Consider the following 72,089-nt stretch of genomic DNA (forward strand, 5'->3'; position numbering starts at 1 on the left):
ACTTTCTTGTAAATACAGGCTTCTCCAAAAGTCTGTATAAAACCAAATGCTTTGATCACACTATCAAAGTGTTTATTCCAACTCCGAGAGGCTTGCACTAGTCCATAAATGGATCGTTGGAGCTTGCACACTTTGTTAGCTCCCTTTGGATCGACAAAACCTTCCGGTTGCATCATATACAACTCTTCTTCCAGAAATCCATTCAGGAATGCAGTTTTGACATCCATCTGCCAAATTTCATAATCATAAAATGCGGCAACTGCTAACATGATTCGGACAGACTTAAGCATCGCTACGGGTGAGAAGGTCTCATCGTAGTCAACCCCTTGAACTTGCCAAAACCCTTTTGCGACAAGTCGAGCTTTGTAGACAGTAATATTACCGTTGGCGTCAGTCTTTTTCTTGAAGATCCATTTATTCTCAATTGCTTGCCGATCATTGGGCAAGTCAACCAAAGTCCATACTTTGTTCTCATACATGGATCCCATCTCAGATTTCATGGCTTCAAGCCATTTTGCGGAATCTGGGCTCACCATCGCTTCTTCATAGTTCGTAGGTTCATCATGATCTAGTAGCATGACTTCCAGAACAGGATTACCGTACCACTCTGGTGCGGATCTCACTCTGGTTGATCTACGAGGTTCAGTAGTATCTTGTTCTGAAGTTTCATGATCATTATCATTAGCTTCCTCACTAATTGATGTAGGTGTCACAGAAACAGTTTTCTGTGATGCACTACTTTCCAATAAGGGAGCAGGTACAGTTACCTCGTCAAGTTCTACTTTCCTCCCACTCACTTCTTTCGAGAGAAACTCCTTCTCTAGAAAGTTTTCGAACTTAGCAACAAAAGTCTTGCCTTCAGATCTGTGATAGAAGGTGTATCCAATAGTCTCCTTTGGATATCCTATGAAGACACATTTCTCCGATTTGGGTTTGAGCTTATCAGGTTGAAGCTTTTTCACATAAGCATCGCAGCCCCAAACTTTCAGAAACGACAACTTTGGTTTCTTGCCAAACCATAGTTCATAAGGCGTCGTCTCAATGGATTTTGATGGTGCCCTATTTAACGTGAATGCGGCCGTCTCCAAAGCATAACCCCAAAACGATAGCGGTAAATCAGTAAGAGACATCATAGATCGCACCATATCTAGTAAAGTACGATTACGACGTTCGGACACACCATTACGCTGTGGTGTTCCGGGTGGCGTGAGTTGCGAAACTATTCCGCATTGTTTCAAATGTACACCAAACTCGTAACTCAAATATTCTCCTCCACGATCAGATTGTAGAAACTTTATTTTCTTGTTATGATGATTTTCAACTTCACTCTGAAATTCTTTGAACTTTTCAAATGTCTCAGACTTATGTTTCATTAAGTAGATATACCCATATCTGCTTAAGTCATCTGTGAAGGTGAGAAAATAACGATATCCGCCACGAGCCTCAATATTCATCGGACCACATACATCTGTATGTATGATTTCCAACAAATCTGTTGCTCTCTCCATAGTACCGGAGAACGGCATTTTAGTCATTTTGCCCATGAGGCACGGTTCGCAAGTACCAAGTGATTCATAATCAAGTGGTTCCAAAAGTCCATCAGTATGGAGTTTCTTCATGCGCTTTACACTGATATGACCTAAACGGCAGTGCCACAAATAAGTTGCACTATCATTATCAACTCTGCATCTTTTGGCTTCAACATTATGAATATGTGTGTTACTACTACCGAGATTCAATAAGAATAGACCACTCTTCAAGGGTGCATGACCATAAAAGATATTACTCATATAAATAGAACAACCATTATTCTCTGATTTAAATGAATAACCGTCTCGCATCAAACAAGATCCAGATATAATGTTCATGCTTAACGCTGGCACCAAATAACAATTATTTAGGTCTAATATTAATCCCGAAGGTAGATGTAGAGGTAGCGTGCCGACTGCGATCACATCGACTTTGGAACCGTTTCCCACGCGCATCGTCACCTCATCCTTAGCCAATCTTCGCTTAATCCGTAGTCCCTGTTTCGAGTTGCAAATATTAGCAACAGAACCAGTATCAAATACCCAGGTGCTACTGCGAGCATTAGTAAGGTACACATCAATAACATGTATATCACATATACCTTTGTTCACCTTGCCATCCTTCTTATCCGCCAAATACTTGGGGCAGTTCCGCTTCCAGTGACCAGTCTGCTTGCAGTAGAAGCACTCAGTTTCAGGCTTAGGTCCAGACTTGGGTTTCTTCTCTTGAGCAGCAACTTGCTTTCTGTTCTTCTTGAAGTTCCCCTTCTTCTTCCCATTGCCCTTTTTCTTGAAACTAGTGGTCTTGTTGACCATCAACACTTGATGCTCCTTTTTGATTTCTACCTCCGCAGCTTTCAGCATTGCGAAGAGCTCGGGAATAGTATTATTCATCCCTTGCACATTATAGTTCATCACGAAGCTCTTGTAGCTTGGTGGCAGTGATTGGAGAATTCTGTCGATGACGCAATCATCTGGAAGATTAACTCCCATTTGAATCAAGTGATTATTATACCCAGACATTTTGAGTATATGCTCACTGACAGAACTGTTCTCCTCCATCTTGCAGCTATAGAACTTATTGGAGACTTCATATCTCTCAATCCGGGCATTTGCTTGAAATATTAACTTCAACTCCTGGAACATCTCATATGCTCCATGACGTTCAAAACGTCGTTGAAGTCCCGATTCTAAGCCGTAAAGCATGGCACACTGAACTATCGAGTAGTCATCAGCTTTGCTCTGCCAGACGTTCATAACATCTGGTGTTGCTCCAGCAGCAGGCCTGGCACCCAGCGGTGCTTCCAGGACGTAATTCTTCTGTGCAGCAATGAGGATAATCCTCAAGTTACGGACCCAGTCCGTGTAATTGCTACCATCATCTTTCAACTTTGCTTTCTCAAGGAACGCATTAAAATTCAACGGAACAACAGCACGAGCCATCTATCTACAATCAAGCATAAACAAGCAAGATACTATCAAGTACTAAGTTTCATGATAAATTTAGGTTCAATTAATCATATTACTTAAAGAACTCCCACTTAGACAGACATCCCTCTAATCCTCTAAGTGATTACGTGATCCAAATCAACTAAACCATGTCCGATCATCACGTGAGATGGAGTAGTTTCATTGGTGAACATCACTATGTTGATCATATCTACTATATGATTCACGCTCGACCTTTCGGTCTCCGTGTTCCGAGGCCATATCTGTATATGCTTGGCACGTCAAGTATAACCTGAGCATTCCGCGTGTGCAACTGTTTTGCACCCGTTGTATTTGAACGTAGAGCCTATCACACCCGATCATCACGTGGTGTCTCAGCACGAAGAACTTTCGCAACGGTGCATACTTAGGGAGAACACTTCTTGATAATTTAGGGAGAACACATTGCGAAAGTTCTTCGTGCTGAGACACCACGTGATGATCGGGTGTGATAGGCTCTACGTTCAAATACAACGGGTGCAAAATAGTTGCACACGCGGAATGCTCAGGTTATACTTGACGAGCCAAGCATATACAGATATGGCCTCAGAACACGGAGACCGAAAGGTCGAGCATGAATCATATAGTAGATATGATCAACATAGTGATGTTCACCAATGAAACTACTCCATCTCACGTGATGATCGGACATGGTTTAGTTGATTTGGATCACGTAATCACTTAAAGGATTAGAGGGATGTCTGTCTAAGTGGGAGTTCTTTAAGTAATATGATTAATTGAACATAAATTTATCATGAACTTAGTACCTGATAGTATCTTGCTTGTTTATGTATGATTGTAGATAAATGGCCCGTGCTGTTGTTCCGTTGAATTTTAATGCGTTCCTTGAGAAAGCAAAGTTGAAATATGATGGTAGCAATTACACGGACTGGGTCCGTAACTTGAGGATTATCCTCATTGCTGCACAGAAGAATTACGTCCTGGAAGCACCACTGGGTGCCAGGCCTGCTGCTGGAGCAACACCAGATGTTGTGAACATCTGGCAGAGCAAAGCTGATGACTACTCGATAGTTCAGTGTGCCATGCTTTACGGCTTAGAATCGGGACATCAACGACGTTTTGAACGTCATGGAGCATATGAGATGTTCCAGGAGTTGAAGTTAATATTTCAAGCAAATGCCCGGATTGAGAGATATGAAGTCTCCAATAAGTTCTATAGCTGCAAGATGGAAGAGAACAGTTTTGTCAGTGAGCATATACTCAAAATGTCTGGGTATAATAATCAGTTGATTCAATTGGGAGTTAATCTTCCAGATGATTGCGTCATTGACAGAATTCTCCAATCACTACCACCAAGCTACAAGAGCTTCGTGATGAAATATAATATGCAAGGGGTGAATAAGACTATTCCCAAGCTCTTCGCAATGCTGAAAGCTGCGGAGGTAGAAATCAAGATGGAGCATCAAGTGTTGATGGTCAACAAGACCACTAGTTTCAAGAAAAAGGGCAAAGGGAAGAAGAAGGGGAACTTCAAAAAGAATAGCAAGCAAGTTGCTACTCAAGAGAAGAAACCCAAACCTGGACCTAAGCCTGAAACTGAGTGCTTCTACTGCAAGCAGACTGGTCACTGGAAGCGGAACTGCCCCAAGTATTTGGCGGATAAGAAGGATGGCAAGGTGAACAAAGGTATATATGATATACATGTTATTGATGTGTACCTTACTAATGCTCGCAGTAGCACCTGGGTATTTGATACTGGTTCTGTTGCTAATATTTGCAACTCGAAACAGGGACTACGGATTAAGCGAAGATTGGCTAAGGACGAGGTGACGATGCGCGTGGGAAATGGTTCCAAAGTCGATGTGATCGCAGTCGGCATGCTACCTCTACGTCTACCTTCGGGATTAATATTAGACCTAAATAATTGTTATTTGGTGCCAGCGTTAAGCATGAACATTATATCTGGATCTTGTTTGATGCGAGACGGTTATTCATTTAAATCTGAGAATAATGGTTGTTCTATTTATATGAGTAATATCTTTTATGGTCATGAACCCTTAAAGAATGGTCTATTTTTTATTGAATCTCGATAGTAGTGACACACATATTCATAGTGTTGAAGCCAAAAGATGCAGAGTTGATAATGATAGTGCAACTTATTTGTGGCACTGCCGTTTAGGTCATATCGGTGTAAAGCGCATGAAGAAACTCCATACCGATGGACTTTTGGAACCACTTGATTATGAATCACTTGGTACTTGCGAACCGTGCCTCATAGGCAAGATGACTAAAACACCATTCTCCGGTACTATGGAGAGAGCAACAGATTTGTTGGAAATCATACATACAGATGTATGTGGTCCGATGAATATTGAGGCTCGTGGCGGATATCATTATTTTCTAACCTTCACAGATGACTTAAGCAGATATGGGTATATCTACTTAATGAAACACAAGTCTGAAACATTTGAAAAGTTCAAAGAATTTCAGAGTGAAGTAGAAAATTATCATAACAAGAAAATAAAATTCCTACGATCTGATCATGGAGGAGAATATTTGAGTTACGAGTTTGGTGTACATTTGAAAAATTGTGGAATAGTTTCGCAACTCACGCCACCCGGAACACCACAGCGTAATGGTGGTCCGAACTGTTGGGGAACGTAGTAATTTCAAAAAATTTCCTACGCACACGTAAGATCAAGGTGATGCATAGCAATGAGAGGGGAGAGTACGATCTACGTACCCTTGTAGATCGACAACGGAAGCGTTTGGTTGATGTAGTCATACGTCTCCACGGCTCGACCGATCAAGCACCGAAACTACGGCACCTCCGAGTTCTAGCACACGTTCAGCTCGATGACGATCCACGGACTCCGATCCAGCAAAGTGTCAGGGAAGAGTTCCGTCAGCACGACGGCGTGGTGACGATCTTGATGTACTACCGTCGCAGGGCTTCGCCCAAGCACCGCTACAATATTATCGAGGACTATGGTGGAAGGGGGCACCGCACACGGCTAAGAATATGATCACATGGATCAACTTGTGTCTCTAGGGGTGCCCCTTGCCTCCGTATATAAAGGATCCAAGGGGGGGGGGGTGCGGCCGGCCCTAGTAGGAGGCGCGCAGGAGGAGTCCTACTCCTACCGGGAGTAGGACTCCCCTCCCTTTCCTTGTCCAAGTAGGAGAGGGGGAAGGTGAGAAGGAAAAGGGGGGCGGCGCCCCTCCCTCCTTGTGCAATTCGGACTAGGGGGAGAGGGTGCGCGTGGCCTGCCCTGGCAGCCCCTTCCTCTTCTCCACTTTAGGCCCATGAGGCCCATTAACCCCCCGGGGGGTTCCGGTAACCCCCGGTGCTCCGGTTTTATCCGAAACTTCCCCGGAACACTTCCGGTGTCGAATATAGCCATCCAATATATCAATCTTTATGTCTCGACCATTTCGAGACTCCTTGTCATGTCCGTGATCACATCCGGGACTCCGAACTAACTTCGGTACATCAAAACTCATAAACTCATAATATAACTGTCATCGAAACCTTAAGCGTGCGGACCCTACGGGTTCGAGAACAATGTAGACATGACCGAGACACGTCTCCGGGCAATAACCAATAGCGGAACCTGGATGCTCATATTGGCTCCTACATATTCTACGAAGATCTTTATCGGTCAGACCGCATAACAACATACGTCATTCCCTTTGTCATCGGTATGTTACTTGCCCGAGATTCGATCGTCGGTATCTCAATACCTAGTTCAATCTCGTTACCGGCAAGTCTCTTTACTTGTTCTGTAATACATCATCCCGCAACTAACTCATTAGTTGCAATGCTTGCAAGGCTTATGTGATGTGCATTACCGAGAGGGCCCAGAGATACCTCTCCGACAATCGGAGTGACAAATCCTAATCTCGAAATACACCAACCCAACATGTACCTTTGGAGACACCTGTATAGCTCCTTTATAATCACCCAGTTACGTTGTGACGTTTGGTAGCACACAAAGTGTTCCTCCGGCAAACGGGAGTTGCATAATCTCATAGTCATAGGAACATGTATAAGTCATGAAGAAAGCAAGAGCAACATACTAAATGATCGGGTGCTAAGCTAATGGAATGGGTCATGTCAATCACATCATTCTCCTAATGATGTGATCCCGTTAATCAAATAACAACTCTTTTGTTTATGGTTAGGAAACATAACCATCTTCGATTAACGAGCTAGTCAAGTAGAGGCATACTAGTGACACTCTATTTGTCTATGTATTCACACATGTATTATGTTTCCGGTTAATACAATTCTAGCATGAATAATAAACATTTATCATGATATAAGGAAATAAATAATAACTTTATTATTGCCTCTAGGGCATATTTCCTTCAGTCTCCCACTTGCACTAGAGTCAATAATCTAGATCACATCGCCATGTGATTTAACATCAATAGTTCACATCTTTATGTGATTGGTTCACATCTCCATGTGACTAACACCCAAAGGGTTTACTAGATTCAATAATCTAGTTCACATCGCTATGTGATTAAGACCCAAAAAGTGATCATGTTTTGCTTGTGAGAGAAGTTTAGTCAACGGGTCTGCCACATTCAGATCCGTATGTATTTTGCAAATTTCTATGTCAACAATGCTCTGCACAGAGCTACTCTAGCTAATTGCTCCCACTTTCAATATGTATCCAGATTGAGACTTAGAGTCATCTGGATTAGTGTCAAAACTTGCATCGACGTAACCCTTTATGACGAACCTTTTTGTCACCTCCATAATCGAGAAACATATCCTTAGTCCACTAGGGATAATTTTGACCACTGTCCAGTGATCTACTCCTAGCTCACTATTGTACTACCTTGCCAAAATCAGTGTAGGGTATACAATAGATCTGGTACATAGCATGGCATACTTTATAGAACCTATGGCTGAGGCATAGGGAATGACTTTCATTCTCTTTCTATCTTCTGTCGTGGTCGGGTTTTGAGTCTTACTCAATTTCACACCTTGTAACACAGACAAGAACTCTTTCTTTGACTGTTCTATTTTGAACTACTTCAAAATCTTGTTAAGGTATGTACTCATTGAAAAAAAACTTATCAAGCGTCTTGATCTATCTCTATAGATCTTGATGCTCAATATGTAAGCAGCTTCACCGAGGTCTTTCTTTGAAAAACTCCTTTCAAACACTCCTTTATGCTTTGCAGAATAATTCTACATTATCTCTGATCAACAATATGTCATTCACATATACTTATCAGAAATGCTGTAGTGCTCCCACTCACATTCTAGTAAATACATGCTTCACCGCAAGTCTGTATAAAACTATATGCTTTGATCAACTTATCAAAGCGTATATTCCAACTCCGAGATGCTCGCACCAGTCCATAAATGGATCGCTGGAGCTTGCATATTTTGTTAGCACCTTTAGGATTGACAAAACCTTCTTGTTGCATCACATACAACTCTTCTTTAATAAATCTATTATGGAATGCAGTTTTGTTTATCCATTTGCCAGATTTCATAAAATGCGGCAATTGCTAACATGATTCAGACAGACTTAAGCATAGATACGAGTGAGAAACTCTCATCGTAGTCAACACCTTGAACTTGTTGAAAACTTTTGCGACAATTCTAGCTTTGTAGATAGTAACACTACTATCAGTGTCCGTCTTCCTCTTGAAGATCCATTTATTACCAATGGCTTGCCGATCATCGGACAAGTCAACCAAAGTCCATACTTTGTTCTCATACATGAATCCCATCTCAGATTTCATGGCCTCAAGCCATTTTGCGGAATCTGGGCTCACCATCGCTTCTTCATAGTTCGTAGGTTCATCATGGTCAAGTAGCATGACCTCCAGAACAGGATTACCGTACCACTCTGGTGCGGATCTCACTTTGGTTTACCTACGAGATTCGGTAGTAACTTGATCTGAAGTTACATGATCATCATCATTAGCTTCCTCACTAATTGGTGTAGTAGTCATAGGAACAGATTTCTATGATAAACTACTTTCCAATAAGGGAGAAGGTACAATTACCTTATCAAGTTCTACTTTCCTCCCACTCACTTCTTTCGAGAGAACCCCCTTCTCTAGAAATGATCCATTCTTAGCAACGAATGTTTTGCCTTTGGATCTGTGATAGAAGGTGTACCCAACAGTAACTTTTTGGGTATCCTATGAAGACACACTTTTCCGATTTGGTTTTGAGCTTATTAGGATGAAACTTTTTCACATAAGCATTGCAACCCCAAACTTTAAGAAACGACAATTTTGGTTTCTTGCCAAACCACAGTTCATACGGTGTCGTCTCAATAGATTTAGATGGTGCCCTTTTAACGTGAATGCAGCTGTCTCTAATGCATAACCCCAAAACGATAGTGGTAGATCGGTAAGAGACATCATAGATTGCACTATATCCAATAAAGTACGGTTATGACGTTCGGACACACCATTATGCTGTGGTGTTCCATGTGGCATGAGTTTGTGAAACTATTCCACATTGTTTTAATTGAAGACCAAACTCGTAACTCAAATATTTGTCTCCGCGATCAGATCGTAGAAACTTTATTTTCTTGTCACGATGTTTTTCCACTTCACTCTGAAATTCTTTGAACTTTTCAAATGTTTCAGACTTATGTTTCATCAAGTAGATATACCCATATCTGCTCAAATCATCTGTGAAGTTCAGAAAATAACGATACTTGTCGTGAGCCTTAACACTCATCGGACCGCATATATCAGTATGTATTATTTCCAATAAGTCAGTTGCTCGCTCCGGAGAACGGAGTCTTAGTCATCTTGCCCATGAGGCATGGTTCGCAAGCATCAAGTGATTCATAATCAAGTGATTCCAAAATCCCATCAGCATGGAGTTTCTTCATGCGCTTTACACCAATATGACCTAAACGGCAGTGCTACAAATAAGTTGCACTATCATTATTAACTTTGCATCTTTTGGTTTCAAATTTATGATTATGTGTATCACTACGATTGAGATCCAACGAACTATTTTCATTGGGTGTGTAACCATATAAGGTTTTATTCATGTAAACAGAACAACAATTTATTCTCTTACTTAAATGAATAACCGTATTACAATAAACATGATCAAATCATATTCATGCTCAACGCAAACACCAAATAACACTTATTCAGGTTCAACACTAATCCCGAAAGTATAGGGAGTGTGCGATGATGATCATATCAATCTTGGAACCACTTCCAACACACATCGTCACTTCACCCTTAACTAGTCTCTGTTTATTCTGCAACTCCCGTTTCGAGTTACTAATCTTAGCAACTAAACTAGTATCAAATACTGAGGGGTTGCTATAAACACTAGTAAAGTACACATCAATAACATGTATATCAAATATACTTATGTTCACTTTGCCATCCTTCTTATCTGCCAATCACTTGGGGTAGTTCCGCTTCCAGTGACCAGTCCCTTTGCAGTAGAAGCACTTAGTCTCAAGCTTAGGACCAGACTTGGGCTTCTTCACTTGAGCAGCAACTTGCTTGCTGTTCTTCTTGAAGTTCCCCTTCTTCCCTCTGCCCTTTTCTTGAAACTAGTGGTCTTGTCTACCATCAACACTTGATGTTTTTCTCGATTTCTACCTTCGTCAATTTCCGCATTACGAAGAGCTTAGGAATCGTTTTCGTTATCCCTTGCATATGATAGTTCATCACGAAGTTCTACTAACTTGGTGATGGTGACTAGAGAATTCTGTCAATCACTATCTTATCTGGAAGATTAACTCCCACTTGATTCAAGCGATTGTAGTACTCAGAAAATCTGGGCACATTCTCACTAGTTGAGCGATTCTCCTCCATCTTTTAGCTATAGAACTTGTTGGAGACTTCATATCTCTCAACTCGGGTATTTGCTTGAAATATTAACTTCAACTCCTGGAACATCTCATATGCTCCATGACGTTCAAAACATTTTTGAAGTCCCGATTCTAAGCCATTAAGCATGGTGCACTAAACTATCAAGTAGTCATCATATTGAGCTAGCCAAACGTTCATAATGTTTGCATCTGCTCCTGCAATAGGTCCGTCACCTAGCGGTGCATCAAGGACATAATTCTTCTGTGCAGCAATGAGGATAAACCTCAGATCACGAATCTAATCCTCATCATTGCTACTAACATCTTTCAACACAATTTTCACTAGGAACATATCAAAATAAACACAGGGAAGCAACAACGCGAGCTATTGATCTACAACATAATTTGCAAAATACTACTAGGACTAAGTTCATGATAAATTTAAGTTCAATTAATCATATTACTTAAGAACTCCCACTTAGATAGACATCCCTCTAATCCTCTAAGTGATCACGTGATCCAAATCAACTAAACCATGTCCGATCATCACGTGAGATGGAGTAGTTTCAATGGTGAACATCACTATGTTGATCATATCTACTATATGATTCACGCTCGACCTTTCGGTCTCCGTGTTCCGAGGCCATATCTGTATATGCTTGGCTCGTCAAGTATAACCTGAGTATTCCGCATGTGCAACTGTTTTGCACCCGTTGTATTTGAACGTAGAGCCTATCACACCCGATCATCACGTGGTGTCTCAGCACGAAGAACTTTCGCAACGGTGCATACTCAGGGAGAACACTTCTTGATAATTAGTGAGAGATCATCTTAAAATGCTACCATCAATCAAAGAAAGATAAGATGCATAAAAGATAAACATCACATGCAATCAATATAAGTGATATGATATGGCCATCATCATCTTGTGCTTGTGATCTCCATCTTCGAAGCACCGTCATGATCACCATCGTCACCGGCGTGACACCTTCATCTCCATCTTAGCATCGTTGTCGTCTCGCCAATCTTATGCTTCCACGACTATCGCTACCGCTTAGTGATAAAGTAAAGCATTACAGCGCGATTGCATTGCATACAATAAAGCGACAACCATATGGCTCCTGCGAGTTGCCGATAACTCGGTTACAAAACATGATCATCTCATACAATAAAATTTAGTATCATGTTTTGACCATATCACATCACAACATGCCCTGCAAAAACAAGTTAGACGTCCTCTACTTTGTTGTTGGAAGTTTTACGTGGCTGCTACGGGCTTAAGCAAGAACCAATCTTACCTACGCATCAAAACCACAATGATAGTTTGTCAAGTTGGTGCTGTTTTAACCTTCGCAAGGACCGGGCGTAGCCACACTCGGTTCAACTAAAGTTGGAGAAACTGTCACCCGCAAGCCACCTATGTGCAAAGCACGTTGGGAGAACCGGTCTCGCGTAAGCGTACGCGTAATGTCGGTCCGGGCCGCTTCGTCCAACAATACCGCCGAACCAAAGTATGACATGCTGGTAAGCAGTATGACTTATATCGCCCACAACTCACTTGTGTTCTACTCGTGCATATAACATCAACATATATAACTTAGGCTCTGAGACCACTGTTGGGGAACGTAGTAATTTCAAAAAAAAATCCTACGCACACGTAAGATCAAGGTGATGCATAGCAACGAGAGGGGAGAGTATGATCTACGTACCCTTGTAGATCGACAACAGAAGCGTTTGGTTGATGTAGTCGTACGTCTCCATGGCCCGGCCGATCAAGCACCGAAACTACGACACCTCCGAGTTCTAGCACACGTTCAGCTCGATGACGATCCCTGGACTCCGATCCAGCAAAGTGTCGGGGAAGAGTTCCGTCAGCACGACGGCGTGGTGACGATCTTGATGAACTACCGTCGCAGGGCTTCGCCCAAGCACCGCTACAATATTATCGAGGACTATGGTGGAAGGGGGCACCGCACACGGCTAAGAATATGATCACGTGGATCAACTTGTGTCTCTAGGGGTGCCCCTTGCCTCCGTATATAAAGGATCCAAGGGGGGGGGGGTGCGGCCGGCCCTAGTAGGAGGCGCACAGGAGGAGTCCTACTCCTACCGGGAGTAGGACTCCCCTCCCTTTCCTTGTCCAAGTAGGAGAGGGGGATGGAGAGAAGGAAAAGGGGGGGCGCCGCCCCTCCCTCCTTGTCCAATTCGTACTAGGGGGAGAGGGGGCGCGCGGCCTGCCCTGGCAGCCCCTTCCTCTTCTCCACTTTAGGCCCATGAGGCCCATTAACCCCCCGGGGGGTTCCGGTAACCCCCGGTGCTTCGGTTTTATCCGAAACTTCCCCGGAACACTTCTGGTGTCAAATATAGCCGTCCAATATATCAATCTTTATGTCTCGACCATTTCAAGACTCCTCGTCATGTCCGTGATCACATCCGGGACTCCGAACTAACTTCGGTACATCAAAACTCATAAACTCATAATATAACTGTCATCGAAACCTTAAGCGTGCGGACCCTACGGGTTCGAGAACAATGTAGACATGACCGGGACACGTCTCCGGTCAATAACCAATAGCGGAACCTGGATGCTCATATTGGCTCCTACATATTCTACGAAGATCTTTATCGGTCAGACCGCATAACAAGATACGTCGTTCCCTTTGTCATCGGTATGTTACTTGCCCGAGATTCGATCGTCGGTATCTCAATACCTAGTTCAATCTCGTTACCGGCAAGTCTCTTTACTCGTTTTGTAATACATCATCCCGCAACTAACTCATTAGTTGCAATGCTTGCAAGGCTTATGTGATGTGCATTACCGAGAGGGCCCAGAGATACCTCTCCGACAATCGGAGTGACAAATCCTAATCTCGAAATATGCCAACCCAACATGTACCTTTGGAGACACCTGTAGAGCTCCTTTATAATCACCCAGTTACGTTGTGACGTTTGGTAGCACACAAAGTGTTCCTCCAACAAACGGGAGTTGCATAATCTCATAGTCATAGGAACATGTATAAGTCATGAAGAAAGCAATAGCAACATACTAAACGATCGGTTGCTAAGCCAATGGAATGGGTCATGTCAATCACATCATTCTACTAATGATGTGATGCCGTTAATCAAATAACAACTCTTTTGTTTATGGTTAGGAAACATAACCATCTTCCATTAACGAGCTAGTCAAGTAGAGGCATACTAGTGACACTCTGTTTGTCTATGTATTCACACATGTATTATGTTTCCGGTTAATACAATTCTAGCATGAATAATAAACATTTATCATGATATAAGGAAATAAATAATAACTTTATTATTGCCTCTAGGGCATATTTCCTTCACGAACGTCGTAATAGTACTTTACTAGATATGGTGCGATCTATGATGTCTCTTACTGATTTACCGCTATCGTTTTGGGGATACGCTCTAGAGACGGCCGCATTCACGTTAAATAGGGCACCATCAAAATCCGTTGAGACGACGCCTTATGAACTGTGGTTTGGCAAGAAACCAAAGTTGTCATTTCTGAAAGTTTGGGGCTGCGATGCTTATGTGAAAAAGCTTCAACCTGATAAGCTCGAACCCAAATTGGAGAAATGTGTCTTCATAGGATATCCAAAGGAGACTATTGGATACACCTTCTATCACAGATCCTAAGGCAAGACTTTTGTTGCTAAGTTCGGAAACTTTCTAGAGAAGGAGTTTCTCTCGAAAGAAGTGAGTGTGAGGAAAGTAGAACTTGACGAGGTAACTGTACCTGCTCCCTTATTGGAAAGTAGTGCATCACAGAAAAATGTTTCTGTGACACCTACACCAGTTAGTGAGGAAGCTAATGATGATGATCATGAAACTTCAGAATAAGATACTACTGAACCTCGTAGATCAACCAGAGTGAGATCCACGCCAGAGTGGTACGGTAATCCTGTTCTAGAAGTCATGATAGTAGGTCATGATGAACCTACGAACTATGAAGAAGCGATGGTGAGCCCAGATTTCGCAAAATGGCTTGAAGCCATGAAATCTGAGATGGGATCCATGTATGAGAACAAAGTATGGACTTTGGTTGACTTACCCGATGATCGGCAAGCAATTGAGAATAAATGGATCTTCAAGAAGAAGACTGACGCTGACGGTAATATTACTGTCTACAAAGCTCGACTTGTTGCAAAAGGGTTTCGGCAAGTTCAAGGGGTTGACTACGATGAGACCTTCTCACCCGTAGCGATGCTTAAGTCTGTCCGAATCATGTTAGCAATTGCCGCATTTTATGATTATGAAATTTGGCAGATGGATGTAAAAACTGCATTCCTAAATGGATTTCTGGAAGAAGAGCTGTATATGATGCAACCAGAAGGTTTTGTCGATCCAAAGGGAGCTAACAAAGTGTGCAAGCTCCAGCGATCCATTTATGGACTGGTGCAAGCCTCTCGGAGTTGGAATAAACGCTTTGATAGTGTGATCAAAGCATTTGGTTTTATACAGACTTTTGGAGAAGCCCGTATTTACAAGAAAGTGAGTGGGAGCTCTGTAGCGTTTCTGATATTATATGTGGATGACATATTACTAATTGGAAATGATATAGAATTTCTAGATAGCATAAAGGGATACTTGAATAAGAGTTTTTCAATGAAAGACCTCGGTGAAGCTGCTTACATATTAGGCATTAAGATCTATAGAGATAGATCAAGACGCTTAATTGGACTTTCACAAACCACATACCTTGACAAAGTTTTGAAGAAGTTCAAAATGGATCAAGCAAAGAAAGGGTTCTTGCCTGTGTTACAAGGTGTGAAGTTGAGTAAGACTCAATGCCCGACCACTGCAGAAGATAGAGAGAAAGTGAAAGATGTTCCCTATGCTTCAGCCATAGGCTCTATCATGTATGCAATGATGTGTACCAGACCTGATGTGTGCCTTGCTATAAGTCTAGCAGGGAGGTACCAAAGTAATCCAGGAATGGATCACTAGACAGCGGTCAAGAACATCCTGAAATACCTGAAAAGGACTAAGGATATGTTTCTCATATATGGAGGTGACAAAGAGCTCATCGTAAAAGGTTACGGTGATGCAAGATTTGACACTGATCCGGACGATTCTAAATCGCAAACCGGATACGTGTTTACATTAAATGGTGGAGCTGTCAGTTGGTGCAGTTCTAAACAAAGCGTTGTAGCGGGATCTACATGTGAAGCGGAGTACATAGCTGCTTCGGAAGCAGCAAATGAAGGAGTCTGGATGAAGGAGTTCATATCCGATCTAGGTGTCATACCTAGTGCATCGGGTCCAATGAAAATCTTTTGTGACAATACTGGTGCAATTGCCTTGGCAAAGGTATCCAGATTTCACAAGAGAACCAAGCACATCAAGAGACGCTTCAATTCCATCCGGGATCTAGTCCAGGTGGGAGATATAGAGATTTGCAAGATACATACGGATCTGAATGTTGCAGACCCGTTGACTAAGCCTCTTCCACGAGTAAAACATGATCAACACCAAGGCTCCATGGGTGTTAGAATCATTACTGTGTAATCTAGATTATTGACTCTAGTGCAAGTGGGAGACTGAAGGAAATATGCCCTAGAGGCAATAATAAAGTTATTATTTATTTCCTTATATCATGATAAATGTTTATTATTCATGCTAGAATTGTATTAACCGGAAACATAATACATGTGTGAATACATAGACAAACAAAGTGTCACTAGTATGCCTCTACTTGACTAGCTCATTAATCAAAGATGGTTATGTTTCCTAACCATGAACAAGGAGTTGTTATTTGATTAACGGGATCACATCATTAGGTGAATGATCTGATTGACATGACCCATTCCATTAGCTTAGCACCCGATCGTTTAGTATGTTGCTATTGCTTTCTTCATGACTTATACATGTTCCTATGACTATGAGATTATGCAACTCCCGTTTTCCGGAGGAACACTTTGTGTGCTACCAAACTCACAACGTAAATGGGTGATTATAAAGGTGCTCTACAGGTGTCTCCAAAGGTACATGTTGGGTTGGCGTATTTCGAGATTAGGATTTGTCACTCCGATTGTCGGAGAGGTATCTCTGGGCCCTCTCGGTAATGCACATCACATAAGCCTTGCAAGCATTGCAACTAATGAGTTAGTTGCGAGATGATGTATTACGAAACAAGTAAAGAGACTTGCCGGTAACGAGATTGAACTAGGTATTCAGATACCGACGATCGAATCTCGGGCAAGTAATTAAACATAGCGATGACAAAGGGAACAACGTATGTTGTTATGCGGTCTGACCGATAAAGATCTTCGTAGAATATGTAGGAGCCAATATGAGCATCCAGGTTCCGCTATTGGTTATTGACCGGAGACGTGTCTCGGTCATGTCTACATTGTTCTGGAACCCGTAGGGTCCGCATGCTTAAGGTTTCGATGACAGTTATATTACGAGTTTATGAGTTTTGATGTACCGAAGATAGTTTGGAGTCCCGGATGTGATCACGGACATGACGAGGAGTCTCGAAATGGTCGAGAGATAAAGATTGATATATTGGACGACTATATTCGGACACCGGAAGTGTTCCGGGTGATTTCGGAGAAAACCGGAGAGCCGGAGGGTTACCGGAACCCCCCCGGTAGAAGTAATGGGGCATATGGGCCTTAGTGGAGAGAGGGAGGGGCAGCCATAGGTGGGCCATGCGCCACCTCCCCCCCTGGTCCGAATTGGACTAGTGGAGGGGGGGCGGCGCCCCCCTTTCCCTCTCCCTCCCCACTTCCTTCGCCCTCCTAGTAGGAGTCCTACTCCTACTAGGAGGAGGACTCCTCCTTGGCGCGCCTATAGGGCCGGCCGGCCTCCTCCCCTTGCTCCTTTATATATGGGGGCAGGGGGCACCCCTAGACACACAAGTTGATCCACGTGATCATATTCTTAGCCGTGTGCGGTGCCCCCTTCCACCATAGTCCTCAATAATATTGTAGCGGTGCTTAGGCGAAGCCCTGCGACGGTAGTACATCAAGATCGTCACCACGCTGTCGTGCTGAAGGAACTCTTCCCCAACACTTTGCTGGATCGGAGTCCGGGGATCATCATCGAGATGAACGTGTGCTAGAACTCGGAGGTGCCGTAGTTTCGGTGCTTGATCGGTCGGGCCGTGGAGACGTACGACTACATCAACCAAACGCTTCCGTTGTCGATCTACAAGGGTATGTAGATCACACTCTCCCCTCTCGTTGCTATGCATCACCATGATCTTGCGTGTGCGTAGGAATTTTTTTGAAATTACTATGTTCCCCAACAAGAACAATCCCCCAAAGCAGTTTTGCGAGAGGTGCTTTGAGCAAGGAGATCGAGAATGGCAGCAAACTGATAATTCGAAGAGACTTGCAAAGATAAACCAATCATACATAAAAGAATTCAGAGAAGATTCAAATATTGTTCATAGATAAACTTGATCATAAACCCACAATTCATCGGATCTCAACAAACACACCGCAAAAAGAAGAGTTACATGAAATATATCTCCAAGAGAATCGAGGAGAAATTTGTATTGAGATCCAAAGAGAGAGAAGAAGCCATCTAGCTACTAGCTATGGACCCGAAGGTCGGAGGTAAACTACTCACACATCATCGGAGGGGCCATGGATTTGATGTAGAGGCCCTCCGTGATCAATGCCCCCTCCGGCGGAGTTCCAGAAAAGGCCCCAAGATGGGATCTCTTGGGTACAGAAGGTTGCGGCGGTGGAAATAGGGTTTTGTGGTGCTCCTGGATGTTTGCGGGGTATATGAATATATATAGGAGGAAGAAGTAGGTCGGTGGAGCAACGAGGGGCCCACGAGGGTGGAGGGCGCGCCCAGGGGGGTAGGCGCCCCCTGCCTTGTGGCCTCCTCGTTGATTGCTTGACGTCCACTCCAAGTCCTCTGGATCATGTTTGTTCCAAAAATCAAGCTCCCGAAGGTTTCATTCCGTTTGGACTCCATTTGATATTCCTTTTCTGCGAAACACTGAAATAGGCAAAAAACAGCAATTTGGGCTGGGCCTCCGGTTAATACGTTAGTTCCAAAAATAATATAAAAGTGTAAAAATAAGCCCATTAACATCCAAAATAGATAATATAATAGCATGGAGCAATCAAAAATTATAGATACGTTGGAGACGTATCATCCTTTTCTTCGGAGCACCTCGGCCTGGCACATGCATGGGATCCAGAATCTTTTTGAAACCTTCACCATCAAGGTTAGCTGATTGTGGCATTAGCGGGCCAAACCTAATGCTGTTACCCTGAGCATTAGTTGATCCCTTGCTATCAGCTTGTTTACTTGTTGATCCCTTGAAAACATCTTGTCCTTACAAAACCCTTTTTAGATGCTGAAACGTCTCACCAGAGTGGCATGCCTTGAAACATGTTGTGTGACTAAAATTCCTTAGCCCATAGTACCTTTGTAGGGCTGCAGAGTATGCAAGCTCCCGAAGGTTTCATTCCGTTTGGACTCCATTTGATATTCCTTTTCTGCGAAACACTAAAATAGGCAAAAAACAGCAATTTGGGCTGGGCCTCCGGTTAATACGTTAGTTCCAAAAATAATATAAAAGTGTAAAAATAAGCCCATTAACATCCAAAATAGATAATATAATAGCATGGAGCAATCAAAAATTATAGATACGTTGGAGACGTATCATCCTTTTCTTCGGAGCACCTCGGCCTGGCACATGCACGGGATCCAGAATCTTTTCGAAACCTTCACCATCAAGGTTAGCTGATTGTGGCATCAGCGGGCCAAACCTAATGCTGTTACCCTGAGCATTAGTTGATCCCTTGCTATCAGCTTGTTTACTTGTTGATCCCTTGAAAAAATCTTGTCCTTACAAAACCCTTTTTAGATGCTGAAACGTCTCACCAGAGTGGCATGCCTTGAAACATGTTGTGTGACTAAAATTCCTTAGCCCACAGTACCTTTGTAGGGCTGCAGAGTATGCAAGCTCCCGAAGGTTTCATTCCATTTGGACTCCATTTGATATTCCTTTTCCGCGAAACACTGAAATAGGCAAAAAACAGCAATTTGGGCTGGGCCTCCGGTTAATACGTTAGTTCCAAAAATAATATAAAAGTGTAAAAATAAGCCCATTAACATCCAAAATAGATAATATACTAGCATGGAGCAATCAAAAATTATAGATACGTTGGAGACGTATCATCCTTTTCTTCGGAGCACCTCGGCCTGGCACATGCACGGGATCCAGAATCTTTTCGAAACCTTCACCATCAAGGTTAGCTGATTGTGGCATCAGCGGGCCAAACCTAATGCCCTGAGCATTAGTTGATCCCTTGCTATTAGCTTGTTTACTTGTTGATCCCTTGAAAACATCTTGTCCTTACAAAACCCTTTTTAGATGCTGAAACGTCTCACCAGAGTGGCATGCCTTGAAACATGTTGTGTGACTAAAATTCCTTAGCCCACAGTACCTTTGTAGGGCTGCAGAGTATGCATACATCTCGCTCTTTCTGGTCGGTGCGAATGCACATTTTGCACCCATTGTCCACCTAGTGGGAACACAACACCTGGGCAGTGTTTCTTCTTGTAAAATTCCCAATATGTAAAATATGTGGGAACATGGTGTGCCTGCGCATTCCAATTTGCGGCAAGAACAGCTGATACTGCGAAGCAGACCTTCCTTCGACTCCGTGCGCACTTTGATCTTTTTATCCATTCTTTCCTTCTTAGATACAACGTATGTGGTAACCTCTGCTGCATCAAGTACCTCTCTGATCTCACATTTTTTGACATCATCTATGCTCCATAAGACCAACTTAAACACAGCAGGAGTGAAAACTTTCGCGGCGTGTTTCGCAAGAACTGAACCATTTTCCTCTGTGAATGGAACGGACTACAAGGCCTCGACATCTTGGAGAGCCTCGTTCAAGCGTCGCGACGCAAGGCAACGCTCATAGTGCTCTAGCATTTGAAACAACATCATCTTAGCCTCAAGATGCGTATGTAGCACCGAGTTTAAACTCTCACTCCGCTGATTGCTGCTCAATCCTAGGAAACAACGACCCTCAAGATATGGAGCACACCACAGTTTTCTCATCTTATACATCTGATGGAGCCAGGAGTCCTCACTTGTTACTTTATTCCATTGTAAGAAGTGTAACCATTTTCTCTCATGCTCTTCAATGGAAGATGTATCATATATGAAATATCTGAATTCCTCCTTTACCGCATCATCATGCAGATGGCGTACAATGTTCTGCTGAATGTGCCATATACAGAGCCTATGGTTTGAGTCAGGCCACACCACCCTGATTGCTCTCTGCATTGCAAGGTCCCCATCCTTGATCACAGATATAGGATGCTTCTGTCCCATAGCATCAGAAAAGGTCCGTAACATCCACTCGTATGCCTGGCTTGTTTCATGTGAAATGATACCACATGCAAAAATAACAGTGTTGCGGTGGTGATTCAACCCGACAAACGGCACAAATGGCAGATTCTACTTATTGGTTCTGTATGTGCTATCATAAACAATAACGTCTCCGAAAGCCTCGTAGTCAAGTCGGGATTGACTATCACACCAGAACAGTCCCTTCAGATGGCCAGGTTCATCAACCAAGTACCTGAAGAAAAAAATCTGAATCTTGCTCTTGCCTCGCCACCATGTGATTGATCATCGTTTGAGCATCCCCGGAAGAAATTGTTTCCTGCTTGTTAGCATGGCAGAAATTGTAAATGTCCCTCATAATGCATCCAACCTCATCATATCCACCGTATTGCATGCACATAATATCCATAATATGGTGTTTTTTGATCCCAGATTTTTCCATGTCTGCAATGTCCGCTTTCTGCTCATAGCTAATTCTTCTGTGTGAACGCAAAAGACACGACATATCCCGTGGGGCTAGAGGATGGTTGTGTTCATTGATGAAATCCTTGACAAACCACTGACCTGTTTCCTCCTGTCTTGCAATCACCAATTTAGCTTTACACCCTACACGAGTTATACTCCGTGGCCTCCTCTTTCTATATTCCATCTTCCTCTTCATGTGCTTCTCTTCACGAACCCCTTCACGACTACACACAAATTTCCTTAAAATTATATGGCAGTTGGATTCATCCCACTCGACATAACTTCTCCGGACACTAAAACCTTTCTCAAGACCATATTTGTTATAGAATCTATAACCTTCATCCTCACTATTAAACATCTTGTTGGCAATATGATAGTACTCCATCATTGACTCATGACTTACATCCGCCATGTCTTCCTGCATCACAATTCAGACGAATAAAAATCTGAAAGGACAAACATAAATGCATGCAAAACCCAGTACGAAATCTTGCTTGGAATTTTAAACTTTGCTCCCTGTACATGTTATGGCAAGCGATCATAAACGCCCATAAACTGGGTCCCCCATAAACTAGTGAAGTGACCATGGATGATGGAAAATTCTAAATTGAATTGCATGCACTAGGGAAACCTAAATCGACGATGACTAAACTAATCTAAGTAGGAAGTGCAGGCTACGAAACAAAGTAAGTTTATGGCGATATCTTCCATAGGCATTGATATCTCCTGCTGCATCAAGAAAAACAAGCCTACTTTCAGAACAAGCATTGATATCTCCCGGCGGCCTAACCGTAGGGCCAACCGCAGAGTATAGATCCATCTACGAGGAAGTTGGAGTTCCTGCCAAGAGTCACTTCCAACGGGGAGGAGTTGAGATTCGGGCGATTCATACCTTAGTATGCAAGCCCGGAAGCGATGTGATCGGCGAGGGCAAGTTCCTATAGTGTCGCCACTGTCGCCGCCGACACTGCCGCCGCAGATGTCACTCCTTAATCTTCTTCCTGCCGCCGGACACGTCGTTTATAGTGAAGGGGACGAGGACGACGCCGACGACGTTGTTGGTACCTCTCGCCGGGCTCGTCGGACAGACGGAAGAGGACGAGAACGAGGACTTGACGAGAACGAGGACTTGACGAGAACGAGGACAGGATCTAGACGTCGTGGACGTGATCGGTTGAAAACAGAATACTTTACCCTGGACCATTATGCCCTTCTCTGATTAAAATAATTAGGTTAATTCATTTTTAATCCCCCACCGGCTAATAAAATTCGAAGGGGTAAGTACTCGAAAGTACTCCCAGTACTGCCCCAATCACCGTAAAGGAGCTCAAGGTACAATCGTCAAAACCACCAGGAGTACATAGCTATGCATATACTTGCTTCATTATAAATTAATTGAAGTTTTAACTGCATCTTCAGTCAAACTTGTGATAGTTTGACCATGTTTACCAAAAGAAAAATCAACACCTACAACACCGAATTTGCTTCATTAGACTCGTTGTTACAACAGAAAACACATTTTTTGTCCACTGAAGAAAACATATGTTATTTTTGGCCTCATGACATGCCAAACTCAGCTTGAACAAGATCCATCCAACATGCCGCGGTTGCGCTCACCATGAACCTTCAGTTTTGTGAATCTATTCGACGTCGATTTGTAGTCACTGAAGATAGCAAACCAGATGCGCCGGGCCAGGACCGTCCTTTGATCCCCGCCGAGAACGAGATGACAACGTCCCCAAAAGCAAAGCTAGCTCCAGAAGGTATCTTCCTAGGATATCCATGGTTGGATCCATGGCCCTCTGCGGCTCTCCGCCTCTCCTCCATCGCTAAAGCAAAGCCAATGATAGGATAATCTTTCCATCAGTTTGTTCTTGCCTTTTGGTTCAAACCGGATCTGTTGACCAGGGTATCTGATCTCTCTCCCCTCTCTTTTCCTTTCTACATACAGCAGCTGGTGTATCATGAGGGCGTTCTGGTGTCTATGTTCTTTTTTTTTTGCGGGGGCTGGTGTCTATGTTCTTGATGCTCCAAGAAAGATGAGTACATCTTGTCGCCTCTGTAGTAATAAGCACTGGTGAAGAAGGCAAGTCGCCATCAAGAATCGAATGCCATGGGTTTTGCAGGCAGATAAATAGCCGTCCGTCCGTGTGCACAGATTCTTACGATCCACCAACCAATCTCAACCTCTGTTTGCTGCATCCTGCACTGCTTATTTGCTTAGGAAAGGTGACTGAGTGATCATGGCTAGCTCTTCAGATGCCCACAGGTGCACTCACTGGCCACCTGCTCCGTTTCATTTGTCTTCTCATTACACATTTTGCATGCAGTTGAATAACTCTACTGTATAGGCTGCAGTAGGTTCGAAAGTTTTGTGACATCATGCCACCAAATTTTAGTTTTTGCACATTTTGTTTTTGCTCTATGTTTTACTAGTAGTGACGATGGATGATTCAGTTCGTTGGGTGCATGCAGCCGGAAGAAGTGCGCGGCGTGCTACCGCCAGTTCAACAGGATGGAGCACCTGGTGGAGCACATGCGCGCGTCGCACCACTCGCCGCACGAGCCGCGCTGCGGCGTCTGCGGGAAGCACTGCCGCTCGCTCGACGCCCTCCGCGACCACCTCGGCTTCGGCGCCTCCCTGCCCCCGAAGCCCGCCTGCGCCACGGCCTTCGCTGCCAAGGGCTGCTCGCTCTGCCTCGCCGTCTTCCCTAGCTCCGGCTCCCTCCGCGCCCACAGCCCAACCTGTCACCACTCCCGCGCCCCGGTTCCCTCGAGGTCCATGCCAAGAGTGCCCGTCGGTGGTGTGGTGGCGCTGGGCTGCAAGATGGTGGGCGGCGGCAGCGACGGGACGCTGGACGTTTGCGGGCGCGTCTGCGTCATCGACGAGAATGAGGCCATCGTCTTCGAGAACTTTGTGAGGCCGCTCCTCCCGGTGACGCACTACCGGTACGAGACCACGGGGATCCGCCCTGAGTACCTGCGGGACGCGCCGACGGTGAAGATGATGCAGCGGCAGGTGGAAGCCATCCTCCTCAACGGCGAGCAGCCGTGGAAGGTCAGGTCCTCCCGCGGCGCGGCCAGGCTCCTCGTCGGCCACGGCCTGGAGCACGATCTCGACGCGCTGGGCATGGACTACCCGGCGTACCTGAAGCGGGACACGGCGGAATATCCGCCGCTGATGAAGACGAGCGGCAGGCTGATGAGCAACTCGCTCCGGTTCCTCACACAGAGCTGCCTCGGCTACGACATCCAGACGGGCCACCAGCACCCCTACGAGGACTGCGTGGCGGCCATGCGGCTGTACAAGAGAATGAGCTCGATGAGGCACGGCCCGCCGAAGAACGGGGGCGAAGACGATGCGTGCGCGGCGGTGGCATTCCCGGCGCGGAGGCAGCGGGAGCTGGAGCGCATGTCGCCGGAGGAGCTCCTCAGCATGTCCAAGCCGGACTATCACTGCTGGTGCCTCGACGACTAGCCTCGACGACTGCACTTGCATCTGCATGTCCAAGCATGAGCCACGGCCACTGCGAGGCTGCCCTGCCGAATTCGATTCTTCGGGCTTTACTTACTGATCAAAGGGGAATTCCAATAATAGATTTCACTCATTTAAAAAATTGATTCACTAATTTTAAAAATTGATTTCACTCGTTTCAGTAACATATTTCACTCGTTCCAATAACAGATTTCACTAATTAAAAAATTCAAAATAGTTGAAATATATCCAATATTTAGTCTTGTTCTAAAGGTCTTTGCGCCATGATTATATATATATATATATATATATATATGTGGAATCAAAATATTCGTTTAAATGATATAAATGATTTAAATTAGAAAAAGTTGAATAAAAGGGATGGAGTTTTTTTGAAAGAAAGTTCGAGCTTTATTCATTAGAAACAATCATTACATCGTTTATGAGGATTGGTACAATTGCATTATGTGGTTCCTTAAACCAATCAGAAATGAATAAAAATCTAGCCAACTTGGCAAGTTCATAAACAACTTTATTTGCCTCTCTATTACAATGCTTGAATCTAGAAATAGAAAAATCACAAGCTAAGCGAAAACAGTCATAAAAAAATTGCAGCTGCTGCCCCCGACGATCGTCCTCCTTCGTTCATGGTCTCGATCACCTCCATATTATCCGAGTTAATAATTATGCGATTACAAGCCGTCCTTTGTGCAAGTGATAGGCCAAATTTTAACGCCAAAGCTTCAGCTATCAACACATCTGCACACCAGTCAATCTTACCATTTCCCCCACCGATGAACCTACCTTTGTCATCTCTTAAGATAGCCCCGATCGTACCCCTGAGAAGGTCTAGGTCAAAAGAAGCATCAACGTTAAGTTTAACAAATCCCGTCGGGGGGTTAGACCATCCTCCTCTTTTCATGGAAGCCTTCGGCGAGGAGGCATTAACAAAATTGGCAGCGAGAGCGCGTATCCCCATGGATATCTGTTGTGCATTCTGAGTAGTCTCATTGTGTATCAATTTGCGCCTTTCCCACCACAAGTACCAGGCTGATATGGCAATCATGTCACGCACATTACGAGTGCCCATAATACATAGTTCCTGATCTGGTAATGAAAGTAAATATTCCAAGATTGCCTCACCCGCAAAGTCTATTTTACAAACTCTGTCGATAATATCGTCCATCCCTAGTCTTCTCCAGACTTCTTCTCCAGACTTCTTTTGCTCTGTCACATAGAAACAACAAATGTTTTGTGACTTAGGCGAGACTTTCACATGTCTATTAGCTAAGTTAACACGACACGGAATATTGCCGTGAAGTGTACTCCATAAAAGGGATGGAGTTATTTGGGAGAGAGAAGAGAGAAGAGAGAGAGAGAGTAGACATGCTGAATTTTTTTTGAGAGTACGCCTAGGCGTACCATATTTTTATAGAAGGCAGAAATCAAGTATAAGAAACTACATCTTGCTGCGAACAACAAGTGTAGCACAACTCCACACCGAAGCTAATCAACAGATTAGCCACCACGACAATTACAAACACAAGCAAAAGGGCCTGCCCTAAACCAATCATCTAGCCGCGTCACCACAAACACCGGTCACCTCGAAGAACAACAACTCCAACCGGATTTTCCTTGCCAACGCACTACCATCATTGAGTGCCTAAGAGGAGACGACGGGTGGATAGCAAGACTCAGTCGGTCTCGAGAAAGCCATCATCTTAAATTCACCGGCAGCTGCGTACATAGCGCCCACGAAGAACAAATCGAACCAGCGGCAAGCACCGGAGAACCACCAGACAGAATCAGCTAGCCAAGTCTCCTCCTACGATGCTCTCAACAGAGTAACGACGTCACACCGTCGCCATCGCCATTCCTACAATGGACCAAGGCTTTCGCCCGGAGACCACACCCCGATCAAGAAGGGGAGATGCCGACACACCTCAGCGACGTCTCCAAGGAGGGAAACGACACCCACAGGCGCCGTCGCCGCCAGCTCCGGCCAAAGATGCGAGCAAGATTTTCATCCAACAGTCGCACACCTCCCACCCCTATCCAAGGATTGGGATAATCTGTCAGGGTTACACCACCGTTGCAGCAGCGCCTTGCCATCATGGCCAAAGCCGTCGCGGAACACCGACCCATCACACAGCCGAAAGCACACCGGCCAACCTCCAGCTCCTGCACGGTCGAAAGACAAACGTCACCAGCTCCAAGCCACCCTCCCTGGCGCTGCCAAGACCCGCCGGCACCACAGGCGTGGGTTGGCCAAACCACTCCGGCAGCCAGCCAAGCCGCTGCGACCAGGGGCACGCACGGGAGGAGCCAGCGCGCTGCGCCTCCAGCGAACGCACGCACCCACCAAGGCGCTCCCTTTGCGATTTCCTGAGCTGAGCTCCGGCCAGATCCTGACCGCGCCACCACCAGCAATCCAAGGCGCTGCCTTCCCCGAGCCACTCGGGAGCCGACAGGAAGCACACCGCACGCCCCGGACAGCACTGCGACTCCCGGCCGCCGCGCCCGGTCACCGCTCCATTCCGAGATCTGCAGCCGCCAGGGACCCCGCGCCGCGGCCTCCGACACACACGCCGGCGCCCGAGGAAGACCGCCGCCCCTCTCCACCTCGCGACCGTGCTCCTCCTCCTCCAGTGCTCTCCGCCACGGGCCACCGCACCAAAACCGCCAGCCGCCGCGACGCCCGCAAGACGGTGCTCCCCGCGCGAAGGAGCCATGCCAGGGCGTGCAGATCTTGCCCGCCACCTTTGGCGGCCGGGCGCCGCCATCACCGCCGCTGCCGGTGGCGGCGGCGGCGGCCAGGAAGTCTCCCGGAGGAGGGGCGCTTGGATCTAGGTTTTTTCCTCCGGAGCCGCCCGCGCGAGCGGCCCGGGAGGGGAAAGGAGGAGGAGACATGCTGATTTGACAACATATGTACTGGATGATGTGATGTGTATGATCGATGTGCGGTGCAGATTAGAGTTGTGCGTCTAAGAGCATGTACAATGATTGATAAGATAATTTTATCTTAGATCTTATAATTAAGAGATGACAAAAAAAGATGTCTGCAATGAATTATTTCTTAGCCTTATCTTCATAACTAGTTATTCCTAAAAACATGGTGACACATATTATGCTAAGATATCATCTCTTGTCTTATTTTAAATAAGAGAAGACAAGTCTTTTCTTATGAATTCTCTCCTTCACCTTATTATTTATCCTACATGACACTCTTAAAATAGCATCATTGTACGTGCCCTAATTGGTTAGGCATGGCCATATTCGGGAAAGATCGGCAAAACATTTGTAAAACGTCCGTGGATGTGTACGATTATTGCTACCGTAAGACGTGGAGAATAAGAAACGGAGAGAGTAAATGTATGCATGTTGCATGCGAGTAGGATAGAAGGTTAGCCTTTACACAAAGAAGCATCGACCAAGAAGTAAAATTAGAAATAAGACCGAAGAATTCTTTGAGCTTTCAATATAGACTATATGAGATGTATATACATATATTTATAGTGTAGATTCACTCATTTTGCTCTGTGTGTGGTCCATATTGAAACACCACCACAGCAGCCATCAAAGGAAAAAAAATGACTGATCACCTCTACACCAGAGCTTGATGTGTTTACATAGCTGATATGCAGCTTTGCGAAGCTTCAAGGTGGCTCGCCAAGGGCGAAACAATTACCGTTCGATGGCGCCACCACATGACTAAGACGTCGGAGGAGGAAACCATACCTGCCGTCCACGAGCCGAAACCTAGCACACGATCCACATGTTACAGATGCTGCCGATGCAGACCACAATCCATCCACTTCTGGACTACCCCTCAAGCTCCGCATCGGCGCTGAAGCAGACGCCGTCGCAAATGGTGGAGCCCAAGGACATAGGTCCACCTCAAGGATGCCGTCGTCTCTGCACCATCCTTGCCTGAATAGACTGATTTCCAAATCCATCCCCAACCATAGCACTGATCACCTCGTCAGGGTAGGATCTAAAGAATCTTTATTCAGCGCATCACCGCACCGAAATCAAGACGATGAACAACCCAAAACTTAAGGTACTAAAGGCTAAAATGATCCACACACGTGAATCCGGCGACCCCCCTCACCACCATTGACCAAGGTGGAGGGGAGCCGCCGGAGGATGGCGGTGGAAGGAAGTGCTCCTAGGGGCGGCGGTGAGCTTAAATGATCTTTTCCATATGGAGTTCTCAACTTCAAATTTTTATGGGTATATATGTACATAATCCAATGAATGGCCGTACAGTGTGCGTGCCTATGTTCATAGTGGTGAATGTATATGTGTGTATATGTGTATATGAGCGTTTGTATCTGTCTTAGGAAAAAAAGAATGCTGGTTCCTCAATCATCAGGACGTATGTATGAACTAATGTATCCTTATTGATTTTGCTCTCACTAGCACATATACCCGTGCGTTGCAACGGGAAAAATTGATGTTTTGCACAAGTATAATGTCCCACAGCATCGGATTCATTATGAAAAACATGTTGCAACGCAGCATCGTCCTTCTACAAAATGAGCATAAAAAAATACGTTGCAATTTAGTCGTGTTCATATTTTCTTTGCGGGGTGTAATGTCCCACTGATTTTATTTAAATACAATTCTTTTTAATGGCATTTAAGTATGATCCTTTCATTAATTACCATGAAGTCCTCACCCGTTTTAGTCGGGAATCAAATCCTTTCTTTTCTAATTTAGTAGCCCCAACACATTAAGGCCTATAGATCGTTTCTTTTAATTATCCTACCTTTTTACCTCAAACCCTTCATGTAGAATTTATTAAGACCGCAATTTTTCTAATAGTTATTCCACCGATTTACCCATAATCCTTTCTTTAATTAGCCACATCCGTTTGAATATTATATTTAAACCCACAATCCTTTCTTTATTAGCTCTCCCTAAACATAAGCCTTGGACCTCACCCTTCCCCATCTACAAGAACGAAGAGCGATTTGTGCGAACCCCGGGCTCTCCACCTCGCCGTTGCCGAATCGGCGGCTCCCTCGCCCTCCGTCCGGCGGCGGGAGGACGGGGGAGGCCCGATTTGCAACGTGTACATAGTGTAGGCGTGCCTAGGGAGCCAGCCGGTGGCGTCGTGGAGGCGGCGGCGCGGCTGGATCGGCTTTTTGCAGGTGTTGGTCTCCCCTTCGACGGCTAAGTTCCGGTGGAGCTCCGCGGTGGACCAACTCCTTTCTTCGTGCTCGCTGCTCGGTGGAGAGGCCGTGCACGGTTCCCCCATGCCGGAGATCGAGGGATGGCGATTCTTGCGGTTAAAGATCTGGAGAAGGAAGGCGATGTTGAGTGGTGCGACGATGACGGCGGCCATGGGTGTAGGTCCTCAGGGACCGTTGATCGGAGACTTCCCGTTTTTCCCGGGGGCTGCTTCGATCCAAGGCGTCAGCGAGCAACGGCAAACGGCGTGTCACCGGCTCGTCCACGGCGCCGGCGTAGTCGGGTTGCAGAGGGGCTTGGTTGTAATTTCCTTTTCTGTGTGGACCTTTCAATAATTTGGCCGTTTTAATATCAACTCCTTTTCTCGCAAAAAAATAAATAAACATGATGACTGCCACTCGTATATTTAGAGTGAGTTGGGATTAGTAAATATGGAAGGTGCATAAGTTTTTGGTTGTTACATCTAAGAGATAGACAGGAGGTCTTGTGTTCAATTCCCACAATGTTGATTTATTTTGACCTAATTATTTTTCACGGTCTCTCTATGAAAGCTCATAAAAGGCCCATCAACATACAAGTAACTGATCCAGATCGCTTAACGTGTGTAAACCAAACGTAAAGGACTAAACCAAACCAAAAATACCTATTCCCTTTAATAGTAGGTATAGATATAGATTGTTGTTTTTGAATTTCTGGGCACTCGTCCTACATTCACAAATCGCAGTCCGATGCTCAGATTCGTGTAAGGCTCCAAGTTTTTATGCTATTTTTTCTTAACAGGAGTTATACTACTGGCCTTCACCTTATTTGAACCATGTTAGGGCATCTCTGCGGACATACGTCTGAATTAATTTGTTCGGATATAGTTTGTCATCCAATGCAGACCGTTGTTTTGTCTGTGAATAGTCCGCTCGTTCGTATTCCCGCAAACAAACGAATATAAATTGGTGGAGGTATGCGAGATTTCGGACCTCCGCTACATAGGACTCTGACACCCCAACCCACTTAAATCACCATTTCGGGCCACTTTTCTTTCATTCCGCCCCTGCTTTTTCCTTACTTTGCATCCGCACCCTCCTCAATCGATGCCGCCACTATACCTCTCCAGTCGCTGCCCAGGCATTGCCGGACGTCCGCAGCCCCCACTCACGCGCCTGCCCACCTTGGGCTACGCTACCGTCCACCCATGATTCGTCTGCAGCCAGGTGACCTCCGCCCCACTGCTGGTGGTATCCATGACGGACACCACACCTTGCAGGTGTTCGGTCAAATGTCATTGAGATTTTTGTTGACCTTTTTGCTGTTTTCTAGAGTAACAACACGATGGCAATGTACTCGGCGATGGAGGAAGAGTTATCATGCGATGTGTGGAAGGTTGTATATGTGGACTTTGTAGGCATGAAGCAAGTGGACTCGACTTTTTGGCAAAGCATGCATGCTTCGTTTCATGAGAAAAAGCACTTCACGTCCTACGAATTGCACGTGATCCATGAACACAATGTAAGTCGCTAACCCGTTGGTGGTATATCATCTTCAACTCTGTCATGAAGTTTTATAGTGCGACTGCAAAACTGAAAAGAAGGTGGCCACGGGGCTCGCAAACCATTAAGATCATAAGTTTTGCTTCTTGTAGCTCTACATGTTGGTCAATTCATTGATTCACTTAATGTTGTAGTTTGATAATCATCATGTTGTATAGCCCAGACGCATTGCCATGCTATACCACAGGTTGGAGGGCGGGCCATTTACGTTCATACATTGTTGGATGAAACTCAAGGGGCACAGTGCATGGGACGACATGTGCGGGTTCTAACTCGAGTATCATTGAATTTGGAATTGATGAATTCAAAAGACTTATTGAACATCTGTTTATCTTGGATGTAATAGTTACATTTGAACTATTGTTGTTCTAGGGATATTTGCATGTTATTTATGGATGAATTATTCTATTATATATAATTATTTTGAGTGTTGTGGACTTAAGAATATGGTTGGATGGCCGACTACTGAGTGTCAGCGGATGAGTTCGGACCAATATGCAAACAAGTAGCGTGTCCTTTTTGATGGTCAGCGTTGCAGATGCCTCTAAACTAGTCCACTAACCTATGCGATTGCAGGGGCTAGAACCGTTTTTGATTATGTTGATTGATATACTTGCAAAATTTCAAATTATTATGTTTGGCTTTTGAAGATATTTTTCTGTTATTTTATACTACATATTGAAAAGATCAAAGTAATTATCAAAACAAGTCTAAGGTAAAATTAATAATAGGAAGATAAAATCTTGCTCATGTCATAATTAATTGATTAAATATAATGATCTAGTGAGCAACCAAATCTAAGGCAAGAAGCCAAGAATTAAGGGGGGAGACAATTTTCCATCATAAATGACATATTTTTTCTAGTAAGACATTTTTTACTTTTACTAGGTAGCCCGTACGTTTGAAGGGAACATACATATTCTAGTACTTCCGCGAAATATGTGTGTAATATAAACCTTTAGGATGTCCACAACACTTTAACAAAATTTTTAATAGGTAAATTACTCTTCTTCTAATTTCACCCACTATATCTGTCGCGCCACCTCTGTCAATACTGCATCCAGGTTGCAGTCCCCCTACCATCCCACCAACACACTTTGGATTCCAAAGATGTATCATGTAGTCATGCTATGCCATATTATGTTGTGCTTTTCCTTAGCAAGGTGCACCTAGGGTTTTAAAAAGTGTCATGTGATAAACTTCTCTCTCCCCTACCTCCTCCCTCCTCCCTCGTCTCTCTCTAGCTCTCTCCCACCTTTCATTTGACCATCTTTGTCTCATCAAAATATTTAATTATCTCTCAAAGTGAGGAGGTGGCATGGTAGTGTCGTAAGACGCCTACACGACACATAGAGAGGCAAGAGGATAGAGGGAGGTTGGACTTAAAAATGAAAATATACCATCCATGATTAAATCCGTATTAGTATCACTCGATATCACGCATCCATGCACATCACTTTTACAAGGTACACAATTGTTGACAATTCCATAGAAACTTATAACGTGCTTTTAAGTTGACCAATGCAAGCCTACAAGGTTCTTCAGGACACATAAATGTCCTACGCTTCCTACAACAGATATATCTAATATACATTCCTTAAGGGAAATTTAGCTACAATATCTACTACATGTCTCATCCACATGGAGCATAACTATCTTGAATTTTTTTGGTTAAGTGAATAATTGAGAATTTTATTGTCGGAAACCATATCCACTTAAATCATACACGCACACACAAGTTCTATTATTTATTTTTCCTATTCAGTCAAGTAGAGCATCACTTTATCCAAGTCAAGGACTCTATTGATACGTTCCCAACATATCTATAATTTATGAAGTATTCATGCTGTTATTTTATCATTCTTGGATGTTTTACAATCATTTTATAGCAACTTTATATCAATTTTTGGGACTAACCTATTGACCCAGTGTCCAGTGCCAATTGCTGTTTTTTGCTTGTTTTTTACATTGCAGGAAATCAATATCAAACGGAGTCCAAACACCACGAAACTTTTTGGAGATTTTTTTATACCAGAAGGAACCCAATGGGCCAGAGCTGCACCTGGGGGGTGCCCCGAGGGGGGCACAACCCACTAGGGCGCGCCAGGGCCCCCTGGCACGCCCAGGTGGGTTGTGCCTGTTGAGGAACGTAGTAATTTCAAAAAAATTCTTACGCACACGCAAGATCATGGTGATGCATAGCAACGAGAGGGGAGAGTATTGTCCACGTACCCTCGTAGACCGAAAGCGGAAGCGTTAGCACAACGCGGTTGATGTAGTCGTACATCTTCATGATCCGACCGATCAAGTACCGAACACACGGCACCTCCAAGTTCTGCACACGTTCAACTCGATGACGTCCCTCGAACTCCGATCCAGCCGAGTGTTGAGGGAGAGTTTCGTCAGCACGACGGCGTGGTGACGATGATGATGTTCTACCGACCTAGGACTTCGCCTAAGCACCGCTACGATATGATCGAGGTGGATTATGGTGGAGGGGGGCACCGCACACGGCTAAGAGATCAAGAGATCAATTGTTGTATCTTTGGGGTGCCCCCTGCCCCCGTATATAAAGGAGTGGAGGAGGGGGAGGGCCGGCCCTCTCTATGATGCGCCCTAGGGGAGTCCTACTCCCACCGGGAGTAGGATTCCCCCTTTCCTAGTAGAACTAGGAGCCCTTCCAAGTAGTAGGAGTAGGAGGGAAGGAAAGGGAAGGGAAAAGGAGAAGGAAGGAAGGGGGCGCCCTCCCTCCCTAGGCCAATTCGGACCAGCCCATGGGGAGGGGTGCGGCCACCCTTTGAGGCCTTTCTCTCCTTTTCCGTATGGCCCATTAAGGCCCAATACGAATTCCCGTAACTCCTCGGTACTTCCGAAAATACCCGAATCACTCGAAACCTTTCCGATGTCCGAATATAGTAGTCCAATATATCGATCTTTACATCTCGACCATTTCGAGACTCCTCGTCATGTCCCAGATCTCATCCGGGACTCCAAAATCCTTTGGTACATCAAAACACATAAACTCATAATATAACTGTCATCGAACTTTAAGCGTGCGGACCCTACGGGTTCAAGAACTATGTAGACATGACCGAGACACGTCTCCGGTCAATAACCAATAGCGGAACCTGGATGCTCATATTGGCTCCTACATATTCTACAAAGATCTTTATCGGTCAGACCGCATAACAACATACGTTGTTCTCTTTGTCATCGGTATGTTACATGCCCGAGATTCGATCGTCGGTATCTCAATACCTAGTTCAATCTCGTTACCGGCAAGTCTCTTTACTCGTTCCGTAACACATCATCCCGCAACTACCTCATTAGTTGCAATGCTTTCAAGGCTTATAGTGATGTGCATTACCGAGTGGGCCCAGAGATACCTCCCCGACAATCGGAGTGACAAATTCTAATCTCGAAATGCGCCAACCCAACAAGTACCTTCGGAGACACCTGTAGAGCACCTTTATAATCACCCAGTTACGTTGTGATGTTTGGTAGCACACAAAGTGTTCCTCCGGTAAACGGGAGTTGCATAATCTCATAGTCATAGGAACATGTATAAGTCATGAAGAAAGCAATAGCAACAAACTAAACGATCAAGTGCTAAGCTAACGGAATGTGTCAAGTCAATCACATCATTCTCCCAATGATGTGATCCCGTTAATCAAATGACAACTCTTTGTGTATGGCTAGGAAACATAACCATCTTTGATGAACGAGCTAGTCAAGTAGAGGCATACTAGTGACACTCTGTTTGTCTATGTATTCACACATGTATCATGTTTCCGGTTAATACAATTCTAGCATGAATAATAAACATTTATCATGATATAAGGAAATAAATAACAATTTTATTATTGCCTCTAGGGCATATTTCCTTCAGTGTCCCACTTGCACTAGAGTCAATAATCTAGTTCACATCTCCATGTGATTTAACACCAATAGTTCACATCACCATGTGATTAACACCCATAGTTCACATCGTCATATGACCAACACCCAAAGGGTTTACTAGAGTCAACAATCTAGTTCACATCGCTATGTGATTAACACCTAAAGAGTACTAAGGTGTGATCATGTTTTGCTTGTGAGAGAAGTTTAGTCTACGGGTCTGCCACATTCAGATGCGTATGCATTTTTGCAAATTTCTATGTCAACAATGCTCTGCATGGAGCTACTCTAGCTAATTGCTCCCACTTTCAAAAATGTATCCAGATTGAGACTTAGAGTCATCTGGATCAGTGTCAAAATTTGCATCGACGTAACCCTTTACGACGAACCTTTTGTCACCTCCATAATCGAGAAACATATCCTTATTCCACTAAGGATAATTTTGGCCGCTGTCCAGTGATCTACTCCTAGATCACTATTGTACTCCCTTGCCAAAAAAACAGTGTAGGGTATACAATAGATCTCGTACATAGCATGGCATACTTTATAGAACCTATGGCTGAGGCATAGGGAATGACTTTCATTCTCTTTCTATCTTCTGCTGTGGTCGGGTTTTGAGTCTTACTCAATTTCACACCCTTTAACACAGGCAAGAACTCTTTCTTTGACTGTTCCATTTTGAACTACTTCAAAATCTTGTCAAGGTATGTACTCATTGAAAAAACTTATCGAGCGTCTTGATCTATCTCTATAGATCTTGATGCTCAATATGTAAGCAGCTTCACCGAGGTCTTTCTTTGAAAAACTCCTTTCAAACACTCCTTTATGCTTTGCAGAATAATTCTACATTATTTCCAATCAATAATATGTCATTTACATATACTTATCAGAAATGCTGTTGTGCTCCCACTCACTTTCTTGTAAATACAGACTTCACCGCAAGTCTGTATAAAACTATATGATTTGATCAACTTATCAAAGTGTATATTTCAACTCCGAGATGCTTGCAATAGTCCATAGATGGATCGCTGGAGCTTGCATATTTTGTTAGCACCTTTAGGATTGACAAAACCTTCTGGTTGCATCATATACAACTCTTTATTTAATAAATCCTTTAAGGAATGCAGTTTTGTTTATCCATTTGCCAGATTTCATAAAATGCGGCAATTTGCTAACATGATTCAGACAGACTTAAGCGTCGCTACGAGTGAGAAAATCTCATCATAGTCAACACCTTGAACTTTGTCAAAAACCTTTTTCGACAAGTCTAGCTTTGTAGATAGTAACACTACTATCAGCGTCCGTCTTCCTCTTGAAGATCCATTTATTTTCTATGGCTTGCCGATCAATGGGCAAGTCAACCAAAGTCCACACTTTGTTCTCATACATGGACCCCATCTCAGATTTCATGGCCTCAAGCCATTTCGTGGAATCTGGGCTCATCATCGCTTCCTCATAGTTCTAGGTTCGTCATGGTCAATTAACATGACCTCCAGAACAGGATTACCGTACCACTCTGGTGCAGATCTCACTCTGGTTGACCTACGAGGCTCGGTAGTAACTTGATCTGAAGTTACATGATCATCATCATTAGCTTCCTCACTAATTGGTATAGGAGTCACATAAACAGATTTCTGTGATCAACTACTTTCCAATAAGGGAGCAGGTACAGTTACCTCATCAAGTTCTACTTTCCTCCCACTCACTTCTTTCGAGAGAAACTCCTTCTCTAGAAAGGATCCATTCTCAGCAACAAATATCTTGCCTTCGGATCTGTGATAGAAGGTGTACCCAACAACTACGTTTGGGTATCCTATGAAGATGCACTTCTCCGACTTGGGTTTGAGCTTATCAAGATGAAACTTTTTCACATAAGCATTGCAACCTCAAACTTTAAGAAACGACATCTTAGGTTTCTTGCCAAACCATAGTTCATACGGTGTCGTCTCAACATATTTAGATGGTGCCCTATTTAATGTGAATGTAGTTGTCTCTAATGCATAACCCCAAAACGATAGTGGTAAATCAGTAAGAGACATCATAGATCGCACCATATCTAATAAAGTACGGTTATGATGTTCGGACACACCATTACACTGTGGTGTTCCAGGTGGCGTGAGTAGTGAAACGATTTCACATTGTTTTAACTGAAGGCCAAACTCGTAACTCAAATATTTTACTTCTGCGATCATATCGTAGAAACTTTTATTTTTGTTACGATGATTCTCCACTTCACTCTAAAATTGTTTGAACTTTTAAAATGTTTCAGACTTGTGTTTCATCAAGTAGATATACTCATATCTGTTGAAATCATCTGTGAAGATCAGAAAATAATGATACCTGCTGCGAGCCTCAATATTCATCGGACCACATACATCAGTATGTATGATTTCCAACAAATCTGTTGCTCGCTCCATTGTTCCGGAGAACGGAGTCTTAGTCATCTTGCCCATGAGGCATGGTTCACAAGCATCAACTGATTCATAATCAAGTGATTCCAAAAGCCCATCAACATGGATTTTCTTCATGCGCTTTACACCAATATGACCTAAACGGCAGTGCCACAAATAAGTTGCACTATCATTATTAACTTTGCATCTTTTGGCTTCAATATTATAAAAATGTGTATCACCACGATCGAGATCCAACAAACCATTTTCATTGGGTGTATGACCATAGAAGGTTTTATTCATGTAAACAGAACAACAATTATTCTCTAACTTACATGAATAACCGTATTGCAATAAACATGATCCAATCATATTCATGCTCAATGCAAACACTAAATAACATTTATTTTAGGTTTAACACTAATCCCGAAAGTATAGGGAGTGTGCGATGATGATCATATCAATCTTGGAACCATTTCCAATACACATCGTCACTTCACCCTTAACTAGTCTCTGTTCATTCTGCAACTCCCGTTTCGAGTTACTATTCTCAGCAACTGAACTAGTATCAAATACTAAGGGGTTGCTATAAACATTCGTAAAGTACACATCAATAACATGTATACCAAATATACCTATGTTCAATTTGCCATCCTTCTTATACGCCAATTACTTGGGGTAGTTCCGCTTCCAATGACCAGTCCCTTTGCAGTAGAAGCACTCAGTTTCAGGCTTAGGTCCAGACTTGGGTTTTTTCACTTGAGCAGCAACTTGTTTGCCGTTCTTCTTGAAGTTCCCCTTTCTTCCCTTTGTCTCTTTACTTGAAACTAGTGGTTTTGTTTACCATCAACACTTGATGCTTTTCTTGATTTCTACCTTCGTCGATTTCAGCATCATGAAGAGCTTGGGAATCGTTTCCGTTATCCCTTGCATATTATAGTTCATCACGAAGTTCTACTAACTTGGTGATGGTGACTAGAGAATTCTGTCAATCACTATTTTATCTGGAAGATTAACTCCCACTTGATTCAAGCGATTGTAGTACCCAGACAATCTGAGCACATGCTCACTGCTTGAGCTATTCTCCTCCATCTTTTAGCTATAGAACTTGTTGGAGACTTCATATCTCTCAACTCGGGTATTTACTTGAAATATTAACTTCAACTCCTGGAACATCTCATATGGTCCATGACGTTCAAAACGTCTTTGAAGTCCCGATTCTAAGCCGTTTAAGCATGGTGCACTAAACTATCAAATAGTCATCATATTGAGCTAGCCAAACGTTCATAACATCTGCATCTGCTCCTACAATAGGTTTGTCACCTAGCGGTGCATCAAGGACATAATTCTTCTGTGCAGCAATGAGGATAAACCTCAGATCACAGATCCAATCCACATCATTGCTACTAACATCTTTCAACTTAGTTTTCTCTAGGAACATATCAAAAATAAAACAGGGGAGCTAAACGCGAGCTATTGATCTACAACATAGATATGCTAATACTACGAGGACTAAGTTCATGATAAATTTAAGTTCAATTAATCATATTACTTAAGAACTCCCACTTAGAAAGACATCCCTCTAATATTCTAAGTGATCACGTGATCCAAATCAACTAAACCATAACCGATCATCACGTGAAATGGAGTAGTTTTCAATGGCGAACATCACTATGTTGATCATATCTACCATATGATTCATGCTCGACCTTTCGGTCTCAGTGTTCCGAGGCCATATCTGCATATGCTAGGCTCGTCAAGTTTAACCTGAGTATTCTGCGTGTGCAAAACTGGCTTGCACCCGTTGTAGATGGACGTAGAGCTTATCACACCCGATCATCACGTGGTGTCTGGGCACGACGAACTTTGGCAACAGTGCATACTCAGGGAGAACACTTTTTATCTTGAAATTTAGTGAGGGATCATCTTATAATGCTACCGTCAATCAAAGCAAGATAAGATGCATAAAAGATAAACATCACATGCAATCAAAATGTGTGACATGATATGGCCATCATCATCTTGTGCCTTTGATCTCCATCTCCAAAGCATCATCATGATTTCCATCGTCACCGGCATGACACCATGATGTCCATCATCTTGATCTATATCAATGTGTCGTCACATGGTCGTCTCGCCAACTATTGCTCTTGCAACTATTGCTATCACATAGCGATAAAGTAAAGCAATTATTTGGCGCTTGCATCTTATGCAATAAAGAGACAACCATAAGGCTTCTGCCAGTTGCCGATAACTTCAAAAAAACATGATCATCTTATACAAAAACTTATATATCATCACGTCTTGACCATATCACATCACAACATGCCCTGCAAAAACAAGTTAGACGTCCTCTACTTTGTTGTTGCAAGTTTTACGTGGCTGCTACGGGCTTAGCAAGAAACGTTCTTACCTACGCATCAAAACTACAACGATAGTTTGTCAAGTTGGTGCTGTTTTAACCTTCGCAAGGACCGGGCGTAGCCACACTCGGTTCAACTAAAGTTGGAGAAATTGATACCCGCTAGTAACCTGTGTGCATAGCACGGCGGTAAAACCAGTCTCGCGTAAGCGTACGCGTAATGTCGGTCCGGGCCGCTTCATCCAACAATACCGCCGAAGCAAAATGTGGCATGCTGGTAAGCAGTATGACTTATATCGCCCACAACTCACTTGTGTTCTACTCGTGCATATTACATCAACGCATAAAACTTGGCTCTGATACCACTGTTTGGGGAACGTAGTAATTTCAAAAAATTTCCTACGCACATGCAAGATCATGGTGATGGACAGCAACGAGAGGGGAGAGTATTGTCCACATACCCTCGTAGACCGAAAGCGGAAGCGTTAGCACAACGCGGTTGATGTAGTCGTACGTCTTCACGATCCGACCGATCAAGTACCGAACGCACGACACCTCCGAGTTCTGCACACGTTCAACTCAATGACGTTCCTCGAACTCCGATCCAGCTGAGTGTTGAGGGAGAATTTTGTCAGCACGACGGCGTGGTGACGATGATGATGTTCTACCGATGCAGGGCTTTGCCTAAGCACCGCTACGATATGATCAAGGTGGATTATGGTGGAGGGGGGCACCGCACACGGCTAAGAGATCAAGAGATCAATTGTTGTGTCTTTGGGGTGCCCCTGCCCCCGTATATAAAGGAGTGGAGGAGGGGGAGGGACGGCCCTCTCTATGGCGAACCCTAGGGGAGTCCTACTCCCACCGGGAGTAGGACTCCCCCTTTCCTAGTAGAACTAGGAGCCCTTCCAAGTAGTAGGAGTAGGAGGGAAGGAAAGGGAAGGGAAAAGGAGAAGGAAGGAAGGGGGCGCCCCCCTCCCTAGTCCAATTCGGACCAGCCCATGGGGAGGTGTGCGGCCACCCTTTGAGGCCTTTCTCTCCTTTCTCGTATGGCCCATTAAGGCCCAATACGAATTCCCGTGACTCCCCGGTACTCCTGAAAATACCAGAATCACTCGGAACCTTTCCGATGTCCGAATATAGTCGTCCAATATATCGATCTTTACATCTCGACCATTTCGAGACTCCTCGTCATGTCCCCGATCTCATCCGGGACTCTGAACTCCTTTGGTACATCAAAACACATAAACTCATAATATAACCATCATCGAACTTTAAGCGTGCGGACCCTACGGGTTCGAGAACTATGTAGAAATGACCGAGACACGTCTCCGGTCAATAACCAATAGCGGAACCTGGATGCTCATATTGGCTCTTACATATTCTACGAAGATCTTTATCGGTCAAACCGCATAACAACATACGTTGTTCCCTTTGTCATCGGTATGTTACTTGCCCGAGATTCGATCGTCGGTATCTCAATGCCTAGTTCAATATTGTTACCGGCAAGTCTCTTTACTCGTTCCGTAACACATCATCCCGCAACTAACTCATTAGTTGCAATGCTTGCAAGGCTTATAGTGATGTGCATTACCGAGTAGGCCCAGAGATACCTCTCCGACAATCAGAGTGACAAATCCTAATCTCGAAATGCACCAACCCAACAAGTACCTTCAGAGACACCTGTAGAGCACCTTTATAATCACCCAGTTACATTGTGACGTTTGGTAGCACACAAATTGTTCCTCCGATAAATGGGAGTTGCATAATCTCATAGTCATAGGAACATGTATAAGTCATGAAGAAAGCAATAGCAACAAACTAAACGATCAAGTGCTAAGCTAACGGAATGGGTCAAGTCAATCACATCATTCTCCTAATGATGTGATCCCGTTAATCAAATGACAACTCTTTGTCTATGGCTAGGAAACATAACCATCTTTGATGAACGAGCTAGTCAAGTAGAGGCATACTAGTGACACTCTGTTTGTCTATGTATTCACACATGTATCATGTTTCTGGTTAATACAATTCTAGCATGAATAATAAATATTTATCATGATATAAGGAAATAAATAATAACTTTATTATTGCCTCTATGGCATATTTCCTTCAGTGCCCACCTCGGTGGCCTCCCGCACCTCCTGTTTGCACTATAAATTCCCAAATATTCTGAAACCCCTTGGGGTTAGCCTAGATCAGAAGTTTCGCCGCCGCAGGGCTCCGTAGCCACCAAAAACCAATCTAGACCCATTCCGGTACCCTGCCGGAGGGGGAAATCATCTCCGGTGGCCATCTTCATCATCCCGGCGGCCACCACAATGAGGAGGGAGTAGTCCACCCTCAGGCCTGAGGGTTTGTACCAGTAGCTATGTGTTTAATCTCTCTCTCCCTCTCTCTCTCTCTCGTGATCTATATCATGGGCTTTGTTAGCATAGATGGACCATATGATGTTTCTCCCCTCTATACTCTTGTTGTGATGAATTGAATCTTTACCCTTTGAAGTTTTGTCATGTCAGATTGAATGTTCAGATTTGAGAACACATGATGTATGTCTTGCAGTATGAATACTTGAGGTGACATTGGGGTATATTATTGATTCACTTGATATACACTATGGCACTCAACTTGCGGATTCCCACGTTGATATTGTGGTAATCTTTGCATAGGGGTTGATGCACGTTTTTATTATCCTTTCTCCGATAGAAACTGTGTGGTCTTCTTGCAGTTCTTTGTGTGGATTGAGTATTATTAATATGAATTTTCTTTGGTGTTATTCTAGTACGAACTCTAGGATAGATCGAACGGAAACAATATCTTTGTGCTACTTTAGTACGAACTCTTTAATAGATCGAACGGAAAGAATAGCTTTGAGGTAGTTTCTCCCTACAAACAATTTCTATCTTTTGTTCTCCACTAATAGGAACTCGGGAGTGATTCTTTATTGTACTTTGAGGGATAATCGTATGATTCAACTATGTTAGCACTGTTGGGAGATTGCACTAGTGAAAGTACGGACCCTAGGCCTTGTTTTTAAGCACTGCAATACTGTTTTTTGTGCCCATTTACTATTTTCTACCCTGCTGTTTTTATTTATTCAGATTATAAAAATATATTTCTACCATCCATATTACACCTTTATCACCATCTCTTCACCGAACTAGTGCACCTATACAATTTGCCATTGTATTGGGTTTGTTGGGGACACAAGAGACTCTTTGTTATTTGGTTGCAGGGTCGTTTGAGAGAGACCATCTTCATCCTACACCTCTCACAGATTGATAAGCCTTAGGTCATCCACTTGAGGGAAAATTGCTACTGTCCTACAGAACTCTGCGCTTGGAGGCCCAACACGTGTCTACAAGAATAAAGTTGCGTAGTAGACATCAAGCTCTTTTCCGGCGCCGTTGCCGGGGAGGTGAGTGCTTGAAGGTATATATTTAGATCTTGCAATTGAACCTTTTAGTTTCTTGTTATATCACTAGTTTGGTTTATAAAAGAAAACTACATAACAAATGGAATTGAGCTTGCATAATATTATTGATCATATTTTATGATGTCTTTCTTGAAAATGATGGTTCAGAAAATTGTGCTCAATTGTTAGAAGAAGAAGTCAATAAAATGCTTGGCGCAAAATATTTGAATGATGAGCATGATTGCAATGTTGTTAGTATGAATTCTTTGAATATCCAAAATGGTAATGATGATTGCACAAGTCATGCCAAAAATGTTTCTTATAAGCATGTCACTTTTTGCGGAGTGAATTGGGAGTGCAATTGCACACCAAAAAGGGAGGATAGATTTTGTAAGAAGCATAAATATTTAGAAACGAAAAAGTTGTAAGAGAGACTAGATGATTGTGCTGAAAGATTTATTTTTTCTGCCATCCTTGTGAACTTTGCAATGAAGATGGTCATTTAAATCTACAATGCATATTCTTTCATGATCAAATCGTGTCCAAAAATTGTGATAACTTGATTACCCTTGAGCATCATAAAGAGCTTAGTCTTCTTTTGGGGTATGAAGAAATGAAACATATAACTAAGGGTATTCCAAAATTTAATCTTGAGAGATTTCTTGATTTTGATCTAGAGGAAATTTATATGTTTTGTATGGTAAATTGCATTGAGAATCCTTATATTGCCAGCTATCTAAAGACAAGAAAACAAATAGAATATGAAGAGAGTACTAATGAAAGGGAAAATATTTCCCAATACCCTCCTAGTGTTTATCATAATGAATCAGGTAACAAGGAGGAGCTTCCTATCCAACCAATCTCATCAATAAGAAGCTTGAAAATATTAATTAAACCCACACATGATGTGGTGAAGAATAAGAAAATAAGAAAGAATAGGGTAAAAATGTATCTCTCCCAAATAATGTTGCTCCTATCACCATTGTGCCTCATGAAAGTGAATCAAATATGTTGATGGAGGATGATGATATTGAGTATGATTTTGTGATACCTACTACTTTTTGTAATGATTATGATTGGGAAGACAATGATATCCCTTATGATCTTGAAAATGTTTTTAGTACTTGCTTGGAAGAATATGATAATAATGTTTGCTATACTATTGGTGCCATTCATGCTATTTATAAGAATGATTGTGATGATATGCAAAACCACAATCTTGGGGATGCTATGTTTAATGAGTATGACATGTTTGAAGATTTATTTTCTGGAAATAATGCTTGTCCTAAGCTTGGGGATGCTTTGCTTAATGAATATGATCCTTTGATTCCTTCTACTTTCGATAAGAAAATTTATTATGATGATAGCATGCCTCCTATTTATGAGGATTACATTGATGAAAGTGGGTCTAGAAGAGTGTCAACTCTAGGTAGTAGTGATCCCACTATTTTGGAGGGTGTTGAATCTTATTATAATATTGATGAAAGTGGATTTGGAGAGGTCATGACTTTATGTAGTGATACATCCACTATTTTGGAAGAGGTTTCAATTGATTATGACAATGAAGTTGCTATCTATGATGACATTCATGCCATAAAGAGCGATAAATCTTCTATGCTTGTGCATCATGAAAACAGTGATGTATGTGATAGTTATATTGTTGAATTCATTCATGATGCCTCTGGAAATTATTATGAGAAAGGAGATTATGCCCATACATATCTCCATAATATCAAGTTTCTTATCTATGTGTTGATTGTTTTGAAGTTGCACTTGTTTTGCCTTCATATGTTTGTTGATTCTTGTTCCCATAAGTTGTTTGCTCACAAAATCCCTATGCATAGGAAGTGGGTTAGACCTAAATGTGCTAGTCATATGCTTCATGATGTTCTCTTCATGTTTCAATTCTTATCTTTTATGCGAGCATCATTGGAATCATCATGCCTAGCTAAAAGGCATTAAAGAAAAGCGCTTGTTGGGAGAAAACCCAACACTTTTACCTACTGTTTTTGTGTGTTCACATGATTAGGCTACTGTACTAATCATGTTTTATTGCTTTTGTTTAAATAAAGTGCCAAGTAAGACCTTTGGGATGGCTTACGGTGATAGTTGATTTGATCTTGCTGAAAAACAGAAACTTTTGAGCTTAGGAAAACAATTCTCATTTTTAACAGAAGCGTGATAAAATGCTAATTCTTTTTGAAGAAGATTAATAGACAAATTTCTCAGTTTGTCCTAATTTTTCAGAATTTTTGGAGTTGCAGAAGTATGGTTTGATTACAGATTACTACAGACTGTTCTGTTTTTGACAGATTCTGTTTTCAATGCATAGTTTGCTTGTTTTCTAGATTCCATGGATTATATTGCTCAATATAAATTATGGAAATGATATGCTACAGTAGGCATTATGTGGAAACAATTATGAATCTTGTCTTTGACAGTACCAAAGTGAAATCTTTGCTCTTTATCATACTAACCTATCTCATGAAATTCCGTTAAGTTTTGTGTTGTTTGCATGTTTTGGGTGAGATATCGATATGAGAGGAATAAGGAGTGACAAGACCCTAATCTGGGGGATGCCCAAGGCACCCCAAGTTAATATCCGAGGAATATCCAAGCAACTAAGCTTGGGGATGCCCCGGAAGGCATCCCCTCTTCCGTCTTCAACATTATCGGTAACCTCACTTGAAGCTATGTTTTCATTCGTCACATGATATGTGTTTTGCTTGGAGCGTCAATTTATTTTTTTAGGATTTTCTTGCTGTTATTTAGAATAATATTTTGCATCTTTTATTTCAATAAAAGTGGCATTTATAGCCTTTACTATGCTTATTTTGCAAGTATACATGTTGCTGTTTGAAAACAGAAAGTTTATCGCTATTGCAAACATTCCCTAGAAAGGTCAGAATGTGATAAAATGTTGAAACTTTTTTACAAAATGAGCTCTGATAAATTTTCTACAGTATGGTAAATTTTCATAACTTTCGGAGTTAGGGAAGTATTGATACTCTTGCATTCTTTACAGACTATACTGTTTTGGCAGATTGCTGTTATGTTTGCATATGTTTGCTTGTTTAATGATTCTATTTGAGGATAGGAGTATTAAATATGCAGAGGAATTTAGTATGCAATGTTGAATAATAATTTTAGTGATTTTCTATAGTAGATAATGATAAGGTTTTGCCTTGGTTTATACTAACTTATTTCACGAGTTGTTGTTGAATTTTGTGTGGATGAAGCTTTTGAGATTTAGGAAAACCGTGATATGAGAAGAATTAAGGAGACACAAAAGCTCAAGCTTGGGGATGCCTGATACGTCTCCAATGTATCTATAATTTTTGATTGTTCCATGCTATTATATTATCTGTTTTGGAAGTTAATGGGCTTTATTTTACACTTTTATATTATTTTTGGGACTAACCTATTAACCGGAGGCCCAGCCCAAATTGCTGTTTTTTGCCTATTTCAGTGTTTCGCAGAAAAGGAATATCAAACAGAGTCCAAACGGAATGAGACCTTCGGGAGCGTGATTTTTGGAACAAACATGATCCAGAGGACTTGGAGTGGACGTCAAGCAATCAACGAGGCGGCCACGAGGCAGGGGGGCGCGCCTACCCCCCTGGGCGCGCCCTCCCCCCTCATGGCTCAACCGACCTACTTCTTCCTCCTATATATGTTCACATACCCCGAAAACATCTAGGAGCACCACGAAACCCTATTTCCACCGCCGCAACCTTCTGTACCCAAGAGATCCCATCTTGGGGCCTTTTCCGGAGCTCCGCCGGATGGGGCATTGATCACGGAGGGCCTCTACATCAACTCCATGGCCCCTCCGATGATGTGTTAGTAGTTTACCTCAGACCTTCGGGTCCATAGTTATTAGCTAGATGTCTTATTCTCTCTCTTTGGATCTCAATACAAAGTTCTCCTCGATTCACTTGGAGATCTATTCGATGTAATCTTATTTTGCGGTGTGTTTGTCGAGATCCGATGAATTGTGGGTTTATGATCAAGATTACCTATGAACAATATTTGAATCTTCTCTGAATTCTTTTATGTATGATTGGTTATCTTTGCAAGTATCTTTGAATTTTCAGTTTGGTTTGGCCTACTAGATTGATCTTTCTTGCAATGGGAGAAGTGCTTAACTTTGGGTTCAATCTTGCGGTGCTCGATCCCAGTGATAGAAAGGGAAATGACACATATTGTATTGTTGCCATCGAGGATAAAAATATGGGGTTTATATCATATTGCATGAGTTTATCCTTCTACATCATGTCATCTTGCTTAAAGAGTTACTCTCTTCTTATGAACTTAATACTATAGATGCATGCTGGATAGCGGTCGATGTGTGGAGTAATAGTAGTAGATGCAGGCAGGAGTCGGTCTACTTGTCACGGACGTGATGCCTATTGCTTTCAAATTTTTTTCTCGTGTCAATATAGAACAACAGGAGTGTTGTGTGATTTTTTGTGATTTTCGGGGTTCGTTTGGACATTTTTATGCATCAACTGAGTTTTCAATGCATTTTATGTGCATAATTCAAATTTGAACTACATGCACATGCTCAAGTGCATATAAATTGGTTGAAAAATCAAATCTGTGTCCTTGGGTGCATGCTTAGGTCCCATGCAAGAAATGGGAATGAATTTCAAACACCGGGGCACCGTTGATTGCCAACAAAACATTGAGATGCCTGGTTTTTAAATTCTAGAAAAACTTGTCTGAAATTCATGAAACTTGGCATGCTCTCATGGAGCGGCATCAACATGCCATGGTACAAATTTTGTCCCATTTGGGGCAGGTTTGGGTATATGCTTCTCACAAACCGGAGCTTCTGACAACAAGCATGATGGTTTTCGGTAGGCAACGCCCCATCTTTGGGGATGAAACGATATCCATTGCCTCTTATTGCTTTATTTTTTCTCGTGTCAACATAGAACACGAGTGTTGTGCGAATTTTTGTGATTTTTCGGGTTCATTTGGACATTTTATGCATTAACTGAGTTTTCAATGCATTTTATGAGCATAATTCAAATTTGAACTACATGCACATGCTCCAGTGCATATAATTTGGTTGAAAAATCAAATCTGTGTCCTTTGGTGCATGCTTAGGTCCCATGCAAGAAATGGGAATGAATTTCAAACATCGGGGCACCGTTGATTGCCGGCAAAACATTGAGATGCCTGGTTTTTAAATTCTAGTAAATCCAAAACTTGTCTGAAATTCATGAAACTTGGCATACTCTCATGGAGCGGCATCAACATGCCGTGGTACAAATTTTGTCCCATTTGGGGCAGGTTTGGGTATATGCTTCTCACAAACCGGAGCTTCTGACAACAAGCATGATGGTTTTTGGTAGGGAACGTCCCACCTTTCGGGACGAAATGATATCCATTGCCTCTTATTGCTTTCAATTTTTTTCTCGTGTCAACATAGAACAATAGGAGTGTTGTGCGAATTTTTGTGATTCTTCGGGGTTCGGTTGGACATTTTTATGCATTAACTGAGTTTTCAATGCATTTTATGTGCATAATTCAAATTTGAACTACATGCACATGCTCCAGCGCATATAAATTGGTTGAAAAATCAAATCTGTGTCCTTGGGTGCATGCTTAGGTCCCATGCAAGAAATGGGAATGAATTTCAAACACCGGGGCACCGTTGATTGCCGACAAAACATTGAGATGCCTGGTTTTTAAATTCTACTAAATCCAAAACTCGTCTGAAATTCATGAAACTTGGCATGCTATCAAGGAGCGGCATCAACATGCCGTGGTACAAATTTTGTCCCATTTGGGGCAGGTTTGGGTATATGCTTCTCACAAACCGGAGCTTCTCACAACAAGCATGATGGTTTTGGTAGGGAATGGCCCACCTTTGGGGACGAAACGATATCCATTGCCTCTTATTGCTTTCAATTTTTTTGTCGTGTCAAAATAGAACAACAAGAGTGTTGTGTGAATTTTTGTGATTTTTCGGGGTTTGTTTGGACATTTTATGCATTAACTGAGGTTTTTCAATGCATTTTATGTGCATAATTCAAATTTGAACTACATGGACATGCTCCAGTGCATATAAATTGGTTGAAAAATCAAATCTGTGTCCTTGGGTGCATGCTTAGGTCCCATGCTAGAAATGGGCATGAATTTCAAACACCGGGGCACCATTGATTGCCGGCAAAACATTGATATGCTTGGTTTTTAAATTCTAGTAAATTCAAAATTCGGTTAACCATTCATGTGACGCCACGTGTCTTGGTTTTAATGGCTGTAGGAGATGTCGTGCGGACAACTTCTTGACCTTGACTGAACGGGAGGCGTGCGAGCGCCGTCCGGTGCGCAGGCTGACCGAGAGGCGTGCATGTTATCCTCGAGTGCGCAGGCTCACCGGGAAGCGTGCGAGCTGTACGCTGTGTAGGCTCTCTAGGAAGCGAGCCCTTTGATTTCCATGGCCGCCCGCCTTGCTCACCTCCTCTCCATTAATGGCGCCCAAGCCGCAGTTTAATACACTTTTTAAATATAGAACACTCATCCCAAACGTTTTAGTTAGAACACCCGTATGCAAACCGACAACTTCCCCAGGAAGCCAAGAGAAAATATGCCGAGCAGGATTTCTGCAGCTCTTGATCGCGAACGATTTAGATAGAACATCCGTATGCAAAGTGAGAGCAGCGCAGGATTTGTGCATCCCTTCAACGCAAACGGTTGTTCTGGATGACCCGTGTGCAACCACATACAAACAATTTGGTAAGATTTGCATCTGTCATATTGGGTATGTTGCCATATTTAAAACTGGAAAGACTTACATTTGTTGATCTAGTAACGTTGCCATTTGTCAATCCTTGTGACACTGCGATTTGTCAAAATATGCGGCTAGAAATCATTAGCACTATGTAATTTTTGCAACTAAAATTCAGTAATTAAGCATAGATTTCATTCATACATTAAGCAGTCGTTCTTAATTTATACAAACAGTTCAACTCGACAGCTGAACTGACCAAACTTCTCCCCAATTTTTGCCAACAACGTACTGAAATAGCTAGTTCAACTATATATACTAGCTAATTTTAAGTACGTTGTACAGTTCGACCACACATCTATAGTCAGATGAACGAAACAAAATAGCCCCTAAATACTACTACTACCACGAAGGGGCTTTGTGCTACTTCCGGTAGCCTCTCCTCTACCGAGCACGCTCAGTAAGAGGCAGAGGAGGAGGAGGAGCCTACGGACGAGCTGGACAAATGCAATACGGTGCCTGCCGCTGCTGTACGTTCAGCGATGCTCGCCAGCTCAAACGCCCACTGCCGCTCCAGACGACCCCTCTCGAAGCGGCCGGACTGCTCGTAGATCTCCTGATTCCCCGCCTCTGCGTCGGCGTGTGCTGCGGCCACGGCTGCGATAAGGCTCTTTGCATGCTCGACGAGTCGCTCCTCCTCCTCCCGCAGGAACTCGATGTAGCGCACAAGGTCGCCGACGCACGTGCGGGCCTCCACCTCCGCCCCCTCCTTCGGGTGGTGGTGGCGGAGCAGGTGATTATCCCGGTGGTCGATGATGGGCTGGTGGCCATGGCGGCCGATGATGAGGTGGCAGCCACGACCACCACCTCCCGCCTTCGGGCCGCGGTGGCGGAGCGGGTGATGACCACGGTGGCCGGCAGTGGGGTGGCGGGCACGACGGCCACCTCCCGCCTTCGGGTCTCAACGGTGGAGCGGGAAATGGCCCTGGCTTTCAACGGTGGTGTGGCGGCAATGGCGGCTGGCAACAGCTGCCGACGGGCAGTGGCGGCGAAGCGTGTGGTGGGTGTTCCGCGCACACCCAACAGGGACGCCACGCGCACTACACTACGCCGGGGACTGCGCCGTCGCCGCGGTGTAGCCTCCCAGCTGCAACTGTCCTCTGATGACAACATAGTGGCTGAGCGACGACGATGGACTGGTGGCATTGGCGATTGTGGAAGAACCAGACGAGATAAGCTACTGGGAGGGAGGGGAAAATGCGACGCAGGACTCACCAGCCGTGAGGGTTTTTATAGCAGGCCGGTAAGCATTGGGATTTTGGGGGATTCCACCGAGCTGGGCGGAAAGCTTGCGCGGGAACCTGCGAGGTTGCGTGGGAACGAGCTCACCCACGATTCATTGGCGCCACCGTTTGGCCAAAAGAACACCCCCGAGCGTTGCGCAAGCTTGCGCTGTAAACCGTCTGCGGCAGCGGGGTGACAAGACGTGCGTGAGGAGGACGAGAGGACACATACACATACAGTTAATAAAAAAATGTTTGCGATTTAATTACCTACTATATCCCCGTCATGGTTTATAAGTAGGATTTATTAACTAATATAATACGAATGCATGTCGCCATAGATTATATCGTTGGAGTCGTATTTGAACATAGTTTCCAGCTAAACAATTTTTGTAACATCCACTAACACTTTTTGGTTAAATTTAAGGTTATACACCAGCAAGCGTTTGCCCGCAACACACACGGCTTATTCCATCACAAACATCACTGATGGACCAATTGTCTGCCACGTATCGCACACACAACTCTAATCTGATTCGTGCTTGCTGTCTCCGACATCGCTCGCATAGTTCGTCTTATTTGCCACATATCACCGTGCCATCCTCTGCTCGCGTCCCTCGGCAAGCTCTGCCCGCCGTTAGGCGCCGCGGCATGCTCGGTCGCGTCCGTTGGCGCGCTCTACTCGCATCTGTCGGCGCGCTCGGCTTGTGGACAACTTTTCCTTGAGGCGACCGTGGAGCGCTCTGCTCGCGTCCTGATACGTCTCCAACGTATCTATAATTTTTGATTGTTCCATGCTATTATATTATCTGTTTTGGATGTTTATGGGCTTTATTATACACTTTTATATTACTTTTGGGACTAACCTATTAACCGGAGGCCCAACCCAAATTGCTGTTTTCTTGCCTATTTCAGTGTTTCGAACAAAAGGAATATCAAACAGAGTCCAAACGGAATGAAACCTTCGGGAGAGTTACTTTTGGAACGGAAGCAATCCAGGAGACTCGGAGTAGACGTCAGGGAAGCTTCAAGGTGGCCACGAGGCAGGGAGGCGAGCCTGCCCCCTGGGCGCGCCCCCACCCTCGTGGGCCCCTCATGGCTCCCCTGACCGACTTCTTTCGCCTATATATGTCCATATACCCTAAAAACACCGGAGAGCAGAATCGATCGGGAGTTCCGCCGCCAGAAGCCTCTGTAGCCACCGAAAACCAATCTAGACCCGTTGTGGCACCCTGCCGGAGGGGGAATCCCTCTCCGGTGGCCATCTTCATCATCCCGGCACTCTCCATGATGAGGAGGGAGTAGTTCTCCCTCGGGGCTGATGGTATGTACCAGTAGCTATGTGTTTGATCTCTCTCTCTCTCTCTCTCTCGTGTTCTTGAGTTGGCATGATCTTGATGTACCGCGAGCTTTGCTATTATAGTTGGACCTTATGATGTTTCTCCCCCTCTACTCTCTTGTAATGGATTGAGTTTTCCCTTTGAAGTTATCTTATCGGATTGAGTCTTTAAGGATTTGAGAACACTTGATGTATGTCTTGCATGTGCTTATCTGTGGTGACAATGGGATATCACGTGATCCACTTGATGTATGTTTTGGTGATCAACTTGCGAGTTTCGTGACCTCGTGAACTTATGCATAGGGGTTGGCACATGTTTTCGTCTTGACTCTCCGGTAGAAACTTTGGGGCATTCTTTGAAGTTCTTTGTGTTGGTTGAATAGATGAATCTGAGATTGTGTGATGCATATCATATAATCATACCCACGGATAATTGAGGTGACATTGGAGTATCTAGGTGACATTAGGGTTATGGTTGATTTGTGTCTTAAGGTGTTATTCTAGTACGAACTCTTGAATAGATCGATCCGAAAGAATAACTTTGAGGTGGTTTCGTACCCTACAATAATCTCTTCGTTTGTTATCCACTATTAGTGACTTTGGAGTGACTCTTTGTTGCATGTTGAGGGATAGTTATATGATCGAATTATGTTATTATTGTTGAGAGAACTTGCACTAGTGAAAGTATGAGCCCTAGGCCTTGTTTCCACGCATTGCAATACCGTTTACGCTCACTTTTACCACTTGCTACCTTGCTGTTTTTATATTTTCAGATTACAAAAACCTTTATCTACTATTCATATTGCACTTGTATCACCATCTCTTCACCGAACTAGTGCACCTATACAATTTACCATTGTATTGGGTGTGTTGGGGACACAAGAGACTCTTTGTTATTTGGTTGCAGGGTTGCTTGGGAGAGACCATCTTCATCCTACGCCTCCCACGGATTGATAAACCTTAGGTCATCCACTTGAGGGAAATTTGCTACTGTCCTACAAACCTCTGCACTTGGAGGCCCAACAACGTCTACAAGAAGAAGGTTTTGTAGTAGATATCAAGCTCTTTTCTAGTGCCGTTGCCGGGGAGGTTAGCGCTTGAAGGTATATCTTTATATCTTGCAATCGAATCTTTTTGTTTCTTGTTTAGCACTAGTTTAGTTTATGAAAGAAACTACAAAAAATGGAATTGAGTTTGCCTCATACGCTTCATCTTTTTAATATCTTTCGTGAGAATGATGGAAAGGAAAATTGTGCTCAAGTGCTAGAAGAAGAAGTCCATAAATTGTTTGGCACTAAATATTTGAATGATGAGCATGATTGCATCGTTGTTAGTATGAACTCCTTGAAAAACCATAGTACTAATGATGATTGCATCAGTCATGATGAAAATGTCTCTTATAAGCATGTCACTTTTGTGGAGTGCATAGAGTTTGCAAGTACACACCAAATAGGGAAGATAGATTTTGCAAGAGGCATAAGTATTTAGAAACTAAATGGTTGCAATAAAGGCTAGATGTTTGTGCTTAAAATTTAAAATTTCTTCACCATACTTGTGAACTTTGCAATGAACATGGTCATTTAAATCTCAAATGCAAATTGTTTCATGATCGTATCGTGTCCAAAAATTGTGATGATTTGATTTCCCTTGCACATCATAATGAACTTAGTTTGCTTTTGGCTTATGAAGAAATGAAATGTATAACTAAGCATATTCCAGAATATAACCTTGAGAAATTCCTCGATATTGATCTAGAAGAAATTCTTATGTTTTGTGCGGTGAATTGCATTGAAAATCCTTACATTGCCAATTACATAAAGAAAAGAAAACAAATAGAGGATGAAGATAATACTAATGAAAGGTAAGAGGCTTCCCAATATACTCCTATTATTTCTTATGATGAATCAAGTAACGAGGAGGAGCCTTCTATTCAACCGATCTCATCAATAAGGAGCCCCGAAAAGAGGATTAAACCCACACATGATGTGAAGAATAAAAAGCAAAGACAGAGAAGCAAAGGTAAAAATGTATCCCTCCCAAATGATGTTGCTCCTATTACTCATTGTGATGATGATAATTGTTATACTATTGGTGTTATCCATACTATTAATGATGCGAGTGATTATGCTTATGATATGAAAAGGCCCAAGCTTGGGGATGCTATGTCTGATGAGAATGACATGTTTGAGAATGTATTTTCTGCAATTAATTTTAGTCCCAAGCTTGGGGATGCTATGTTTAATGAAGATGATATTTGTAGTCTCCCAAGTTTTGATATGCAAATTTATTATGATGATAGCATGCCTCCTACTTATGATGATTATGTTGATGAATGTGGGTTTGGAAGAGTGTCAACTTTAGGAAGTAATGTTCCCACTATTTTGGAGGATGTTGAATCTTATTGTGATAATTATGAAAGTGGATTTGGAGAGGTCATGACTTTATTTAGTAATGATTCCACTATCTTGGAAGAGGTTTCAATTGATTATGATGAGAACAAAGTTGCTACCTATGATGATTATTGTGATGACACTTATGCTATAAAAAGTAGTGATGATTATATTTATAGAACTTGTCATTATTATGATTACCCTTTTTGTGAACATTACTCCTTTAATGTGGAAACAATTTGTAGTATTCGAGTTTCTTATGATACTCCCACTATTATGAATGAGAAGAATTTTGCCTATGTGGAGAGTAGTAAATTTTCTATGCTTGTAGATCATGAAAATAATTCTTTATGTGATGGTTATATTTTTGAATTCATTCATGATTCTACTGAAAATTACTATGAGGGAGTAACATATGCTTGTAGGAATTGCAATAATATCAAGTTTCCTCTCTATGCACTTAAAGTTTTGAAGTTATGCTTGTTTTATCTTCCTATGCAAGTTGATTCTTGTTCCCACAAGTTGTTTGCTCACAAAATCCCGATGCATAGGAAGGGGGTTAGACTTAAATGTGCTAGTCATATTTTTCATGATGCTCTTTTTATGTTTCAATTCTTATCTTTTATGTGAGCATCATTGGAATCATCATGCCTAGCTAGGGGCGTTAAACAATAACGCTTGTTGGGAGGCAACCCAATTTTATTCTTGTTCCTTGATTTTTATTCCTGTTTAGCAATAAATAATTCATCTAGCCTATATTTAGATGTGGTTTTATGTTTTAATTAGTGTTTGTGCCAAGTAGAACCTTTGGGAAGACTTGGGTGAAGTCTTTGCGATCTTGCTGTAAAAAACAGAAACTTTAGCGCTCACGAGATTTGCCGCCATTTTTTAATGGAGAGTTCTATTTAGTTAATTATTTTTGAATATGATCAATAGATAAATTACTAGGGTCCACAAATTTATTTGAGATTTTTTTGAGTTCCATAAGTATACGTTTGATACAGATTACTACAGAGTGTTCTGTTTTTGTCAGATTCTGTTTTCTGTGAGTTGTTTGCTTATTTTGATGATTGTATGAGTAGTATCGGAGGGTATGAACCATAGATGAGTTGGAATACAGTAGATATTACACCAATATGAATTTATAATGAGTTCACAACAGTACCTAAGTGGTGATTTATTTTCTTATACTAACGGAGCTTACGAGTTTTCTGTTAAGTTTTGTGTTGTGAAGTTTTCAAGTTTTGGTAAAGATCCGATGGACTATGGAATAAGGAGTGGCAAGAGACTAAGCTTGGGGATGCACAAGGCACCCCAAGGTAATATTTAATGACAACCAAGAGCCTAAGCTTGGGGATGCCCCGGAAGGCATCCCCTCTTTTGTCTTCGTTCATCGGCAACTTTACTTGGAGCTATATTTTTATTCACCACATGATATGTGTTATGCTCGGAGCGTCATTTTATTTTATTTTGTTTTGCTTTCTGTTTGAATAAAATACCAAGATCTGAAATTATTAAATGTTGGATAGTCTTCACATAGTTGCATAATTATTTAACTACTCATTGATCTTCACTTATATCTTTCGTAGTAGTTTGTCATTTGCTCTAGTGCTTCACTTATATCCTTTTAGAGCACGACGGTGGTTTTATTTTGAAGAAATAGATGAACTCTCATGCTTCACTTATAATTATTTTGGGAGTCTTTTATAACAGCATGGTAGTTTGCTTTGGTTATGAATTTAGTCCTAATATGATAGGCATCCGAGAGGGATATAATAAAAACTTTCATATAAAATGCATTGAATACTATGAGAAGTTTGATACTTGATGATTGTTTTGACATATGAAGATGATGATATTAGAGTCATGCTAGTTGAGTAGTCGTGAATTTGAGAGATACTTGTGTTAAAGTTTGTGATTCCCGTAGCATGCATGTATGGTGAACCGTTATGTGATGAAGTCAGAGAATGATTTATTTATTGATTGTCTTCCTTATGAGTGGCGGTCGGGGACGAGCGATGGTCTTTTGCTACCAATCTATCCCCCTAGAAGCATGCACGTAGTTCTTGGTTTTTGATGACTTGTAGATTTTTGCAATAAGTATGTGAGTTCTTTATGACTAATGTTGAGTCCATGGATTATATGCACTCTCACCCTTTCACCATTGCTAGCCTCTCTTGTGCCGCGCAACTTTCGCCGGTACCATAAACCCACCATATACCTTCCTCAAAACAGCCACCATACCTACCTATTATGGCATTTCCATAGCCATTCCGAGATATATTGCCATGCAACTTCCCACTATTCCGTTCGTTATGACACGCTCCATCATTGTCATATTGCTTTGCATGATCATGTAGTTGACATCGTATTTGTGGCAAAGCCACCGTTCGTAATTCTTTCATACATGTCACTCATTAGTCATTGCACATCCCGGTACACCGCCGGAGGCATTCATATAGAGTCATATTTTGTTCTAAGTATCGAGTTGTAATTCTTGAGTTGTAAGAAAATAAAAGCGTGATGGTCATCATTATTAGAGCATTGTCCCATGTGAGGAAAGGATGATGGAGACTATGATTCCCCCACAAGTCGGGATGAGACTCCGGATGAAAAAGAAAAAAAAGAAAAAAAGAGGCCATAAAAAAGATAAAAGGCCCAAATAAAAAAAAATAAAAAATGAGAGAAAAAGAGAGAAGGGGCAATGCTACTATCCTTTTACCACACTTGTGCTTCAAAGTAGCACCATGATCTTCATGATAGAGAGTCTCCTATGTTGTCACTTTCATATACTTGTGGGAATCTTTCATTATAGAACTTGGCTTGTATATTCCAACGATGGGCTTCCTCAAAATGCCCTAGGTCTTCATGAGCAGGCGAGTTGGATGGACACCCACTTAGTTTCTTTTTGAGCTTTCATACACTTATAGCTCTAGTGCATCCGTTGCATGGCAATCCCTACTCACTCACATTGATATCCATTGATGGGCATCTCCATAGCCCGTTGATACGCCTAGTTGATGTGAGACTATCTTCTCCTTTTTGTCTTCTCCACAACCACCATTCTATTCCACCTATAGTGCTATGTCCATGGCTCACGCTCATGTATTGTGTGAAGATTGAAAAAGTTTGAGAACATCAAAAGTATGAAACAATTGCTTGGCTTGTCATCGCCGTTGTGCATGATTTAAATATTTTGTGTGATGAAGATAGAGCATAGCCAGACTATATGATTTTGTAGGGATAGCTTTCTTTGGCCATGTTATTTTGAGAAGACATGATTACTTTGTTAGTATGCTTTAAGAATTATTATTTTTATGTCAATATTAAACTTTTGTCTTGAATCTGATGGAGCTGAATATTCATGCCACAATAAAGAGAATTACTTGGATAAATATGTTAGGTAGCATTCCACATCAAAAATTCTATTTTTATCATTTACCTACTCGAGGACGAGCATGAATTAAGCTTGGGGATGCTGATACGTCTCCAACGTATATATAATTTTTGATTGTTCCATGCTATTATATTATCTGTTTTGGATGTTTATGGGCTTTATTATACACTTTTATATTACTTTTGGGACTAACCTATTAACCGGAGGCCCAGCCCAAATTGCTGTTTTCTTGCCTATTTTAGTGTTTCGAACAAAAGGAATATCAAACGTTGTCCAAACGGAATGAAGCCTTTGGGAGAGTTATTTTTGGAACGGAAGCAATCCAGGAGACTTGCAGTAGACTTCAGGGAAGCTTCGAGGTGGACACGAGGCAGGGAGGCGCGCCTGCCCCCCTGGGCGTGCCCCCACCCTCATTGGCCCCTCATGGCTCCCCTGACCGACTTCTTTCACCTATATATGTCCATATACCCTAAAAACATCAGAGAGCAGAATAGATCGGGAGTTCCGCTGCCAGAAGCCTCTGTAGCCACCGAAAACCAATCTAGACCCGTTCTGGCACCCTGCCGGAGGGGGGAATCCCTCTCCAGTGTCCATCTTCATCATCCCGGCACTGTCCATGACGAGGAGGGAGTAGTTCTCCCTAGGGGCTGATGGTATGTACCAGTAGCTATGTGTTTGATCTCTCTCTCTCTCTCTCTCTCTCTCTCTCTCTCGTATTCTTGAGTTGGCATGATCTTGATGTACCGCGAGCTTTGCTATTATAGTTGGATCTTATGATGTTTCTCCCCCTCTACTCTCTTGTAATGGATTGAGTTTTCCCTTTGAAGTTATCTTATCGGATTGAGTCTTTAAGGATTTGAGAACACTTGATGTATGTCTTGCATGTGCTTATCTGTGGTGACAATGGGATATCACGTGATCCACTTGATGTATGTTTTGGTGATCAACTTGCGAGTTTCGTGACCTCGTGAACTTATGCATAGGGGTTGGCACATGTTTTCGTCTTGACTCTCCGGTAGAAACTTTGGGGCATTCTTTGAAGTTCTTTGTGTTGGTTGAATAGATGAATATGAGATTGTGTGATGCATATCGTATAATCATACCCACGGATACTTGAGGTGACATTGGAGTATCTAGGTGACATTAGGGTTTTGGTTGATTTGTGTCTTAAGGTGTTATTCTAGTACGAACTCTTGAATAGATCGATCCGAAAGAATAACTTTGAGGTGGTTTCGTACCCTACAATAATCTCTTCGTTTGTTATCCACTATTAGTGACTTTGGAGTGACTCTTTGTTGCATGTTGAGGGATAGTTATATGATCCAATTATGTTATTATTGTTGAGAGAACTTGCACTAGTGAAAGTATGAGCCCTAGGCCTTGTTTCCACGCATTGCAATACCGTTTACGCTCACTTTTACCACTTGCTACCTTGCTGTTTTTATATTTTCAGATTACAATAACCTTTATCTACTATCCATATTGCACTTGTATCACCATCACTTCACCGAACTAGTGCACCTATACAATTTACCATTGTATTGGGTGTGTTGGGGACACAAGAGACTCTTTGTTATTTGGTTGTAGGGTTGCTTGAGACAGACCATCTTCATCCTACGCCTCCCACGGATTATTAAACCTTAGGTCATCCACTTGAGGGAAATTTTCTACTGTCCTACAAACCTCTGCACTTGGAGGCCCAACAACGTCTACAAGAAGAAGGTTGTGTAGTAGACTTAACGCCCCTCAGCGCGCGCTCTGCCAGTGGTTGGGCGTGCACACGATCACGTCGGGGGCCCCATATGCATGCGGTTGCGCCGCGCGTGTTGCCACACGTTGGAGTTACGTGCGACACGATGGAGTTACGCGCTGCAAATTAGAACTACCATCAGGGTCTACCGATATTCCTGGCCGTTCGGCTTCCCCTTTAATTCCCGCGGCCATTATAACCTTAGTCTCTTCAACCTTTCGATCGCGCCCACAACACAACAAGCATACCCACGATGACACACAGAGAGGGGATGTCCGGCGGCGCTCCAATGGAGTTCGGCGAGCATAGAGTGGAGACCCACGCGAGGGAGACGGATCTCTCGGTGGTGTACACCATCGACCCGCCCGTGGTGCACGACTACATCAATAGCGTTGACTAGTTGCTTGCTGGAGATAAGTACAAGGTGGTCGGCATCGACCTCCAGTACACCGCCAGTCGTCCCGGCATAGATCGGAAGGTTGCCGTCGCCCAGTTGTGCGCGCGCCATAATGTCCTCATCTACCTGCATGGCCATAGAGCCTTGCGACCGTTTCAATAGGTTTGTCAACAACACCGACTACAAGTTCGCCACAGTGGATACCAAAGACGATGTAAAAGCGCATAGTGTTACAGGCTTGGCCTGCAAGAACCTTGTCAAAATCCGTGACCACTACAGGGTCTGGGGCAGCACGAAGCAGGACTCCCTGGTCGAACTCGCCTCCGCCATCATCGACCCCTACTATGAAAATATGAAGTAGGATGCCCAGAGAACAAGTCCAGTATCCTGGCACAAGGCCTGGATGCGGCAACTGGATGAACCTCACCTCAGGTTCGCGGCCAAGAGCGTGTACACATGCTACGATATGCACAGGCGGATCGTTGACATGAGGAAGTGCCTCGTTACCCAAATCGACGAGCCCGGATCGAGCCACAAGAAGAGTAAGCATCACAAGAAGTAGATGATGATCAGATGATCGTTTATGCTAGTTAATCATGCATGTAATATATAGTTTACTTTATTGGTGTGTGTGGAAATGTCATGTGTGTAGTAGCCACCTATGTAATTATGCATGTAACAGTTTACTTTGGTGTGTGCAAATGCCATGGTTGTAGTAGCCACCTATGTAAGTGGATGTTTAATTTGGTTATGCAAGCATGTCCTTATAAGTGTGTGTGTATATATATGTTGTTGTTCTGTATGCAATCCCGTCGCACAACACACACGTCTTATTAGCAGCAACCGTCTGTGTTCTTATAGGTCTTCAGACACATTTCTGATTACAGACCTGTTTGCCGCGTATCACAGACATCTTGTTAAGTTGAACCATTTTGTTCTCATGTCTCAATGCAAACAGTTCATCCGAGTGAACCACATGCCGTATATCGCACACACCTTTGATCTGGCTGACCGTTTCTTTTGTGTTTCCTAATCACAAACAGTTCATCCGAGTGAACCGTATGCTGTGTATCGCACACGCCTCCATCTGGCTGCCCATTTCTTTTGTTCCTCCTCATCGCAAAAAGTTCATTGAACTGAACCATAAGCCCTTCATTGCACACGCAACTAAAACCTGAACCGTGTTTGATGCATCTGTCATCGCAAACGTTTTTCATATTTCTGACGGTTTTCATACAGCATCATTTGCAATTATGGCACCGCACACAGTTTCTCTAAGGGTCTCTGATCGTAGTGTCGTGTTAGCAGCATCCTGCAGTAGTGCATGCTGTTATTTTATCATTCTTGGATGTTTTACAATCATTTTATAGCAAATTTATATCATTTTTGGGACTAACCTATTGACCCAGTGCCTAGTGCCAGTTGCTGTTTTTTGCTTTTTTTTACATCGTAGGAAATCAATATCAAACGGAGTCCAAACACCACGAAACGTTTTGGAGATTTTTTGTACCAGAAGAAACCCAATGGGCCAGAGTTGCACATGGGGGTGCCCCGAGGGGGGCACAACCCACCAGGGCGCGCCAGGGCCCCCTAGCGTGCCCACGTGAGTTGTTCCCACCTCGGTGGCCTCCCGCACCACCTCTTTGCACTATAAATTCCCAAATATTCTGAAACCCCTTGGGGTTAACCTAGATCAGAAGTTCTGCCGCCGCAGGGCTCCGTAGCCACCGAAAACTAATCTATACCCATTCCGGCACCCTGTCGGAGGGGGGAATCATCTCCGGTGGCCATCTTCATCATCCCGGCGGCCACCACGATGAGGAGGGAGTAGTCCACCCTCAGGGCTAAGGGTTTGTACCAGTAGCTATGTGTTCAATCTCTCTCTCTCTCTCGTCATCTATATCATGGGCTTTGTTAGCATAGATGGATCATATGTTGTTTCTCCCCTCTATACTCTTGTTGTGATGAATTGAATCTTTACCCTTTGAAGTTTTGTCATGTCAGATTGAATGTTCAGGTTTGAGAACACATGATGTATGTCTTGCGGTATGAATACTTGAGGTGACATTGGGGTATCTTATTGATTCACTTGATATACATTATGGCACTCAACTTGCGGATTCCCGCGGTGATATTGGGGTAATCTTTGCATAGGGGTTGATGCATGTTTTTATTATCCTTTCTCCGATAGAAACTTTGGGGTCTCCTTGTAGTTCTTTGTGTGGATTGAGTATTATGAATATGAATTTGCTTTGCTGTTATTCTAGTACGAACACTAGGATAGATCAAACAGAAACAATAGCTTTTTGTTATTTTAGTACAAACTCTTGAATAGATTGAATGGAAAGAATAGCTTTGAGGTGGTTTCTTACCCTACAAACAATTTCTATCTTTTGTTCTCCGCTAATAGGAACTCGGGAGTGATTTTTATTGTACTTTGAGGGATAATCATATGATCCAACTATGTTAACACTGTTGGGAGATTGCAGTAGTGAAAGTACGGACCCTAGGCGTTGTTTTTAAGCATTGCAATACCGTTTTTGTGCTCGTTTACTATTTGCTACCTTGCTGTTTTTATTAATTCAGATTATAAAAATATATTTCTACCATCCGTATTACACCTTTATCGCCATCTCTTCGCCGAACTAGTACACCTATACAATTTGGCATTGTAGTGGGTGTGTTGGGGACACAAGAGACTCTTTGTTATTTGGTTGCAGGGTCATTTGAGAGAGACCATATTCATCCTACACCTCTCATGGATTGATAAACCTTAGGTCATCCACTTGAGGGAAAATTGATACTATCCTACAAAACTCTGCGCTTGGAGGGCCAACACGTGTCTACAAGAATAGAGTTGCATAGTAGACATCATCTATCATTCCCAAGAATCTGAAAATATATCACTATGAAAAAAATTTGAAAATAAAGTCAGGCATCAACAAAGATAATCGTGTTCATAAATTTTTCAACAAAGCAAAAAATGTTGAAGAATTACATAAATGCATATCACCTCCAATTCTGTGTACCAGCTACAAATTGATTGCTTGTATCTGCATTGGTAATTCCCCGAAGAGGAGAGGATGATGCAACATAGCAACAGTAAGTATTTCCCTCAGTTATGAAACCAAGGTTATCAATCCAGTAGGAGAACCAAGAAACACCATGTAAACAATGCGAGCACACAAACCACAAAAACTTGCAACCCAACGCATAGGAGGGTTGTCAATCTCTCCTCAGTATTGAGATAGATTAAATTGTATGAGATTGGATAAATAGATCTAGCAAAAATACAAAATAAAATAAGTAAATAAAAAGTGCAGAAAGGTATTTTTGGATTTTTGGATTTATATATCTGAAAATAATATGATAGGAAATAGACCCGAGGCCGTAGATTTCACTAGGGGCTTGTCTCGAGAAAATAGCATACGATGGGTAAACAAATTAATGTTGGGCAATTGATAGAAGATCAAATAATTATGGCGATATCCAAGGCAATGATCATGTATATAGGCATCACGTCCAATATTAATACACCAACTCCTGCCCGCATCTAGTACTATTACTCCACACATCAACCGCTATCCAGCATGCATCTAGTGTATTAAGTTCATGGAAAAATAGAATAATGCAATACGAACGATGACATGATGTAGAAAAATCTTTTTATCCTTAATGACAATTATACATGCGTGTCATGTCTCCTTCTTTCACTAAGATTGAGCACCACAAGATCTAACCCATCACAAAGCACCTCTTCCCGATGCAAGAAAACCAATCTAGTTGGCCAAACAAAACCAAAGTTTCGGAGAAGAAATACGAGGCTATAACAATCATGCGTAAGAGAGTTCAATAAAGACTCAAATAATATTCATGGATAAAACTGATTATAAAATCACAATTCATCGGATCCCAACAAACACACCGCAAAAAGTCATTACATTAAATAGATCTCCAAGAACATCCACTACACCACGGCACTCAAATCAGTGTCAGACAGTCTGTCGTCATAGGTCACCTAAGTCAACACATTTAGTGTTGCAAAGACCTTTAGCAACGGAAGGGTGTTGTCTTCTATAGTTCTACCGGGAAAGGTCATTGCCGACAGATAAATCTATGCCGACAGAAAGTATACCCGCATTGGTGATATTTACGCCGACAAATATTTCTACAGCGACAGACAACTTTATGCCGATAGTTGATCTGTCACCGTGCTATGCCGACGAATTGTGCGATGCCATAGATACGCCAATAGTCTACCTGATACTATGTGTGCCGATAGATATTTGGTCTCTTCCTGGATGGTACCCACGTTTTTGAGCCTGCAACCAATTTGTTTCACTAGTAACTAAAATAGCCAAAACTGATCTTCTACATCACTTTCAAAAACATGTGCTAGAGCAGTTGAGTTTACCATATCATGAACAACATGATCAAAAATCTTGCTGCCAGCTACATGTAGCAATTTCAAGTTGGAACGATTTTGTTTGTTTCTAGCATTGCTAGCCTAAAAAAAGATGCAAACAACGAGTTAAGCTAGGATATAACATGAAGACATTAGTTCAATTCTAACCCAAAGTAAAATAGTTTGTGCCTTACCTCAGATTCTGGTTTTGTCCAATGATCGATAAGTTGTATCCAATCTTCCTTTTCAATTCTTTTATCATGTCTTTCCATAAGTTCTTCATCTGTCAATGTGGCATCAAACTTCTCCTTTAGGTCGGACTTAAATTCTATCCATTTCTTTGTAGTTGCGGTCATAAAGTAATCGAAAGCAGCTTCATCCACCTCAAAATATATTGGACACACATGAAAAAGAAGCCATTTAGCGAAAGCCAGCTAGTAAAAATATGTTGGGGAACGCAATATTTCAAAAATTTTCCTACGATCACACAAGATCTATCTAGGAGATGCATAGCAACGAGAGGGGAAGAGTATGTCTACATACCCTCGTAGACCGAAAGCAGAAGCATTATGAAACACAGTTGATGTAGTCGAACGTCTTCACGATCCAACCGATCAAGTACCGAATGCATGGCACCTCCGCGATCTGCACACGTTCAGCTCGGTGACGTCCCTCGTACTCTTGATACAGTTGAGGCTGAGGGAGAGTTCCATCAGCACGATGGTGTGATGACGGTGATGATGAAGTTACCGACGCAGGGCTTCGCCTAAGCACTACAACGATATGACCGAGGTGGAAATTTGTGGAGGGGGGCACCACACACGGCTAAGAAATCAACTTGTGTGTCTATGGGGTGCCCCCTCCCCCGTATATAAAGGAGTGAAGGATGGGTGGGCTGGCCCTCTCATGGCGCGCCCAAGGGGGGGGGAGTCCTACTCCTAGTAGGAGTAGGTTTCCCCCCTTCCCTAGTTGGAGTAGGAGAAGAAGGAAGGGAGAGGGAGAGAAGGAAAGGGGGGCCGCCCCCCACCCAATTCGGATTGGGCTTGGGGGGGGGGGGCGCCCCCACCTTGGCCATCTCCTCCTCTCTACCCTAAGGCCCATTGACTCCCCGGGGGGTTTTGGTAACCCCCCGGTACTCCGGTAAATGCCCGAACGCATCCGGAACCATTCCGATGTTCAAACCACTAGTAGAAAAAGGGGCTTTCGTTTGGGCCTGGCCAGCCCATTAGTCCCGGTTCTGCCACGAACCGGGACCAATGGAGGCATTTGTCCCGGTTCGTGAGCCCAGGGGGCCGGTCGAGGCCTCGTGGGCATTGGTCCCGGTTCATCTGGGCCCATTTGTCCCGGTTCTTGGCACGAACCGTGACCACTGGGCCTCACTCCTGGCCCACAACCATTGGTCCCGGTTTGTGGCAGGAACCGGAACAGAAGGATGGCCTTTAGTCCCGGTTCCCGCCACGAACCGGGACCAATGAGTTGCCTATATATACCCCATCGCTAGCGAGCAGAGCACTCCACAGTGCTCAATTTTTTGCTGGCCGGCGAGGAGGAGGGCATCGGGTGCTCTAGGTCACCTCCTATGCACATGAGGTGTTCGATGAAATGCCCGAGCCATATTAGTTAAGCTTTCTCCTCTTGAAGCTCGACCTCCGAGCTCCATTTTTTCCGAGATTTGTCTAGGTTTAGCGGTCTGTCACGCCCCGTCCTCGTCTGCACCACCGTCGATCGCCTGCGCCGATCTCGTCACCGGCACCACCGTGGTAAGCCTCTTGTTATTATATTCTTTCTGAAAGAAAAATCTTACTTTAGATACATACTTGTCTAATTTTCTTACTTTTGACACACATAATTATATACAATGCACGCAGATGAACCGGCAATGGATGTACAGTGACAGACACACCTCTGAGTACATTAAGGGCGTGCATAATTTTCTCGAAGTGGCTGAGGCAAACAAGCAGAATAGTTTTATGTGTTGTCCATGCCGTAATTGTGGGAATACGAGGTCTTACTCTGACAAGAAAATCCTTCACACCCACCTGCTTTATAAGGATTTCATGCCACACTATAATGTTTGGACGAAGCACGGAGAAATAGGGGTTATGATGGAAGACATCGAAGAAGAGGAGGACGATGACAACCATGTGCCCCCTGAATACGGTGATGCTACAACGGGGGAAGCTGAAGATCAAGAGGAAGCTGAAGATCCAGAGGAACCAGATGATGTGCCCGATGATGATCTCCGCCGGGTCATTGTTGATGCAAGGGAAAAGTGCGAAAGTGAAAAGGAGAAACTGAAGTTCGATCGCATGTTAGAGGATCACAAAAAACGGTTGTACCCGAATTGCGAAGATGGAAACACAAAGCTCGGTACCGTACTGGAATTGCTGCAGTGGAAGGCAGAGAATGTTGTGCCTGACAAAGGATTTGAGAAGCTACTGAAAATATAGAAGAAGAAGCTTCCAAAGGATAACAAATTGCCCGACAGTACGTATGCAGCAAAGAAGGTCGTATGCCCTCTAGGATTGGAGGTGGAGAAGATACATGCATGCCCTAATGACTGCATCCTCTACCGTGGTGCGTACAAGGATATGAACGAATGCCCGGAATGTGGTGCATTGCGATATAAGATCAGACGAGATGACCCTGGTGATGTTGATGGCGAGCCCCGCAGGAAGAGGGTTCCTGCGAAGGTGATGTGGTATGCTCCTATAATACCACGGTTGAAACGACTGTTCAGAAACAAAGAGCATGCCAAGTTGATGCGATGGCACAGTGAGGACCGTAAGAAAGACGGGAAGTTGAGAGCACCCGCTGACGGGTCGCAGTGGAGAAAAATTGAGAGAAAGTTCTGGGCTGAGTTTGCAAGTGACCCAAGGAACGTATGGTTTGCTTTAAGCGCGGATGGCATTAATCCTTTCGGGGAGCAGAGCAGCAATCACAACACTTGGCCCATGACTCTATGTATGTATAACCTTCCTCCTTGGATGTGCATGAAGCGGAAGTTCATTATGATGCCAATTCTCATCCAAGGCCCTAAGCAACCCGGCAACAGCATTGATGTGTACCTAAGGGAATTAGTTGAAGAACTCTTACATCTGTGGAATGGAACAGGTGTACGTGCGTGGGATGAGCACATGGGGGAAGAATTTGACCTAAAGGCGTTGCTGTTCGTGACCATCAATGATTGGCCTGCTCCAATAACCTTTCAGGATAGACAAACAAGGGATACCACGCATGCACGCAATGTTTAGCTGACAATGAAAGTATATACCTGTACAGAGGTAGGAAGAATGTGTACCTGGGCCATCGTCGATTTCTCCTGACCAACCATCAATGTCGAAAGAAAGGCAAGCATTTCAAAGGCGAGGCAGATCACCAGAAGAAGCCCGCCATGCGTACCGGTGATCACATACTTGCTATGGTCTCTCATTTACAAGTAATATTTGGAAAGGGTCCCGGCGGACTAGCTGTTCCGAATGACACTGAGGGACGCGCACCCATGTGGAAGAAGAAATCTATATTTTTGGACCTACCCTACTAGAAAGAGCTAGAGGTACGCTCTTCAATCGACGTGATGCACGTGACGAAGAACCTTTGCGTGAACCTGTTAGGCTTCTTGGGCGTGTATGGGAAGACAAAAGATACACCTGAGGCACGGGAGGACATGCAACATTTGCACGAAAAATACGGCATGCCTCCAAAGCAGTATGAAGGTCCTGCTAGCTACGCTCTTACCAAAGAAGAGAAGGAAATCTTGTTTGAATGCCTGCTCAGTATGAAGGTCCCGACTGGCTTCTCGTCGAATATAAAGGGAACAATAAATATTCCAGAGAAAAAGTTCCAGAACCTAAAGTCTCATGACTGCCACGTGATTATGATGCAACTGCTTCCGGTTGCATTGAGGGGGCTTCTACCGGAAAACGTCCGATTAGCTATTGTGAAGCTATGTGCATTCCTCAATGCAATCTCTCAGAAGGTGATCGATCCAGAAATCATACCAAGGATAAGGAGTGATGTGGCGCAATGTCTTGTCAGTTTCGAGCTGGTGTTCCCACCATCCTTCTTCAATATCATGACGCACGTCCTAGTTCATCTAGTCGACGAGATTGTAATTCTGGGCCCCATATTTCTACACAATATGTTCCCCTTTGAGAGGTTCATGGGAGTCCTAAAGAAATATGTCCGTAACCGTGCTAGGCTAGAAGGAAGCATCTCCATGGGCCATCAAACAGAGGATGTCATTGGGTTTTTTGTTGACTTCATTCCTGGCCTTAAGAAGATAGGTCTCCCTAAATCGCGGTATGATGGGAGACTGACTGGAAAAGGCACGCTAGGAGCGGACTCAATAATATGCAGGAACGGGCATTCTTGGTCTCAAGCACACTACACAGTTCTACAGAATTCTACATTGGTGACCCCGTATGTCGATGAACACAAGAACAGTCTGCGCTCCAAACACCCGGGGCAGTGTGACGACTGGATTACATGTGAACACATCATGACTTTCAGCAGTTGGTTGGAAACACGTCTCAGAGGTGACAACACTATTTGTGATGAGCTGTACTCGTTGTCCAGGGGACCATCTTCGACTGTATTGACTTACAAAGGATGCAAGATAAATGGGAGTACATTTTACACGATCGCCCAAGATCAAAAGAGCACCAACCAAAATAGTGGTGTCCGCTTTGATGCAGCAACCGAGAGGGGAAAGGACACATATTATGGTTACATAGTGGACATATGGGAACTTGATAAACTTTAATAAAATAAATAAAAATAGAAACAAAAAGAATCACGAAAAAAGGAAAAATAAACAAAATAAAACAAAATAAAACAAAGTATTTTCCGTTCAGAATCATTAAAAGCAAAAATAATTTTCATAAAGAACTTTTTTTGTTAGAAACTTTAATACAAAAATTACGTAATAAGTAAGTAATTAGAAACAAAATAAAATAAATAAAGCAAAAAAGAAAAGAAATAAACTAAAAAAAGCAACCTACTGGGCCACCATGGCCTGAATACGACTAGAAACCCACCCATGGGCCAGGATTCAGGCCCGTAGAAGGCCCAATATAGATACACTGTGTTTAGGCCCGAAAGCCTGCATTTGAGAGGAGCTCGAGAGGGTAGCGGGAGTGGGGCTTATAAACCACTCTCAAGATCCCTCAGCTAGGGAGGTGGGACTAAACTTTCGTGCCACGATGCGGGCAGCACAAAGCCTTTAGTCCCGGTTGGTGCCACCAACCGGTACTAAAGACGAACATTCGTACCGGTTCATGGCTCCAACCGGTACCAATGCCCACCTATGGTCCCGATTCGTGACACCAACCGGGACCATAGGCCTCAGGTCCCCGCCCTTTGGGCTGCCAAAAAGAGACCTTTGGTCCCGGTTCATGGCACCAACCGGGACCATAGGTGGGCATTGGTACCGGTTGGTGCCACGAAGCGGTACCATTGGTTTTGCTATATAAGGTAGCACTTGTGAAAATTTCGCCAACTGCTCCCATTCCCCCCAACGCTGCCAGGCCGTTCCTCGTCGTCGTCGCCGTCGCTGCCCCGAGCCCCTGCCCCGACGCCGTCGCCCCGCCCCTGACCCGCCGTCGACGTCGTCCTCGCCGTCGCCACCTCTGAGCCGCTCCTCCCCGAGCCCTCGCCACGTGCGTAACCCCTCCCCCAGGAGCCCACCGTCCTCGTCGCCGGCCTCATCATCGTCCTCATCACCGGCCTCATCGCCGTCCTGCCTCGAGCCCCAGTGAGCCACTTCCCATCCCGATCCCGAAGGAAATATGCCCTAGAGGCAATAATAAAGTTATTATTTATTTCCTTATTTCCTTATTTCATGATAAATGTTTATTATTCATGCTAGAATTGTATTAACCGAAAACATAATACATGTGTGAATACATAGACAAACAGAGTGTCACTAGTGTGCCTCTACTTGACTAGCTCGTTGATCAAAGATGGTTAAGTTTCCTAACCATAGACATGAGTTGTCATTTGATTAATGGGATCACATCATTAGGAGAATGATGTGATTAACTTGACCCATTCTGTTAGCATAGCACTTGATCGTTTAGTTTGTTGCTATTGCTTTCTTCATGACTTATACATGTTCCTGTGACTATGAGATTATGCAACTCCCGTTTACCGGAGGAACACTTTGTGTGCCACCAAACGTCACAACGTAACTGGGTGATTATAAAGGTGCTCTACAGGTGTCTCCAAAGGTACTTGTTGGGTTGGCGTATTTCGAGATTAGGATTTGTCATTCCGATTGTCGGAGAGGTATCTCTGGGCCCTCTCAGTAATCCACATCACCTAAGCCTTGCAAGCATTGCAACTAATGAGTTAGTTGTGAGATGATGTATTACGAAACGAGTAAAGAGACTTGTCGGTAACGAGATCGAACTAGGTATTGAGATACCGATGATCGAATCTCGGGCAAGTAACATACCGATGACAAAGGGAACAACGT

General features: G+C 43.3%; 1 protein-coding gene and 2 pseudogenes across 1 annotated transcript; 2 read left to right on the forward strand and 1 right to left on the reverse strand.

Moving 5' to 3' along the window:
• Positions 1-20,672: 20,672 nt before the first annotated feature.
• LOC147973624 (protein FAR1-RELATED SEQUENCE 5-like) lies at positions 20,673-22,044 on the reverse strand (annotated as a pseudogene).
• A 2,058-nt stretch (positions 22,045-24,102) lies between these two features.
• On the forward strand, positions 24,103-25,231 carry LOC125527544 (RNA exonuclease 4-like). The gene has a single exon (XM_048692058.2). It carries the CDS (start codon positions 24,148-24,150, stop codon positions 25,108-25,110), a length of 963 nt encoding a protein of 320 aa, XP_048548015.2. The 5' UTR covers positions 24,103-24,147; the 3' UTR covers positions 25,111-25,231.
• Positions 25,232-67,479: 42,248 nt separating this feature from the next.
• On the forward strand, positions 67,480-71,245 carry LOC147973625 (uncharacterized; annotated as a pseudogene).
• Positions 71,246-72,089: the final 844 nt, after the last annotated feature.

The sequence above is a fragment of the Triticum urartu genome, chromosome 5A, assembly GCF_056163025.1.
Source record: "Triticum urartu cultivar PI428250 chromosome 5A, HENAU_Tu73, whole genome shotgun sequence".
Lineage (NCBI taxonomy): Eukaryota > Viridiplantae > Streptophyta > Magnoliopsida > Poales > Poaceae > Triticum > Triticum urartu.

Coding starts and splice junctions, on each gene's coding strand:
- LOC125527544 (XM_048692058.2), top strand. CDS start 24,148: ATGGAGCACCTGGTGGAGCACATGCGCGCGTCGCACCACTCGCCGCAC.